The sequence below is a fragment of the Chenopodium album genome, chromosome 16 (genome assembly GCF_948465745.1).
Source record: "Chenopodium album chromosome 16, dcCheAlbu1.1, whole genome shotgun sequence".
NCBI classification, from domain to species: Eukaryota; Viridiplantae; Streptophyta; class Magnoliopsida; order Caryophyllales; family Amaranthaceae; genus Chenopodium; species Chenopodium album.
In genome coordinates this window covers 10,240,347-10,312,435 of record NC_137849.1, presented here as the reverse complement: position 1 = coordinate 10,312,435, position 72,089 = coordinate 10,240,347, and the positions used below count along the sequence as shown (strand labels likewise).

General features: G+C 34.4%; 3 protein-coding genes and 1 pseudogene across 3 annotated transcripts in view; 3 read left to right on the top strand and 1 right to left on the bottom strand.

Annotated features, from left to right (window-relative positions):
- The window catches only part of LOC145586226 (putative galacturonosyltransferase 14), a 7,650-nt gene extending 2,706 nt beyond the window's left edge, over positions 1–4,944 (bottom strand). The window contains exons 1-4 of the mRNA XM_081643006.1: positions 4,076–4,944; positions 2,558–2,610; positions 2,313–2,468; positions 209–799 (exon numbers count right to left, since the gene is read on the bottom strand). Of these exons, the coding sequence (XP_081499132.1) occupies positions 209–799; positions 2,313–2,468; positions 2,558–2,610; positions 4,076–4,289 (1,014 nt within the window). The 5' untranslated portion in view covers positions 4,290–4,944. The remainder of the gene's footprint in view (positions 1–208; positions 800–2,312; positions 2,469–2,557; positions 2,611–4,075) is intronic.
- Positions 4,945–16,849: 11,905 nt separating this feature from the next.
- Positions 16,850–19,155, top strand: LOC145583881 (replication protein A 70 kDa DNA-binding subunit C-like). The gene is made up of 8 exons (XM_081640836.1): positions 16,850–16,878; positions 17,004–17,128; positions 17,629–17,713; positions 17,807–17,840; positions 18,066–18,353; positions 18,508–18,684; positions 18,765–18,839; positions 18,949–19,155. The coding sequence occupies exons 1-8, from the start codon at positions 16,850–16,852 to the stop codon at positions 19,153–19,155; spliced, it is 1,020 nt and encodes a 339-aa protein (XP_081496962.1).
- Positions 19,156–20,522: 1,367 nt separating this feature from the next.
- Positions 20,523–65,557, top strand: LOC145583880 (uncharacterized; annotated as a pseudogene).
- A 5,267-nt stretch (positions 65,558–70,824) lies between these two features.
- Positions 70,825–72,089, top strand: part of LOC145586225 (chaperone protein ClpB3, chloroplastic-like) — a 10,594-nt gene continuing 9,329 nt past the window's right edge. Inside the window, exon 1 of the mRNA XM_081643005.1 lies at positions 70,825–71,381. Within this exon, the coding sequence (XP_081499131.1) occupies positions 71,121–71,381 (261 nt within the window). The 5' untranslated portion in view covers positions 70,825–71,120. The remainder of the gene's footprint in view (positions 71,382–72,089) is intronic.

Sequence of the window (72,089 nt, the reverse complement as noted above, 5' to 3'; positions counted from 1 at the left end):
AATCAGCAGATACTTGTATTTAGAGTAAGATTTCTAAGCTCTCTTGCATCCACTATCCCTTTCTTTTTCAGGAAATTAGTCTTTGTGTTTCTCATATTTGTTTCAGACTTTTCACTCAATCCATAAAATTTTATAGGATCTATCCCAACAAAATAAATAAACAGTAATCAAAGTCAAACAAATAATGTGCCTCAGAAATGACAATTACCTCAGGTAAATAGATCCGGATATGGTTGAGCAATGAAATGTATTTTGGACTTCTTGCCTGTAATTTTGAAGCAAAAGTTCTTGGAGTAGTCTCGCTGAGATTGGCTCCTGTCACATGGTTTCCATGGTAGTAATTACGTATTCCATTATGGCTCTCTATAGCTTCCAGAACTGGAATGTTCTCTCTTGTTAACCAGTCAAACTGGTGGACACCTTTTACCTCAACAATTGCAGGTGAGACAGGATTTAGAGCGAACCAAGAATGCATGCCAGCATAAGTTTTCTTGTCAGTGATAACATGAAAGACTATTTTCTCAGGTTTCAAAGATGACTGCACAGCAGAAGCAACCACCACTGAAGCAGCCAAAATATTATCCGTGGACAAAACAAAATGGTACATGGAATTGTCAGATAGCAGTGGAAGCAACTCCGGAGGGGGCAATTGTTTGCGAGCATGAGCATTAGAAGAGTACTCATCAGTCAAACGCAGAGACAAACAATGGATGCCTTTGGGAATTGAACTAGCAGCAAAGTGTTTGTTCATCAGCTCTGCAAACTTAGCTTCCCTAATTTCTCTTTCAAATTTCTCTATCTGTTAAGTAACAATTTATATCGTCAACAATCACTTCATTACCATACACAAACATAAACACATATACACATTAGCAGATCTAGATATGTTATTGTTTTGGATATGAACCACACCAAAAGACAACCATCGCATGCATCATAATTGATAGAAACATAAGTTCTAAAACTTTATATTATTTATGAGAGGAATGACTACCACCAACCATTATTTGATGTAATGTAATTAAAAAAAGTCCCAAATGCCCTATAACCATAAAATTACAAAAGCTACAGCATCACCCAAATCTCTTTTTTGTTTTACTTTGTGAACTTCACATCATACTCTAAGAATCTATTTAGAACAAATATTATTTCAATCACAATAATTGATCTTAGTTTCTCCATTCCAGCTGCTCTCTTTGTTTCTAGAACAGAAACCTGGTGAGAGCATCATGCCTAGTGTACTCAATGCAGAAACAACAGAGAGTCTCCAATCTATCGCATTGAAAATATTTAGGTCACCTAATCCTTCAACCAGGCCAGAGATTTAGAAAGTGCAGATAGACTTTTATCCTCTAAAAGTACTTGTCAGTGTCACATATTTCGCAATTCGCTATAATACATGGAACAGGTGAGAGGAGAACAATTCGCTACCTAAATACTTTAAATTAGCCCACAAGTGTTGGAAGCACTACTGCAAATTACACAGTTTAACAAATTATGTACATTTCAGAAACATAAGGGAAGGCTAGTTGCTAACAAAGATTATGAAGACAAATATTCATGGACATCAGAGTTGATAGTCAAAATAGAACAGTAAATTCTCTTAGTTGTTTATAAATGACAATCCCATCTTTTATCGTCCCAAAAATGCCATATGGCTCTCTTCGTAACAGTGTAAATATACTACTAAACAACAAAAGTTAGGGCATATATATGACATTCTAAAAATTTAACACAGTAACTTATGTTGCAAGAGGAATAACCGTTGGGTTTTCAGCAACAATTTTATAAACTTCTAGAAAAAAAAAGTCTTATGTGGACCAAATTAGAAATGGAAGTAACTGCTACCCTAGTTTTATCAGTACAATAGACCACTGTTCATGACGGTAAAAAAAATGTTTTGAGCAAAAAGAAAATTATTAAGAGCTCCTTTGTTTTAATTATCAGTAATTAATGTTGCAGGAGAAGGAACCATAATAGAGTACCTGAACTCTCTAAATATCATATAGATAAAAAGTTTTGTCTCCATATATTCCAAAACATATTATAATGACATTTCTGCATACTTTAGTTTACCAAAGATTATATAGATAAAAAGTTTTGTCTCCATATATTCCAAAACAATATAATAATGACATTTCTGCATACTTTAGTTTACCATATGCATTCTCGTAAGTGTAATATACACAATTTCAACTATGAAAAGTTAGAAAGATATACATCCACAAGATCTATCTTCATGCAGACTTTCACAAATAATGTAAGCTGAAGACCAGAACATAGGCTTCGTGATATGAAAGAGCAATACATACCGTTCCTTTTAAGATGAAACCAAAGGTTTTTGCGTCATACTGGTTGTTCTTCATATCAGACACAAGTTGACCGTATGAATCTGGAAGCTTTAGACCAGATGGCATCTCTTCACTATTGACCTGATTAAGAATTTTGTAGAAATCTCTAACCAGCCTCTGTTGCAACATGAAAAAGAGAATGAGAAAAAGTAAATTTGCTTCACATAAGAAAAAATATAATACAATAACATGCACAAAATTAATACCCCTGAATCATCTCTACCGAGGAGCCTGGGACCAAAACGCCTACCTAAACAATCTGTAACATAATGGAAAGACAAAAGTCAAAATCATAGCTTCCTTGAATAGTTGGCCGTACAGAATAGTAGATCAAGCAAAAACAAGGTTAATTTTTTTATCCAGAAGAAAAGCCAGCAGAAAATTGCACATGACAGCAGAATAATAGATTAGTTTATATATAATAGCTGTGGCCTTTGAATCAAGCTATAATTATTTGACAAACACTCAAATGAACCGGAGGTCGGCATGCAAACACACAAATAGACAAGAAAGAAACTCGAGAGAGACAAGATACAATGTAGCAGCCTTTCAAGGTTATGTGTGATTTCACAAAAAATTTAAGCCATAATGGTAAGTACAACCTTTCCTCTGTAACTGCTTTACACCTCAAAATTTAAACGGCTCTATCTAAGATAAGAAAGAGAGGAATAAAACTTTACAAAGTGCACAATAATAGAGGCCACCAAAATAGATCAACATGAAACATATATATCATTCAAAGTAATGTTCAAGCCCTGTTAACAAAATTTCAAATGAAATATTGCCCTAGTGCCCAGTACAAAAAAGCAATAAAACATTGCAAGAACCATTGAATGAGCAAACATTCTTTCCTTTACTTCTCTCATTTTCTTTCTTTCTCTCCCTTCCAAAAGGAGGTGAACTAGGGTGAATGTCAGGTTCAATTATTCAAATGCTAGCGAGTTAAAATATGCTCCCTGCTATATTGCAAAATATACAAAACCTCTGTGAAAACATGCGCCCTAGAAGGCTAGAACTAGATTAGGCATCAGCTAAACTCATTAGGCATCTTCACAATTATAAGATCGCTGATCACACTTTAATTAATGATAAGCCAACACCGGGACCATCTCTGATTTCTGAATCATGAAAAAATGTAAGAGCATCTATGCATTAACTCTTACCAATTGCATTACAGGATACATCCATACATATCTAAATACCAACAATTATAACATTCTGTATACAAAAATCAATAAACCAACGACACTATCTCACAAGAGAGAGAAAGAAACAAAGGATTTTGCAAGATACAAATAAAAATCGAAACGCTGATTTCAGTTATACTGCTATAGTAATTAGTAATACCCAAAACACCTAGCGATTGCAACGATTGCCGTCTAAAGCAGCAACCTAAAACAATGCTAAGATCACAAAAAGCTCCACAACGATTAACAATCCAATCCCAATCAACACAATGGGAACACACACAATCGCTTATACCCAAAACTAACCTAATTCAAACCCAAAAAAGCCAAGACATCAGGAATCAGCCCAGTGTCGGCAAACCCAAAACCATCGTAATCAAAGTGATTCCATGTCAATCGAATTCAAGAAATCGAAAACAAACACACCCACAAATCCAAACAATCAGATTCCAATTCCAATCAATGCAAATCGATACACAACCAAATCAAACAAAAATCAAAACCAAGATCCAGAAAATAATGGAATCAAAATCATACCTAAAGAAGAACAATTGTTGACACCTTCAAGAGTAACAAGAGCAGTAAGAATGAAGACGAACGGCAACAAAAAAGCAAGAATGAGGATTGTATGAAAAAGGGTACGATATGAAATGTGACGAGCAGCTACTTTGATCTTCATCAAGTCAACGAACCCACCATTGCTCGATGATATAGTTATACTTCTCATGCTCGGCGACAAGTGCAGCTGCATCCTCGTCCTCTAACCAATTCTCTATATATAACTATCAAACTACTACAACAAACATAACATAATAAATTCTGTTCCTGCTGTTGTTCGGGTTCATTCGATTTTGGTTGTATATTCAATTCTCCTATAATCGGTTTCCCCTCGACCCATCTTCCCCTTGACAACCTCTCCAACATCCGATCAACAATGATCCCTCTTTTTTTTTTCAAACCCCTTCAAAAATAAAAAAATAACAACAATCCCTTGTTGTCAAGAAAAACAACAACCCACCCTGGTTTTTAATCTTGTTGCTCAGATTCAATAAGTTGGGATTGATTTATATTATATTATAATATGAAAAATGATATGAAATGAAATTATTCTGTGACGACGGAATAATTTCTTTCTTTGTTGTTGGATTTGGTTAAGTGGGGTTTTCGATTTTTTTTTTTTTTGGGAAATTAGTTGTTTGAGTAATTGAAAATCAGCATTGAAGGAAAGAAGGGAAAGAGGGTAAATAAGCTGAAGCTTTTTTAGTCTACTCTCTCATGGATGGATCGGGGTAGAGAGAGAAACTAGAGAGAGATTGGGAACAAGGGAAGAAAAACAAAGGAAAATCTGATAAAAAAATGAAAAAAGAAAACAAAAATAATGAAAATTTGTTTGTTTAATTTTCCTCGTTCTTTCGGGGGGTTTTTTTTTTTCCTTCTTTACTGTATTTTTAATTTAAAAAATAAATTGATTTTGTGATGTATTTATTAAATTTATTAATATTAATTAACTAAATAGAAATGTATGAATAATTAAATAATAGATAAATAAAATAAAAATATATGATTAAATAATTAATGGGAAAGGTGAGATTTAGAGTAAAAAGTCAATAAGATTGAAATGGAATACCGTGTTTGGATCGGTTGGTTGGATCGGGGGCCGTCGGCAAAGGGGTTTGACCTCGAGATTGGAGGAAGTTGGAAAGAGGGAAGTGACGGAGAAATTCTGCTCATTTTAGACCTTTCTTTCTCCTATGTTCATGGACAAGCATTAGATTCAAATTTTATTAATTTTAATTAAATTATGGAAGGTTTTAAGGTTTTGTATTTGTATGTTTGTAGTGAGAAATGGATCTTGTCAAAAAAAAAAAAAAAAAAAAAAAAGTGAGAAATAACTTTTGTATACATTCAGTCTACAAAATTTACTGTACATCAGCGGGGTCACTTTTTATTAAATTTAAGGTCATTTTTACAATTTTTTGGGTAGCATTTATCAATAAAGCATATATACTTTGTAACCTTTATTTATGTCAGGGTAACTTTTATTCACATTAGGGTAACTTTTGCTTATTGTAAGGGTAACTTTATAATGTATGTACAATATTTATTGTACATCTAATTTATTTAAAAGTTATTTATGATTGTTGGCTAATGATTTGCTAACTTTCGACAATATTATTATGATAGCTATAAATATGTAGAAATCTATAAAATAAGACCTTAGACATTATAAGATAACAACAAAAATAAATTTTTGGTCCCTCTATATCCAATTAGTTGACACATTTTGATTGGTATAAGATTTAAGGAATTTTTAGTTAACTTCTTAATGTATTGTGTGATAGTTGGTATTATAGTGTTACTTACGGAGTATTATAATCTCTCTATTTCATAATTAATCACAACAATTTGACGAGCAAGCGAGTCAATGCACAACTTTGACCATTAATATTTGTAATCATTCATTAATAATAAGTTACAAAAATTGATATATAATGAAAATATACAGATTAATCCAAAAATATTTAAAACTAGCTTAAGGTCCGTGCCATGCACGGTAAGTCTAATTTTTGTAAGAAATTAGTTATATTCAACAAATAAAATTTGATAAAACATACAAATCAAATACGGAGTATATAGAAATTATAATGTCATAATCTATATTAATAGGCAAAGCAAAATATAACCTAAAAATAGATTTTTTAGGCTGCCCAAACCTGAGAATTTTTCAGGCGAGACTTGATTTGATCAGGTCTAATGGTCATATTAGTAAATACTTATTAATAAATGCATTTTTAATAAACACCAAAAATCAATCAAACAACAAACTAAAATCTCCACTAAAACTATGAGCAAATTAAAAGTGCAAACATACACAAAATTACAAATACTATATCTCCTTTTATATCTAAAAAATCATTTGCCAAATACAAATTTTATTTTATAGCTATACGCCAATACTATACTCTATAAATCCTTATTTGTGATAATATGTACGTATGGTAGTAAAATTTCAAAAACAAAATTGTAATCAACTAAAATATATAGTTATATTAAATTGAAATTGAAATAAAATATTAGCTAGCAGAGGTATTTGAAAAAAAAATAAATTAAGTGATGTTTTAAAGTAATTTTTATAACATCTATTATATGAATTAATTTATTATTACTTTTTTTGACAAAATCTAATAATATTTCATTTGAAAGATAATTAAAAAGGAGTTGAAATAATTATTTAGGTAAGTGTATATAGAATAATTATGAACACCAAATAAAATGGAATATATATTTTTCATAAACATAATATAAAAGATTTGGAATGATTTTATTATAAAATCATATATTAACCCAAAAAAAAAAAAAGATTAAAAAGGGAAGGGGAGTTTTGGAGGGAAAAAACGACATCAAGATGTGACACGTGTTACTCTCGGTGACTATTTTAGTATTTAGTTATTGGTGGCAACTTAAATATTTATAAATTATTGGTAAATAGTACTACAGTATAATCAAAGTAATTATATGAACGACTCAAAGGTCAAACTAAAAAAAAGGAGAAAATACAAATTTATCTCTTTGATAAATAAAATATGTTTATCAAATGGAAATAAAACTGTATATAAAACAACTTTTAATAAAAATGAACAGTTGATTTATTTACATAATAAAAATGGTCCCACAATAGTTGATTTATTTATAAATATGAAATATATAGTGATAAGTTGATAACTAGAAAATAGACCCGTAATAATTTATTTATCTACAAATATGTCATGACTACGAAAAATTGTACAAATTTTGTTTATAAAGCAGATAAAGCTTCCTCAAAAGAAAAGTAAACTGTGATAAATGAATTTTCTTTAAAAAAAAACATTGAATAAGCAATTGTATGTGTAGATGACCAATTGAGTACAAATGTATTTCACAAATGAATGTGATTAGTATGAGATTAGCTTTTGCAAAAGGAAAAGTATTGTGTGAGTCGACCATTTTTCATGCACCTCATTTTCCTTGTATCTCTAAAACTTTTAATCTCTCCCATTTTCATCAAGTATTAAATAATCATTCTTTCCCAATTTGTACAAAATTAACACAACCGCCATGTCAGTTGCTTCTTCGAGCTCCAGTCTTCCATACATTCACAATAATGCATTGAATGAGACCAATCTTACCCATCAATGGACCTTCAGTTTCATCCTCCATTGTAGGACTTCTACGTTTTCTCAAACAAAAGCGTCACGTAAAATTATGAATTCGACCCGTTGGAAGAGAGACAAAATTGGATTTGTCGTCAAATCATATAACTCGGAATCTACGGTGATGATTCCAAATGATGATGTTCGTTTTTTACAGGTGAATGTTTCGCCTGGCCTCGATGATGGTGGTTATTTCGATGATGGTAATGGGAAGTTACCGCTTGAAAATAATAGTGGAGATGGCGGAGGTGGTGGTGGAGAAGGAGAAGGAGAAGGATAAGGAGACAGTGATGCTTATGTTTCGTTTCTTCTTATTCATGCACTTGGTTATGGTTATGATCTGACGGTGATGATGAGGATTTTGAGGATAATATCCTAGTACAATATTATCTTAAATAATTTCTTAGTACAATATAATCTTAATATACATTTAAGTTATATTTAGCATTATGTTGGTATTATTATATATTGCATTGTTTGTTGCTATCATATATTGAAGTGTTGAAATCATATGTTAAAATGTTGGGATCAAGGTATAATAAAATGTTGGGATAGAGGTATAGTTGGTATTAAAAATTAAAATGTTGAGAGTGAGGTATAACTCAAGCGATTAGAGCTCACCTCCTGAGATTTTGGAATCGATTTTCATCACCATCCTTGTTAAACAACAACAAAAAAAAAAAAAAAAAAAAAAAAAAAAAAAAAAAAAAAAAAAAAAAATTGATATCATATATTGAAGTGTTGAAATCATATACTCCCTCCGTCCCTTTATTAGAAGCATATATCTAATATTTATTACTCGCATAATAAAGAGAAATAGGTTTCTAATTTAGGGGCGGGGGGAGTATTAAAATGTTAATATCAAATATTGAAGTGTTGATATTTTATGGTGAAATGTTAGTATAAGATATTGAAGTGTTGATATCATATACTTCCTCTGTTTTTTTAGTTGACATCTTTCTATTATCACGCTTGTCAACCCATGTTTTCAACGCTTAATAACTTCAATTACGGTATCAACATTAGACGATTCAAACAAGATCCCACAATGGTGTCAACTAAAAAAAACGGAGGAAGCATTAGAATGTTAATAAATTCAAAATTTTAAAAAGTCAAAATTTGAAATATAAATATCTAAACTAAATTAAATAAAATCTGATGTAATAAAGTCAAAATCTAATATAATAATATCAAGATTTGACGCTTAAAAGTCAAAATTTGATGTAAAAATATAAAATTCTAATTTTAAAAAGTCAATTTTTGATATTAAAATGCCAAAATATGATATAAAAAATACCTAGATATGATGTAAATTAGAAGAGTCAAATTATCATAACCTCATAATTTTTTTACTATAGATTGGATTCACAATAAGTTCTGTCTCACATAATACCTTCTCTTTGTGAAAGGGCACGATGAGGGACAAGTAAAGAGTTGCTAACATTATCACTTTAAGGTTATGTTTAGTTCACTAAACTTTTACTTATCTCATCTGATTTGAACTTATTTTTCTTATCTAAATTTATTTTTTTAGGTGGATCTGATTTGATTATCTAATTGAGCCAAATTATGACCTTATATATACGCTGATTATATGAAAAAATATATCAAATGAGATCTTACTGTATTTAATTTGTATTAATGTGTATTTTCAAGATATGTAATTTTCAAATTATCTATCAGTGTAGAAGTAAATTTATTTAGCAATATAAAATCGCAAATAACCGATAAACGTTGATATATATATATATATATATATATATATATATATATATATATATATATATATATATATATATATATATATATATATATATATATATATACACGAACTTGTTTAATCTAATATGATATGATCTAAACTTTTATTTTATTGTTCTGACTTGAAAGCAATGAGGTTTTGAAATGAGGTGAATTACACATAGCCTAATAAGTCTCTTATTTTAAAACCTCTTCATTGAACATATTTAGAGAACTACTAGGTTAATATTGCTATCATGCAGTAGAGGCTTTTTACCAAAGTTATAAAATGGACAAACAAAGTTTTGAAATCAAATTAGAAATCTACAATAAATTTAGATAACTTTATTACAAGTTGGAGCATTCAAGGTCCTAATCAAACCCTACCAAATTTAAAAAATACCAAAAATTAAGTGTATTGCAAAAATATCCAAACAAATGAAATCAAAATAAACAGCTTTTAGAAGAGATACATAAACTAGATAACCTTAATCACACGTCCCAAATATGTTGATGCTGAACTCCTGCAAAGAATCTCTTCCTAGATTAACTCCTTCACGACTACTCACAATTTATTAAAAGTCTAATGAATTGAACGATTTGTCAAATTGGTGTTAAAAAATAAATAAATTATTAAAATAGTGTTTACTTAAAAATATTTCTCAAATTAGTGTTCATGTAGGTTCGGAAATTACAAAGCTAGGAGTTAATATTGCTTCGTTTTAAACTCTAAATTAAAAATTAGAGTCTCAAAATTAGTTCTCTTTTTTTCTTTGACGGGCAAAACTAGTTCTCTTAGTTTTTACTTCACTATTGTTATAGACGTTGATGGTAGATGCGATCGAGAAGGAAGCATAGTCAATCTCTGGCATCACTATAATCAGGTATGTTTTCCTTCTTTTCTAATTAAAATTCAACTAAAATTTATGTGGGCTTACCTAACAATTAGATTAAACTTTAACGGAACAATGTAAATTGGTAAAATTTAACCTAATTATGAAAAATTATTCTTAAGTATCGTCCGATTATACTCATATATGAGAACATATAGAGCAACTTTTCATCCTATCCCTGATAAAGACTATTGGACACATTATAATGGACCAAAAGTTGTTGCCAATGCTAGTCTCAAGCGTAGTCCCGGACGACCTCCTTCCCAAAGATTACGAAATGAGATGGATGAAGGTAATCGAGCAAAGGTGACATGTAGTGTTTGTCGACAAAGGGGACACAATAAAAGAAACTTGTTCATCAAGGTTAATAATTTTATTTCTTATATGTATATATAGTTGTTCAAACGAAATTACTTTTCTTACTAACAATGTTGCATGTCTACTTTTTAACAGATCGAATGGAGCTTCCAACTCTACTTCTTGGCCAACATGACTCTTCAAATTTTCATTTGAACCATGAGCACACATCTGTACCTTGAAGGCTGTTAAATCATCATCTCCAAATTCATAAAAAAATGGTGCTAAATTGAGTTTTTTTTTTTTATTTAGCTAGTATGACATGTTTTGAGTTATTCTGTAATAAAGTAATACCATATCCAAATCAATATTGCATTGTAAAACTAGAAGTTGGTTTCAAGAATGGTGATTGAGTGCCCTTTGATAATTTAAATCCGACTAAATAATGCATTATAATCATGTTACATGTACGTTTTTTGACAACGTTATATCCATACTCTAGTTATGATATCGTAAGCGTTAAAAATAAAGAATTGATGGTATACATATATATTTGGATTGTGTTAGCCATTAATTTTTAATTCCTAGCTTTGTAATTTCCGAGCCTACATGAACACTACTTTGAGAAATATTTTTAAGTGAACACTATTTTAGTAATTTATTTATTTTTTAACACCAATTGGGCAAATCGTTCCTAATGAATGGGTCATCACAATATATAACACATGGTTGATAAGGAATTAAGGAATAGATTATTTCCAAAAAAAAAAAAAAAAAAAAAAAAAAAAAAAAAAAAAAAAAAAAAAAAAAACCAATTAAGCACGTAATCGGCAAATTCAAGTGCATACACACTAGTAGGAATGAATTACACTAACATGTTTCACACTCCAAAATAATTCATTAAAACATCACATGCTAAATCCACTATACGAAATTTATTATAATCCACATAATACTTTACTACTTGACACTTGATCCACTTTAATAGTTTAACTTGTTTTGGAGTACATATTGAATGGGTTACCTTACTTCATTCTATTACCCTAAAAGGCTAAAAGGAATTTATTTGAGAGCTACCCAAACTAGTAAATTAAATAAAGTAACTAATATAGTACCTATGTAATTGCACGGTTTTGAAAGTTCAAATATTAAAGTTCATAAAATTGAAACAAAAGTTAACTTAATGCATGATAGTGATATTTTCTTACATTATTTAATTATTCATTCGCAATAATATAAACCCATCTTATCATGACATTGCATATCATAAATTTAATTCAATGTTGAATAAAAAAAATTTAGATTTGGAGATATAAAAAAGCTTTATAGCCTTCATACATTTTACCTTTTAGATTAGAACTACTCATGCAAATGCATATATTCATACTTTTTGTTTAATCAAGATAATAATACTTTCTCTGTCCCATGTGGTCATAAAAAATTAAATAAGGTACTTAAATTGTCCCAAGATAAATAAAAGTTGCCATGTTATAAATACAAGTTATCCAATTTATGAAAACCTTATGTATAACTATAACTTACCATGGAGAACGTGTAATATACATTATAAAATCAAACGTGATTTTTTTTAAAAAAATAAAAAATAAAAAATCTTAATGCCATTTTTTTTTAGGTACTTAAGTTATTTTATAGCACCATTTTTTTGCCTAAAAAAAATAATTAAGTATTGTAGCATTTCATAAAAAATTGATACCTTAATAGAGATAAGGGAGTATAAACTTACTCTTTGCCTACATCCATAGTCCAAATAGATAAGGGATTAACTTGCAACTTATTCTTTGCCTAATAGATCTAAACCTAAAAAAAATAATAAAATAAAATAAAATAAATACTAAGAACCAAAATGTTCTTTGAATGGTGGTTTTTTACAAAAAAAAAAATTATAATCGTATTTGCAACAATGATGGAAATTACAAAATGCATGACTTCATCAACTTATGAGATCTTACTTTAACTTGATACATTGTATTAAGTATCACAATTTTCAAGATCAATTAATTATAAACCAAGTAATTGTAAGAATGCTACTTCTAATTAAAATTTTCAAATGTATATGCATGTATATTATTATGTAGTTGTGCTTTATTATATTTTTTTGTTTTGTATAGCTGTGCTTTATTCTATCCATCTCATCCCCTCACCCACAAAAATCAATAAAAAAAAAAGAGTTTAAAGGTAGTTTATACATGCTAGCTATTGTATATTGTAGCTAAATTTAAATGTAGGAGTGACATGAATATACTATTTTAATCATATAAGGAAATACTAAACTATTTTAATCATATATACTATACCTAAATATACTGTTATTTCCTTTCCAAATGTATATTTCATTATCTTTTCCATAACTACTTTTTTGCTACCGGTACTTTCTCATAATTTAGTCGGCCAAAAAATTATATAAGATCATTTTTCTACCCTGTGAGTATATTGAATTTTATTATACGAAGTAAATAGTTAGGAAATAAATAGCTAGGTTGTTGTATATCTTTTCATACATACCTAAGTTGGTTATTTAATCAACTAATCATATATTTTAGATATATTGGAATCAAGAAAATCATTTTGACAATCTATTTACTATGCGTATGCCTAAATATATTCTTATTTCCTTGCCAAGTGTATATTCCATTATCTACATTCTATGTCATAAGCTGCAAGATGCACTAAAATGAACCTACTCTATATGATGATCGATTATTGTATAAAAAATCATTTGAATTATTTTTATTTACTTTTATTTTAAAAAAACTTGAATTTAATGGATTTTTTTTACTCTATGATGGCTATGATCCTATGAATATATTGGATTTCATTAAATAAGTTAAATAGTTAGGAAATAAATAGTTAGGTTGTTGTATATCTTTTCATTTACCTAAGTTGATCATGAAATTTTATTTATTTATTTTTGGGTGAAGGAGTACTATGCAGAACTCACTCTATGGGATTAATGGAATCTTGTGTACGTCAATACACAAATGTATATGTAATACCTTTTTTTTTTTTTTTTTTTTTGAGGAAAGTTATAATGCCTAAATATGTTTAAGTTTGTTGTCAACTATTTATTTTTAGTTATTTTTGTATAGAGCTCATTATATATTCTACACGTAACTCAAACAAAGAATTATTTTTTGCATTAACATTTGGAGAATAATTTTTTCATGTGTATTATTTAATTATCCTTATTACTATTCAATTCAAATATAAAATAGGCAATGTAATATTAGACGACGAATAAAATAATAAAATATTTTGTAAAAATTACTACAATCAAAAGTAGGCAAAGTTATATTCCACGAATCTTATTATAATTTGTACTAAAAGATAAAATTCAATTATTCTTTGGAAACAAAACAATAATACAAAAAGCTTTGACCCCATAAACTATCTTTCATACAAAGTTCAATCCTTGCTAGAGTTGTCCTCTTTTTCTTGTTTTATTACTATCTTCCTTTTATTGGTAGAGTGTTGTGCAGAACTTGATTCGCCTTCAATCTCAACAGACGAAACATTCTCAAGAGGTCTTTTTGTTGGAGTGATTAAGAAATCACTTGGATCCCCGTTATCACAAATCACAAATGCATGTAGATTCCTATAATATAAGTTTCAAGATTTTTTTAGTACAATAGTCAATTATATATTTTTAGACAAAAATCATATACTTAATTATGTATCAACTTTTTATATATTAATAAAATGCATTTAAAAATTTACTTTGCATCATAATTGACCATAATTTATGATGAGATTTATAATATCATTAGTTACCTCCACATTACTATTGACTTCCAAAAAGGATTTGATTAAATTCTCATCATCACTTATTTTGAGGACTGTAAACTTATCCCAATTCTTTCCGAGATTGTACTTTGAAATTTGAACCTTGAACAACATTTTTTTGTTCAAAAGTAAATCATGTTCTTTTGGATATGGATCATTTTTACCTTCCTGCATAAAAAGAGATTGTATTAGAATGGTTGGACAAAGAAGGGTTGGATAGTCCAATATGAGTATTAAAACTCAAATGTTATACTCATATTTTTAAATACCTTTGATAGCTTGCCAAACATGAAAAAAGTTGTCGTTCCGCTATCATCTTCCACTGTCACATCACTTTGTACCTACATTGTGTAAATATTGCAAAGTGTCAAGCATTTAAATCAATAATTACCGCTGACATCATACTATTTTAAAATACGACACATGTCATGTTGTCATGAAATATTTTCCCTCCAAAACTATAATTGATATCATCGTTTTGTGATTTTTATTTTATTTTATTAAAAATTCTGGTCAATTACATTATTATTAGTATCAAATTTTGAAAATTGGTCAATTCTATTTAACAACAATAATTTAATTTGTCTTCCTCGGATACTATTTCATCATTTAATTTTTCTATGAATTTTTTTTTTAATATTTTATGTTTCATGTTTTAATAATAATTTTGTTTTAATTTTGATATGAAAAAAATTATTAAATTTAGAAAATTTTATTTGATCAAATCGTGCATCACACGAGACTAATATATATATATATACACACACACACACACATATATATATATATATACACACACACATATATATATATACTAAAAGACACACCAGCCATGACACGTGTCATCTCCTGGTGTGTCCTTGGTATTTTTTTTAAAAAAAATTATTTAAAGAAAGAGATATTTTGCATATATTTAAATAATAAATATAAATCTTACTTTAATCAGAAAAATTATATGAAAAAGATACAATATATTTAAATAATCACCAAATAAATCTTACCATGATTGTCCTAACATATATATTACAGTTGATATACAGCTTTCTCTTATAAAAAAATCCTAACTACTCATATTATTACGGTTGATATGCAATCTTTCCTTAAAAAAAAAAAAAATCCTAGCTACTCATATTATTATGGTTGATATGCAATCTTCTCTTAAATAAAATAAATCTTAGCTAATCATATTATTACTGTTGATATGCAATCTTCCCTTAAAAAAAAAAATCTTAGCTAATCATATTATTTTAATATATATTACCATCGTTGATATGCAATCTTCCCTTAAAAAAAATAATAAAAAAAAAAACTTAGCTAATCATATTATTACGGCTGATATGAATCTTCCGTTAAAAAAATCTTAGCTAATCATATTATTTTGATATATATTACCATAGCTTTAAAGTAAGTTTAACCAAAAAAAAAAAAAAATCATTTATGATACAAGTTCGGTTATATACTTACAATATAATGTTTACATTTGATTTTAATAAAGATACTGACTATATCCTTACTATAATATATATTACGGTTGATATTCATTCCTTATATGATTAAATCATGCAATATTCTTTTTACCTTTTATTTTTATCCCAATTTTTCCAAAAACATCTTATCTAACCATTATAAAAAGCATTAATCTAAATTTTTGAATGACAACCACTAAATAACCTTAAACGTTATTTTTTCTAATGGCACAAAATTTAAAGCTTATACAAAATATCAATTCGTCGACTGAAAATATTACTATACAAGCTAGGGTTATCTGCTTATGGACTATTCCATCTTTTAATAATGCAGAGGATGTACATTCTCTAGAGATGGTTCTACTAGATGAACATGTATGTAATCTAATGTTTGTCATCATTTTTTATATATGTGTATAAGTTGTGGTAGTATTTTATGGAGTTTTAATATTTATGTTTTTTTTTTAATTTATTATTTTTTTATATATAAATTAGGGAGGAAAGATCCAAGCTTCCGTAAAGAAGTCCTTGCTTGTGATATTTCAAACTAAACTAGTAGAGGGACAAGTTTATAACATTTCAAATTTTGGAGTTGGATTTAATAATGGATCGTATAAACCCACGGGACATGCATACAAAATTCTTTTTAAACACTTAACTATAGTCAATCAAGTGGAAGGAACAAGCATTCCCATTCGTGGTTTAATTTTGATTTGAAACCTTACGATTCAATAGTTTCAAACGAGCTGGAGACCAACATTTTAGTTGGTATGACGAATTAAGTTTTTAATATATGTTTGTCTTACTTTATTTTTACACGTAATTGATTTTTTTTTTATTTTAATTGTAAAAAAAGATTATATTGGATATATTTCCGGAATATCATCAACCAATACATTTTTAAGAGATGGTAATCAACAAAAGATGATCAACATCCAATTGGAGGATTTGCAGTAAGTAGAATATATTTTTTTCCCCCTTAATAAATACATTGTTTTTAGTCATATCTTATCATGCAGTATTAATTTTTTTATTTAATTCATGACACACCTAAATATTTTTTTTTTGTTTGTTATAGAAAAAATGTCTTGGATTGCACATTGTGGAATACATATGCTGACCAATTAAGAGACTATTTAGCCGAGCATCCAAATCGACAAGTTTTTATTGTCATTCAATTTGCAAAAATCAACACTTTTCAAGGTATATTTACTTTTAAAATTTTTTGTTTATTATATCTATAATTCTATATTAAAAAGCATTCCTAAAAATGTCAATGTGTCACGTGTATCTCATTCTTGCACCAGTATAATGCCACGTCATCATTCAATATGCCACGTGTACTTCTAGCACATTTTTGTTTCATGTCATGGTTAACCAAAAATGCATCCAATAAGGTTTGAATACAAGACCTCATTGAACGAAGACCAACTTATTACCATCCAAGCTATAAGCTAATGTTGTTCTATCTATGCACATAAATATATAAATACATATTAGAAATAAAAGCAAAATTATTCAAAACTATTTATTATTGTTATTGTAATATTATAATTTTCGACAATAAAAAAATTCTTTCAAGCTCTTTAATAATAATAATGATAAAAATACTCAAAGTAACACTCGGAGCAACGCCCGGGCCAAACACTAGTGATTTATTATATGTGTGTTTTGAATTCTTTCTATACAAATATACAATATAGGCGTTGTTAGAATATCGAGTTCACTATTTGTCACTAAACTTCATATAAATTCCAACATTACTGAGATAGAAGATTTCAAACAGAGGTATGTAATTTTTCTATGTCAAAATTAAATAATAATATTCTTATACAGCTATAAAATGGCTTATGTAAATAATTTGAATAAATTATCATTCAGTTTTGATGGTGAAGGAAAGACTTCTTCAGAAATGGTGACACAAATAAGTAGTCATATCTCTCAAGGACAAGAAAATGAGTTTTTGAACTAGTGAGAGAGGAAACTTATTGATGAGATACATGAAATACAAGAAGTAAGCAAATACTTCAATTACATGCTTTTATATATATATATATATATATATATATATATATATATATATATATAATCATATCGCTTAAATAACTATGGTATTTTAATTTTTTAAATTTGCCCATAGGTTTGTAACTGTGTGACATTGGCTACAATTGACTCTATTGATCTCGAAAATGGTTGGTTCTACCTCGTATGTAAGAAGGACTATAAGAAAGTTCAGAGTTCTGTTATTAATGAACTTACAAAATTTTGGTGTGATAAGTGCAATAATCATGTAGAGCCTGTTCCAAGGTATAAACTACAAGTTAGAGTTGTTGATGAATCAGGAAGTGCTTTGTTTGTTATGTTTGATCGAGAGGTGGTGCAAGTTTTAGGAAAATCCGCTTTATACATAAGAGAAGGTCAATTAAAGGTATACATAATTCGTACATAATTATTACTATATTTCATAGGATAGATGTATATAACTTGATCTAATTTTTATCAAATAAAATTTTTGAAAAGTACGAATGAAACATGCATGCATTATCATAACTCTAATAATCTAATTTTTTTTTATGATACAGGATGAAGATAATGATTCAATACCTAAAGATTTAGAACTCTTAAAAAGAAAGTTTTTGTTTAAGGTTAAAATTACACATTATAATCTTAAGCAAAATTCTCCTTTATTCAAAGTGACTAAATTGTCTGATGATATGAACCTCATAAAACTATTCGAAGACGCAGACAATTCTAGTAAGGTACTTATTAATTGCACAAACACTTTATTGATTTATAATATATATACCATATATGTATTTACCATTTTCTATTGACATAGTTTGTGGAGCATGAAGAAATATATGTGACTTCAAAGTCTATCAATATTTGCAAGGATCCCATCCAAAGTGAAATGGTATTGATATTATAGACTATATACAAAGATTTTCTTATGTTTTTCAACAAGATATCCATTATATATGTTTTTTAAACGTACTTTATTAATTATTATTTCAATTATGTAGGATAATTCTCTCAATGACAATGCTCTCAATGACAATGAGAAGACGGATGATAATTGTTCAACTATCTGTATTACTCCGAACAAAAAGAGAAGCTTTGAAGAGATTGAGGGCACATGTTTAGTCCTATCAGAAGGACATCTCACATCATTTGAGTTTTCAACTAATAAAACTCAACAGAAGATTGTTATCAAGATAGAGAAGGAATAAAGGAATAACTCATGAATTACTTAAAACCCAATTGAATAATGTTATTAAGATAGATAATAATAAAGCGATTTTGTCTTGAAGTAGTTTTTATGTAAGGTTTTTGAATTATTTTTTAATAATACATCAACTGTGATTTTTTTTTGGTTTGATGATGTTTTTCTTATTGGTTAATAAAAGGCTTTGGTTTAGCTATGTTTTTTTTATATACTAATTTGATAGAGTTGAGTGTTGTCTTTGTCTTTTATCAACCGTACTATTGGGTTTGAGAAGTGTGGAGAACGGTTCAAGGAGGCTAAGGGGGTGCATAGCTTAGGAATTTAAGCTATGGGCTATTGCTTGGTGTTAAGCAATGGTGGATCACAAAGGGCTAACTTCAAATGGGCATATCTCAAGATCTAGAAGTGATATTGAGGTGATTCAAGTTGGACGTGATAGCTCGTCTCAAGAGCTTTCCAACGATTGGTCATAAGCACGATTTGGTCAAGAATCGAGGGAGTTATGGCTGTTTTAAGAAGAATTGTCCTCGCAATGCGGGAGTTCGACCGAACTATTGAAAAGTTCGATCGAACCTAGTTGCTTCTGAGTATTTGAGGCAGATTCTGTAGCTCTTTGATTTCTAGAGTAGGTTCGGTCGAACCTAGGAAGAGGTGTGACCGAACCACCCCAAGTTCGACCGAACTCTGGGTAGGTTCAGCCGAACCATCGAGCCCCTGTTCCAGCGTGCAATTTCTTTTATTTCGCTCGGGATGTAATCTTAGCCATTGATCTTCTAGCACTATATATATTCTTGTTTTGTCATTGTAGAGAGTAATAGGATGAAGGGAAAGATGTAGAGAGAGAGAGAGAGAGCCTCATGTAAAACCCAAACACTTAGGGTTTGAGTGTTTGAGAGGGTGAGCTTGGGGTGGGAGCTTTAATGGTGATTGAAGCTTGTAATCTACATTAATTTTCATCAAATTATTACTCCATATATAGTGGATTGGTGGGTTTTTCTCCTGGTTCTCGGGTTTTCCACGGTAAATTCTCCTTGTTTCGTTTATTACTTGTTTTTCCGTCTTCGTTATTGTTAATTATCGTTAATCGCAAACTAGCTAGCACGTTCGGTAATCCCTTTCAATTGGTATCAGAGCCAATGTTGTTTTGGCGATTTTTAGGGTTAGATTGTGTGGTATGCTTGTTGTTTGTGATTGGAAAGTCCAAAGATTGAATTTTTGGTGTTAAATTTTCAATTTTGGTGTTGTGGGTGTTCAAAATTTGAGTCTTTGGTATGGATTTCAATTGGTTGTTATTGAAATTGAAAAGTCTTGAATTTTGTGTTTGATTAACAATGGAAGACGGAGTAAGAGATTGAAATCTATGGAGTGGTTATGTTGGAGTTGAAGGATTTCATGAATTTCCCCATTTTGATATCCGGTAGTAAACTCAACATCATTAGTGGCTACATGTTGTGTGTGAGGGAGGGCCATGGAGAAATTGTCGAGGGAACTCGGTTTGAAGTTCATGGGACAATTGAGTGGTGCCTTGTAACCTTGGGAAAAACATGGGTAGTCATGAGGGGTGTGTTCTTTGCGGAGGCATGGCTTGATTGGTCGGATTGCCATTGAGAAAGAGCCATGGTTTTGGTGTTTTAATGGTGGAAGATGGCCGGAGAAAAGCATGTCAAGTGAAGGGGTCTCACATGGGTGTTGTGAGGTGATGTGAATCTTTGTGGTAGGCATTGTTGGTTAGATTGTCATTGGAGAGAAGCCGTGGTGTTCAGTGTTTCAATGATAGAAGAAGACCGGGAAAGACGTGTCAAGTGAAGGTGTATCATGAAGGCTCACATGGTGGCTGTGAGTGGTGAATGCACATGTGGGTTTAGCATGTGTGAAAGCAAGTATGGGTGCTTGTTGAGGTGGGAGCATGGTAAGAGTGTTCCATCAACAAAAGAAAAATGTATAAAGGCTTGTGTTTGTCACGGAGGGTGAGTTCGTGTGGAGTGCGGTTGGAGTGCTAGGAGGACTAGGAAAGTCCCTTGGATAACGTGATGTTTATCAAAGTCGGTGTAGACTTTGATGTTTGCTTCCTTGGATGAAAGGAGGTGTCATTTTTTTGGTGTAGAGGAAATGGGTGTGTTTTTGAGGTTGGTTGAGATCTTAATGTTTACATTTCCTTCTTAGTGTGTAGAAGGTAGTGTGTTTGAGTTGGTGTAGACTCCGGTTTGCTTCCTTGGTGTAGAGGAAGTGGTGCTTTCTTGGCTGAGAGAAAGTGATGTTATCAAGATTGGTGTTGATCTTGATGTTTGATCTCCTTGGTGTAGAGGATGTGGTGTTTCCTTGGTGAAGAGGAGCACGGTGAGTTGTTCCGGGAGCATTATTTAATTCCTTTTGCTTGTGTGTTGCTGTGGAGGGTGTGTTCGGTTCAGAGCATGGTGAAGTGCTTGGAGAACATGGCAAAGTCCTTCGGTTGTGTGATGAGTTTGTCAAGGTTGGTGAAGACCTTGATGTCACTTCCTTGGTTTAGAGGAAGTGGGTTTGTTTTCTGGGTGTAGAGAAAACGGATCTTTGCTATGATGATTAGCAAAGATTTTGATGACAATGGTTGGCTCATTGTGTTGGTGTGATCTCTTGATGATAAGTCGATTTCCGAGTTGGGAGATTGTAAGGCTTATGTAGAGATGTTGGAGCACAATGGAGAAGCCATAAGAGTATATGTGTAGTGTGTTTGTTCTCACACTTGAACAAATCTCCAAGTGGGAGATTGTTGGATTTGAGAAGTGTGGAGAACGGTTCAAGGAGGCTAAGGGGGTGCATAACTTAGGAATTTAAGCTATGGGCTATTGCTTGGTGTTAAGCAATGGTGGATCGCAAAGGGCTGACTTCAAATGGGAATATCTCAAGATCTAGAAGTGATATTGAGATGATTCAAGTTGGAGGTGATAGCTCGTCTCAAGATCTTTCCAACGATTGGTCATAACCTCGATTTGGTCAAGAATAGAGGGAGTTATGGCTGTTTTAAGAAGAGTTGTCCATGCAGTGCGGGAGTTTGACCGAACTGTTGAAAAGTTGTGTCGGACCTAGTTGCTTCTGAGTATTTGAGGCAAACTCTATAGCTCTTTGATTTCTAAAGCAGGTTCGGTCGAACCTAAGAAGAGGTGTGACCAAAACACCCCAAGTCCGATCGAACTCTGGGTAGGTTTGGTCGAACCATCGAGCCCCTGTTCCAGCGTGCGATTTCTTTTATTTCGCTCGGGATGTAATCTTAGCCGTTGATCTTCTAGCACTATATATATTCTTGTTTTGTCATTGTAGAGAGTAATAGGATGAAGGGAAAGATGTAGAGAGAAAGAGAGAGCCTCATGTAAAACCCAAACACTTAGGGTTTGAGTGTTTGAGAGGGTGAACTTGGGGTGGGAGCTTTAATGGTGATTGAAGCTTGTAATCTACATTAATTTTCATCAAATTGTTACTCCATATTAAATTGGTGGGTTTTTTTTCCCGGTTCTCGGGTTTTCCACGGTAAATTCTCCTTGTCTCGTTTATTACTTGTTTTTCTGTCTTCGTTATTGTTAATTGTCGTTAATCGCAACTAGCTAGCACGTTCGGTAATCCCTTTCATGTACCACATTAGCCCGCCAATTATAAAGTATTTAAAAGAAAAATGACCCAAAAATACCTTAAGAGTTAAGATAATTGATGTTGTAAGTTATAGCCACCATAAATCACACCTTCGTACTCTATTAAGTTAAATTAAAAAAGTATAAAAATAATGCATATAGATTGATTGATTTCGTATCTTTTGAATATTCTAATGTGTTTATGTCTTACTAATTAAGAATATTGAAATATTTATTCCCTCAATACATATATGATATACATGTATTTTATTTTATCAAAAGCATTTAAACAATTTTATTATATATCATAGTCTAGCTAAGTTGAGATTTTATCATCAAAAAATAACCTCTTTTTCAATCAATTAACTTAAATATCAACTAAAATTATACTATAGTACATTAATTTTATTTTTTTATGGAATTTAATAAATGAGATTTATGTGGGAAAATTCCCTGTTTCTCATATTGAGAAACGAAATTTGTTTCTCATGGGGGCATTTTCGTAAATAAATCAACAACTTTTTCATTATTGTGGGCTCAACAATTGATTAAGTTGTTGGTTTATTTACAAAAATTTGTTTCTTGCTATGAGAAACTGGGGCATCCTCATGTATGTGATTTGATCAATCTAAGTCTTCCTCTTAATTTGGTTGTATTGTTGATGACATTTTGCTTCTACTCATGAGTGTCAGATTGTTTCCTTCTCTTTTGTTAAGGGGGAAGGGGGTGCAATAGAGTTGCCCATAGTCTAAGTTGAGATTTACTTTTGATAGTTGATGTGTGTGGCTGGAGGAATATTCTCAAGACGACTTGGAAGCCCTTGAATCTTAATAAAATGCTAACTAAAGGTTCAGTATATCACTACTATATATTTTATTATATCAACTAATATATATAATATTTTTACTATGATTTAATTATATGTCATAATTATATTTTATTTTGAAAGAATTATATATCATAATTATCTGTAACAAGGAATCCTAATTTATCTTTTAATATATATACAGATCATATATATAATGCATGTATAAAAATAATTGACTTAGTTTTTGGTAATTGCAGTGCAATTAAGCATATTGGGTAATGCATATATTATTGATTGATTTCGTATCTTTTAAAGTTTTAAAGTGTTCATGTGTCACTAATTTAGAATATTGAATATTTATTCCTTTGACACATATATAATATATGTATATTTTATTTTTATTATTATCAAAAGCATTTGAACTATTCTATAGAGACACCAAAAAAATGGATCAATTGCTACAAAAAAAGCAAGAATGAACCGATTAACAATCTTAAGAGAAAAGCGAGCGTGACTATTGTATGAAACACGAACACCAAGCCATTCAAGAAGACCACTAAATGATATATCAAATGGTAGGTCTGATCACTTTTTTTTTTCTTTCTTCTTGCAGTTGCCATCATTTGTTTCAAAAATGATATACTCCATAATAATAATACTATTGTGTGTCATGGTAATCAAACCTCAATTTCTTAGATCACCAAGATTATGGTGAATCATCAACAAGGAAAACTCAAATTCGGGCTCCCAACGCAATAGCAACATCATTTGGATATAATATCAATGGCCATATGAATATTGATGGTGAAAATAACTCAAATTTTGACTTAGAAGGTATAGGCTAAGCATTAATTCTTATTGATATTATATATATATATATTTTTTTTTATAGTTTGTTAATGTACTATTTTCATAATAGGATATGGGATCATTGATGATAATGATGAACTTAATGAGGATGACATAAATAATGACATAGAAGGTGACGATAAATTTGGAGATGTTATTGGGTTTAAAGGTACGTATGTCATAAAACTTAAATTAAACTAATTGCATTTTTTTTTTATTAAATACAAGTATATATTTGTGTCCTTATAATTCAACAAATTTGTAGACTAATGGGACTATTGGGCCATTGGAGATCCAACGTATACTTGCGAATACTGTAATGCAATCATGTGGTTTGAAGAAAGAGCAAGGAAAGATCGAAAAACAAACCCAAAATTTTCTCAGTGTTGCATGCAAGGAAAGGTTCAAATTCCTAAGCTTCAAGATCCACCTCAAATACTTCGAGACCTATATACAAATCAAGATGCTAAGAGCAAGAATTTCCAAGAGAATACTCGACCATATAATATGATGTATGCTTTTACTTCAATGGGTGGCAAAATTGGTTCATCTGTGAACAGAGGACAAGGTCTATTTACCTTTAGATTGTATGGTCAGAATTACCCTCGAATAGGGAGTTTATTGCCAATGACGGGGTCGTCTCCGAAGTTTTCACAATTATATATTTATGATACAGAAAATGAAGTATCTAATAGAATGCATGCTTTCAGGTATGTATCTTGTGATAATTGTAAATTTATATTAAACATGCATTTATACTATGTATAAATTATAGTTAAATATTTTCCTATAAATTAATATAGTAGTAGCAACTTTTTATTACAATATCGTAAAGACATGAATCATAAAGTAAATGATGAAAAGTATATACAATAATGTACCGCCTAAAATCTATAAGCATAAACAACGCTTATCCTTATTTTTTCTTTAATGCAGTTCAAATAGTACTAGAACTAATGCATTGGATGATACAATTGTTGAAGATTTGCGATAAATGTTTGATGAATATAATCCACTAGATCAAGCATTTAGAGTGGCTAGAGATCGATTTGAGTCAAACAATCAGGAGACTGTTAAGCTTAGACTCATTGGAGGAAGGGAGACTGATGGAAGGACTTACAATCTGCCTACTGCATTCGAAGTAGCAACTCTAATTGTTGGAGATGTTGGAAGTTCAGTTGGAGAAAGAGATATAATAGTTGAGACAAAAAGTGGTCAATTACAGCGTATAAATGAGCTACATCCATCTTATCTTCCACTACAATATCCCTTACCATTTCCATATGGAGAGGATGGCTATAGACTTGGTATTCAATTAAGGGACTCAAATAGCATCAACCGAAAAAGAAAGAAATTAACCATGAGAGAATTCTTTGCTTTTAGAATACACGAGAGAGAAGATGAGGCTTTCACTATTTTATGGTCTCGGAAATTATTCCAACAATTTTGTGTTGATGGTTTCACGATGATAGAATCTAAAAGGATGTGTTACATTCGAACTCATAAAAAACAGCTCAGAGTAGCTAGACAACTATAAGAATCTCAAAGAAGTGCCACGACAAAACACTAATTCTTCTTCGACAGGAAAACCCATGATATTACCTTCATCTTTTACTAGTTGTGCTAGATATAATGCTGAAAACTATAAAGATGCCATGACTATTTGCAAATGGTATGGATATCCTGATTTGTTCATCACTTTCACTTGCAATCCAAAATGGCCCAAAATCCTAAGATATGTACAGAAGAGAGGTCTTAAACCTGAAAATCGACCAGACATTCTTTGCAGAATTTTCAAAATCAAACTAGATCAATTGATTTGTGATTTAAAGGGAGGGAAAATATTTGGAAAAGCACAAGCTTGTGAGTATTAACATCATTTTTTAAAGTCAATTTTTTTTATATATTGTTGTCATTATTACAATATCTTATGCTATTTTTTCCATGATTGTTACCATTAAAATATCATATACGGCAAAAAAAAATAGTATTTGTAGACGCCCAAATGTGTCTCCCCAAAACCAAACCCAGTGATGAATACCTTTTGCGTCGAATGATAATCGAACGAGGTGAAAGTGTGAAAGGTCTAGTGTTGCGGTTAGTTTTATTAAAAATTCTTTCTTTCTATTTTCGAAAAACAACTCTATTTTATGAAAACAGCCAATCCAGTTTAGTTTGGTCCATGACAAGGGTCCAATAATAGTGTAGTTGGATGGGGCTTGCAAAGAGATTTCCAACGATATATTATAAGCCCAATTCCGATGAATAATGAGGAAGTTATGGCCAAAATACTAAACTAGGTCCGGTTTGATCTTTACATGGGCCCGATGATCTAGGGGAGGGCCCAATGTTAATTATTATTCCTAAAGTTATTAGAATTAATTATAGTCTTCTAGAATTCCTTAGAAGGTTCTCTTTAATCCTAATAAGATTAGAATTAATAATTAGATTTTGATAAAGTTTTATTTGGAATAAAATATTATTTTATGAAAAATACGATTTCAGTTTTCATACGGACTTTACAAATCAATTTTGATTCATATGTGGACTCCGTGTTGAAAGCGCGTAGATATCCAGGCTGGCGACAAGGTCGGTTTTGCGGCGACAGAGTGGAGTTTTATTCCTTATCAAATTCTACCTATTTCCGGACTGTTTTCTTATAAATAGGGTCCTGAACCTCCGTTTTTAATCATCAACAATTCAACAATCATCATCTCAATCTCTTTCTCTCTCTAAAGCTAGAACTTTCCCTCTCTCTGTTCTTTTTCTAAACCTTCCCTCTTACACAATTCCTCATACATTAGCACTAGACACACCTAGTCAAGTTCGAAGTTGCCTTCACCCTAGACGTGAAAGGTTATTTCTGAGGGTTTGGTCCCTAATCTCTATTTCAATTATTTGATTTGATTGTTTTGATTTATATTTTCCTTGAAGTTACTAACGCGTGTATTTTGTTATTAGAAAGAGGCACGAGGCATCAAAGTATGTAATCTCATTGCTTTATTCTTGTGGAAAACATGTTTAAATTTGTTTAATTCCTAGTATCATGTTAGGATGTTTCTGTTGCTTTCTAGTATCATGTTTAGGGTGCCTTTTACTCTTTTCTAATATCATGTTAGTATCATGCTAGGGCTAAAGCTTTGATCTTTAATGCTTAGTGACATGCTAGGGTTTGTTATTAATCTTGTTAGTATCATGCCTAGGATCTTGCTATTATTATGCTTTAGCGTTATTATGATTATGATTATGATTATGATTATTATTTTTATTGTTATTATGTTGCTTGATGCTTATTTATTGTTATTGCTTGATCACGCCTTTTATGCATGTTTAAAGGGAATTTGTACTTGTAATCACGCTTAATAAGATAATTAATAATCTTGTTTAGGGTTAATTTGATTATAATTCAAGTGATCGCCAATAATAGTTTTATTTGTGCATTAATAATTCAACCAACATAGATAAACAGGTTTAGGGTTAACCTATTGTTTGCATGTTAGTCAGAAAGCACACATGAATACGAGAAGAATAAAGTAGAGGCCTATTTAGGGCAAGTTCAATCTCTTTTAGGTTGTATTTGTACCTTCATCCCCGAACCCTATTTGGTTCAAGACCTTTTGGAGTTGACGATCTCATGGATCGTTAAGGGGTGTAATCTTCACCCTGTGAACGGTTTACAAGTTCCTAAAACTTGTTGGCGACTCTTTTGCTCTAGCTTCCTTTCCTTTGGACGCCACCATGCTTAAGTGTATGATCACAGTGGGGTTCAAGTTTGGGGTAATGCTTGAAATATTCCCTACAGTTTTTGGCGATCCACTGGGGAGGATTTCTATTTTAATTCCTGAAATTTATTTCGGTAATGATTTAGAATGAGTGGATGAGACTCGAAAAGTTCTAAGTATTTCATGTGCGTAATTTTGATTAGCATAATTGTCATATGCATAAAAAAGGTCATCATTGGATAGACCATCTGAAATGAATCAAAAACATAGGATTTTTACACGTAGGAAATTTGAGAAATATCTTTCACAACTAGAATTGAAATAACGCTGCGAAATCTGGAAAATTCTAAGAACGTAGATACCTGCTGAGGCATGTAGGAACTAGCGTCTAGAAAACAGGGCTTGTCGCCTGTAAAGTGTTTCTGTCGCTTGGCGACAAGGGCACTTTTGCGGCGACAGTCCCTGTAGTCTGGCGCCAAGTTCTCCAATACCGAGCCAAACTCTCCCTTCTTGTTTTGACCATTTCTAGCACTGTTGGCTCGATTCTACTTCCTAATTGAGTTTTTCTCACTTTTATGAAACCCATATGTGTTCTACATATGGACATAACCCTCTGGGGGTTCACGCTCCATCTACCCAATCGAACGCTCCTTGCAACGACGGGTACATCCGAGTTTGTGAATTCACCAAACCGTGGAAGCGAGTTTAACTCGCGGGGTCCCATCCACTCGCGCCAACCCTTCCAAAGGTAAGGCTTCCGCGCGGTGCATTCGGACTCATAACCATGGACCCTCTTTGACTAACCCATATCCTGAACTTTAGAGAACTAGAGCCATGGTTAGGTTGCAAACTCATTGCATCATATCGTGACTATTTGAACTACTTGTGCATTCTTTGCTTGTGCATACCTTATATGTGCTAACCGTTTGTTTAACTTGTGTTTAAGTCTAAATAAACCAATTAATGACTAAAAAAGACTTTGTCTAATTAATGAATTAATTAATTAATTTGACTAATTAAAGACTAATAAAGTAATTAATCTGACTTAGTACGACTTTAGGCATGTCCCCTTAAAGTAAGCTTACTGGAAACAGTCCCAGATTAATGTTCCAGCAATGGCGCAGGAGTTTGGGCTGTGGCGCCACAGTTTACTGCCTGTCGCCTGGCGACAAGCTTTAAACTATGGCGACAGTTCTGTTGTTTCAGCGACAGTCTAGATTCTTACTCGAGTCATCACGACGAGTCTAATTAACCAGTCTGCTAATCAATTTAATCAATTTGTTGAGTCCTTAATTGAGTCTAGGCACCTAGTCCCATGGTCATACACAAGGGTCAAAGCATGTCACTTGCACTCACTTATAAAACACACACTGAACATGTATGTTACACCTTGACCATGTCTAGAGAGTCTTGAATGCGTGTTTTCCGTCATTTTTTAGGGGGGTAAGTCGGATATTAATCCTCCAATTAAACCACTTGTTTAAACCCATTCCCAAAAATATACACCCTATCTATTTTTTTTAAACCATAAAATCAAAGTCAATTTGAGTCAAGTCATTAAAACAAATATGGTTTAATCTACATCGCGTGGTTAAGAAAGGAAGGACATTTAATCAAGGATAACACTTTCGTTCAAGTCTCACTTTTTGATAAGCTAATCAGTCGAAGAAGGAAAGCTAAGAAGATAATGGCAAGTCAGGAAGAAGTCAACGAACTCAGGGGACAGGTGGCTAACATGGCTGAAATGTTGAAGAGTCTGACTCTTCAAATCAATGACCCTGCAAGACAACAACAGATGGAGCTCATCCAGGAAAGTTTGAGCAGACTATCCAATGACTATAGATTGCAAGGCATTAGCTCACAAGGGGTCTCGGTGGACAAGGATCTTCTTCCGCAGAAGTTCAATGCCAACGACATCCCGAAATTCAAAGCAATGGATAACCCTTATTTTCATTTAAGAGCTTTTGAAACTGTAATGAATATTAAGGGAATAGACAAAAAAGCTTTTCATTCTGTGTTTTCTCTATCTTTAGAAACCGTTTATCAGCAATGGTACTTTTCTCTTGATAAAGAGAAAACCTCTAGTTGGGAGTCAATTGTAAACGCTTTCATTGATAGATATAAATGCAATATTCAAGTTGAAACTGATCATAGGGAACTTGAAATACTCAAGCAAAAAGAGAATGAAGGCTTTACTTCTTTCTTTAATAAATGGAGGGAAACGTTTGCAAAGATGGTTGAGGTGCCTAGTAAGAAAGAATCTGTGAGGATGTTTATCAAGAACCTCCAAGAAAAATATTCTAAGCATCTCAAATACCAAAATAACTTGCACACTTTCAAGGCCGTCTATGACATTGGTATCAATATTGAAGACGACCTAGCTAAACAGAAAGCTGCTAACAACAGTAACTCTAATAGTGGCCGGAAAGGCAAGAAGAACGACAATCCTTCTTCTTCCAAAACCACCCACTCAAATAATGTTAGCACCTTTAACTTGAGTGAAGTCCTCGCCATGAATAATCAAGGACAAAAGAAACCACTTAGGAGGAACTTTACTCCTATTGGTATGAGTTATGACACCGCATTCGATCGCTTACATGCAAAAGGTTTTATAACTCCCATTGGACCATTTGGGGACCCACCTGTCGAGAAGAGAACGGCTAGCTGGAACCCCAATGCACATTGCAAATATCATCAGGGTACGGGCCATCTCACCGAAAATTGTTGGAAGCTAAAGGAAGCGATCCAGGATTTAATTGATAACAACAAACTTCCATTGCCCCCTGTAAACAAGAAGCCAAGTATCAATAATGCACCACTGTCGGATTCCTTGGCTATTTCCGATGAGGAAAATCAGGTTGACCCCTCGAACCTCATCAAACCTGTCGAAGCTATTGAAGAAGAGGAGGAAATCTTCGAAGATGCCGAAAATCATTTTCCTTGTGGACAAGAACCTACGAAAAAACAAGAAGTGTGTATCCTTATTCAGGTTGTACTGGAAGCAAGAGAATTATTACGCGAGGCCATGGAGGTGGTAAAGGAACGAAAGAACTACTCAAAAGTAGACCTCCACCTAAAGAGAAGAAATAATTCTCCCTCTAAGTAATTGACACACCCAAAAGGAGCAATAGGCCATACACTCCAATTGGAACTTCTTATGCAAACATGTTCAAAATGCTCTCCGAGAATGGTAAAATTCAACTTCTCGAACCGAGACCATTTGAATCACTAAAAAAGACAGATAGGTACTACTGTCCATATCATCAATCAGGAGGACATACTATAGAAAATTGTTTCAAGTTCAAAGACTTGGTCCAAAGATTGATTGATAACAAGAAGCTAGTTCAAATCCCACAAGAACGAGATGCTACCATTAATGGGGTTTGGGATAGTGATGACGAGGATGTCTACCTTAAGGACGTCGAAGAAACTCCACTCTCGACAATATATCCAGTAGGTGACATTTGGAATGAAGAAGATTCACCTATAGATGTCCTCACCAGATCCGGGAGAATACAACCTCCCATTACTACACAACCTATTCCCACTACTCAACAAGTTCCCATACCAATCATAGAAGACAACGATGTTGTCAAACAATTAAAAAAGACTAAGGTTGAAATGAACGTATGGAAACTTCTAGCTACATCCTGAGAACATAGAATTGCAGTCATGGATGCCTTAGCTAAAGTAGGGATAGAATCGGACACCACTCCTGAGGGGTTGTGTAGGGAATATTTCAAGCATTACGATAACCCCAAACTTGAACCCCACTGTGATCATACACTAAAGTACGGTGGCGTTCCAAAGGGAAAGAAAAAGAGCAAAAAGAATCGCCAACAAGTTTTAGGAACTTGTAAACCCAAAAGACAATCCAAAAGGACCATCAACTACTCCATAAGGTCTTGAACCAAACAGGGTCCGGGGATGAGGGTACGAATCCAATCTACAAAAGAAAGGACCCGCCCTATAAAATAGGCCTCTACTTTGTTCTACTCGTATTCATGTGCGCTTTTCGAATAACATACAAACATTATATTGAACCTACCCTGTTTATCTATGTTGGTTGAATATTAATGCACAAATAATACTATTATTGGCGATCACTTGAGTTAAAATCACATTAGCCTAAACCAAATTATTAATTATCTTATTAAGCGTGATTTCAAGTACAAATTCCCTTTAACAATCATAAAAGGTGTGATCAAGCAATAACAATAAAACATAAAATAAATATTAAGCAACATAATAAATCAATAACGATCATAATGATGATAATAGCATGATAAGGCATAATAAAGCTTAATAATAATAGCAAGATCCTAGGCATGATACTAACAAGATTAATAACAAACTCCTAGCATGTCACTAAGCAATAAAGATCAAAGCTTCAAACCTAACATGGCACTAACATGATAACATATTATTAGAAATAATAAGAGGCAACCTAAACATGATACTAGAAAGCATTAAATAACATCCTAACATGATACTAGGAATTAATCAATAATAAACATGCTTTCTACATTGAAAGAGAGTAATAAGATTACATACTTTGAAGCCTCGTACCTCTTTCTAATAACAAAATACACAAGTTAGTAAACTTCAATGAAAATTAATAAAGAATAATTAAAGAATCAAATTGAAATCAAGTTAAATAAAGTTTTGACTAGATTTGGACCAAACCCTCAGAAATTATCAACCTTTCACGTCTAGGGCGAAGGCAACTTCGAACTTGGCTAAGAGACTCTAAGTCTTGTGAATGCGGAATATTGTTCGTAAAAAGGTTGGTTTAGAAAGAGAGGGAGAAAGAAAGCATATATTGCTCAAAAGAGAATAGAGAGAATTGTTGATGATAGTTGAAAGATGAGAGTTGATGATTAGAATTGATGAAAGTTGATGATTAAAAACAGAGGTTCGGACCCTATTTATAAGAAAACAGTCCGGAAAATCATAGAATTTGATAAGGAATAAAACTCCACTCTGTCGCTAATCAAACCGACCTTGTCGCCAGAAATTTATCTTGTCGCGAGGCGACAGAGCCTGTCGTTTGGCGACAAAGACAGTTTTTGCGGATTTTGTTTTTATCATATCTTTTGATCTAGAAGTCCAAATAAGTCATATAATATGTCGTTGGAAAGCTCTTGAAGTCTACTTTCAAATGCAATTAGAATCAGATTAAAATATTTTGTATATAAAAAGATATGGCCGAAATAGTGAAAGGGTGTCAGTTTTGGATAAAGTTTCGTATATCTTTAATATCTTTTTCGTTATAGCTCGGATTTATTATTATAATATATCATTGGAAAGATAATTTCAAGATCTATCCAACCATATAAAATTTGAATAAAAAATACGAGGCACGAAAATAATATCTGACTATCTTTGAACATCTTTAAATCCGAATAGAATTAGGAAAGTTTTAAAAAAGGAAAGTTTATATTCAAATCAAATTCCATGATCTTATCTTTTCAAAAAAGGATAATTAAGATATTTTAGAAACTTATAGAAGATTCTAATCAATCCTAATTAGTTTAGAAATAGGATTAAACCTTTGGACCCTCCTCATGATCATTGGGTCGTAGGTAAAATCCGATTTGGGCCCAGTTTAGTATTTTGGCCATAACTTTCTTTTTATTCATCGGAATTGGGCTTATAATATATCGTTGGAAAGGTCTTTTCAAGCCCCATCCAACTACACCATTATTGGACCCTTATCATGGACCAAACTAAACTGGATTGGACGTTTTCATAAAATAGAGTGGGTTTTCGAAAACAGAAAGAAAGATTTTAATAAAAACTAACCGCAACACTTGACTTTTCACACTTTCACCTCATTTGATTATGGTTCGACGTGAAAGGTATTCATCACTGGGTTTGGTTTTGGGGAGACACAATTTGGTGTCTACAGGTTGGCTAATTTCCTCACGAGTGATCTCCCAAGTCCTACTAATTTGTCACTTTTTCCAACAAAGATCTATCGCCGGAAGGTGACAAGCACAACTAAGCTCTCAACCTTACATTAATTTGTAAGAGAATGAACGTCCCTATGACTCTTGTAGATAATGGATCGACAATTAACGTTTGCCCACTTAGAACTGCGAGGATGTTGGGGATAAGGGACGAAGATTTATCTCCATCAACACAAGGGATAAGAGCTTACGATAACTCACGTCGCCAAGCATTAGGCACAATTACCATGAACATAACGACGGGAGTAATTGAGCATGCCACCACATTCCAAGTGGTAGATATTAAAGCTTCGTTCAACTTACTGTTGGGACGCCCTTGGCTTCATGACCTCAAGGTCATCCCTTCGTCTCTTCACCAACAAGTGAAAGCCATAGTTGGAGGAGTACCAATCACAATCGATGCTTCACCCATGAGGATCAAAACAATAGAAAATCCACTAATCAATGTGGAGCACGATGAGCATGACGAAGATCTGTGGGGCTTTAATGAAGAGGTCTCCTTGATCGAGGAAGATGAAAGGACCCCTCTTCGCTACGACCTCCACTCCAACATGATAACCAATGCTATCCTGAGAAAACAAGGACACTTCCCTGGAATGACTCTAGAAAAGAAGAAAGGGATAGCAAAACAGATGGGACTACCTGACCTCCCTAAATTAGATACTTTCGGACTTGGTTTCGAACCGACTCTCGAAGATCTAAAGCGGGCCCAGGAAAAATCAAAAGCACGTAGAAATGCTCGCGCACAAAAGAAAGCAATCCCAATGGATCAATGCCCTCTTACCTTAAATGGACAATTCATAAGAAAGGGAGAAGATTATCCATGTTACGAATTTCCAGAACCCTTCGTTGTATGGCTACATCATACCCAATGCTACCAAACTCGTATGGCTAGACACTTCAACAAAAAGGTCAAGAAAAGAAACATCAAGGTTGGAGACTTGGTACTAAAAGCACTAAAGAAGAATGTGTTGGATCCAAGAGGCAAATTTAGGCCCAATTGGTCCGGACCATACATTGTCAAAACAATCTTGTCAGGAGGTGCAGCTCAATTAATTGACATGGATGGCAATGAATTCTCAAACATGACCAATCTTGACCAACTTAAGAAGTACTACCCACAATTACTTGAGTAGGACACTCAAGAGAGCTACGTTTGGCCTGATTCCTTAAGAAAGGATACGTAGGCAACCCTTTAAAAGGGTGCGGCCACTTTAATTATCAAAGCATTTCGCGTCCCAGCATTGACAAAATCGTAGATTAAAAAAAAATTATCGCCAAACGACAAGCGTGTCGCTAGGAGACAAGGTAAAAAGTATGGCGACAGACTCGTATGAGCGACGCCAATTTTCTGCGGACATCTGGACAACCTTGGTGCATTCTGGAATTTTTTCGACTTCCGTACTTGAAGAAATTTTTTCGGAAAAAATATTTTAAGTTGTTTTCATTGCTTTTAATGAACAAATGTAAAGTTAATTTAATTAAAAAGCTGAAATTGCAAAAGAATTACATCATTGATGGAATTTAAATAAAGCTTAAAAAATTAAAATTAACTTAAATTGTCTAATAAATCGGAGGAAAAGCAATACTCTAATCTTTCTTTTCTTTCTTCATCCTTTTCCAATTCTTGTCAGAGGCTTCTTTTTCATCCATCACTTTTGCTAAGAGACATCCATAAGAGGCTCTACATTCGATTTTAGTATGGATAGTCTCACCCACAGCTAAAACTCCATGCTTCTTCTCTACCCAAACCTTCTTTTCTGTAGATTCCACCTTTCTTTTCCCTTTGTCTTTTTTAGCACTCTTCTTTTTAGGCGTCACAGGAGTCTTAAACTCAACCCTTTCACCTAGGCGTTCCTTCGCAGGCATTTTCTTGTCACCAAGGCGAGTTTTCACATTGGTCTTCTCTATTTTGGTTCGGTCCTTTTGAGATCTACCAGTCAACCATTGCTTCACATCATTGGACAAAGAAGGTGGAGCCTTTTGGGTAATCACTTTCCATAAAGTCCTAGCACACCAATACCCGTCAAAACGTTCAACTTCTTGTGAAACCGGGAATTTATAAGGGCGGCGAAGATCCCCCATAGGAATGGTTTGTGAAATCCCATATTGCCTCTTTACTCTGCAGGAATAATAAAAGGTCAATTTTGACAAACTAGGAAGACGGCAAAAGGGTTGGGTATTACAACCAATCATCTTTTCAAGCTTCCACCAGGGAACGACCCATCTAATGGAGAAATCACAACAGGCAAAAACTTTGCCCCACTCTCGGCGACCCATCTTCAAGGAGAAACGTTTCTTTCGTCGAACAAAGCAATTGGGGGTATATTTGTCAATATTATCAGGAGGACTGATCAATTCTAGTCTCTCCATGAGCCACATCTGTAAAAATCAATGCACACAATCAGTATTGCTATACAAAAATATATTTTTAATTTCTGTAATTAAGAATATTATTTTTCTACCTGTAATAAAATTGGAGAGCCTCGAATAGGTGCTTCTGGATTCCTTTTCAATTCATCAAGACTAAGCATAGTCTCTCCAACGATTAATGGCATTGGATTTCTCCCAGATTCGATTTGTTCTAGCACGGATATTATAATTTCTTGACCATCATTATTTTTACCATTAGTAAGAAAATATTGGCTAAGCATGCAAAAGAGGAAAGCTCTTCTCCTATAGACATGAAAAGATTCAGAGCGAGGTTTATCAAAATAAAAACGTGCAAATTCTTTTAAATCAACATTATTACCATGCACGATGTTTTTTAGATCTTTACCCCTAAGGTCAAGGAAACGCTCATAATTTTTGTAATAATACTCACTCACCGTAGGCATTACCACAAGATTTAACGGAGGAAAGCCTAGAATGGCACCATATTCTTCTGGTAAAGGGCAAATCTCATCATAGCCTAATCTAAAACAATGAGTATTAGAATCCCAATATTCTAAGGCGGTATGAATAAAGTCTATATCAAGATCTACCCCCTTTATGCCATAGATACCCCCCATATGGAAAAAGTCAAGTTCTTTTCTCTCCTTAGCAATTAAAGAACGACACCACTCACGAGTGAAATCACAAAAACTCTTCTTAATTAAAGCCATGATTAATTTTTGAGTTAATCTGTTCGAATTATGCAGAAATCGTCAGATCTGGGGGCTATTTATAAACAATTTTTTGGCAGATTTCGAATTCTTTAAGGATTTGGAAAAATAAGTCTGTCGCCAAACGACAAGCTTGTCGAGTGGCGACAAAAGGATACGCGTGGTGACAACGCGTCTGAGCAAGCGACAATTACGCGCTATGCAAACCGCGTTTTTCTGACTTCGATTTGACTTTGATTTTGCACATTACACCCTGTTATTCAATACCCTACATACAAATCCACTCCATATTATTTTTTCGATTAAATTAAGCTTAGGCTTATTTTAGTCGAAATCATTTTATTTTTCATTTTTTCTTTTGGGGGAGAAAGTCTGATACCCTGCACTGTTAATAAAAATGACGGAAATTTTTGCGCAAAAATTAAGTCACAATTGAACACACTCACATGCACATAAAATAAAAAATAAAATGCAAAGATAAAACAGGCTTAATATAAAAGGTTTGTATACACAATATGAGTCATCTAATACAAAAGACAAAGTCCTATGAAGTCAAATAAATAAATGAGCACAGGTACAAACTATGGCGCCGGAGGCCGTAAATGATGAGGTACGCCCATCATATCAAAGAACGTTGTAGTCCGGGGAGTATACCCCTCACCATCTCTTGATCCGTCAGTTCGCGGAAACTTTAGCTCAGGGCCAGTCCACCCAGGCTCACCAATCGACAACGGCTGAGGCTGCAAGGGTTGCTGCGACGACGAGCCGACCTCGTACGTCCCACCACCCATCGAAGGAGCCGATGTCGCACCTCCTTGGCCCGTCGGCCCAGCAAAGACATCCTCAGGTGAAGAAGCCGAACCCTCGGTCGGAGCAGCCTTAGACCGGCCACCTCGACCACTGTTAGAAGTACGGCGACGCCTTGAGCCAGATCTACTCCGCTCTCTCCTAGCCTCGGGTCTCGACCGAGTGCGAGGTGAAGGAATAGGTTGTCCCTGCAAAGGTAAATCAAGTCAGACACCAAGGAAAGAATATAATGAAAGGTGATATAAAAGAAAGACAAGAGAGATACCTCCTCAACGTCGTTCCTCCGACAGGTAGCTCTGTCCCGTAACCTCACGAGCTGGCTACGAAAGGCGTCTATACACCTCGCCATAGCTGTCACCACCTCGCGAGAAAACTGTCAAAGAAATAAAGTCAGTGATAATACAAAACAAGTACAAAAGTAAGAAAATAGATAAGCTCACCCGAGTCTGGTGACGAGGAATGGAGCGCTCCACAAAACGCTGATCCTCGGGGACTGGAGGAATCATCTCCTTAACCGGTTCGAACGTACCCTGGTAATAGATAGACATCCTCGGAGGGACGAACTCCCTGGGCCCAGCCTGATAAAATTCAAATGATCAGAATTCACTTGGGGGCTACCTAAAGAAAAATAAAAAGGTAAAGCATACTGCTGCCTCCTCAGACAAAACAGGGGCCGGCGCTAGCAAAGGCGGCAAGTCATCCTCATAACTCTGCTCCAAATGGACATGAGACCGCCAGGGAGTGCCAGGAGACGACCGACTAACAGAGTCACGCATCAACGCCTCATGAAACATATGTTGAGGCGGGCAAGCGGGGATGACGAAAACATCCGAGGAGTGCTGAATAGCTACTCTCTCGCCAAGATACACTGTAGCGTCATACGTCCCCTGAAAATAACGATGCTCGGTAGTATACTGCGGGACCAGCGCAGGTATAGCTAAATCAGCCCACGGTCGGTATACCACGTCAGGCTCCTACAAAACAGCTATGTAAGATAAATGCACTCAAAAGAGTAAATATCAAAAAACAAGTGTTCACTAGAACCTACCGAGCGGATCAGATCTCGAATACGTGCAGTCTCGACCTGGCCCGTACGACCTCCCCAACCAGCGCCAATGGGGAGCTCGCGAGGTGAAGGGCTCACCAGCGCAAGTGAGGGGAAGTACTCGTAGAACCAAATCTACATAGATAAGGAAAAGTCAGCAAATGCTTACACGAGTCTAGAGCTAATTTCAAAAGGATGGAAATATACCTCCACGACCCTCAAGAAACTGGAAAGTGTGACCTCTCCAAACAAGGCCCTATGACGACAGGAACGTCGCAAGCCCAGAAGAAAGTCAGCATAGGCCAAGCTGGCCCAGTCATACGTCCCGACCAGGTGAAGGTCGCGAAAAGCTCTCAGGTAGTAGAGGAGCACTCGACTACCCTTGTCAGGAGAAAAAGTCCCTGACAGCAAAATAAGAACAAAGATGCGCACCCGCTGCTCGTGAGTGGTCGCATCATCCTCGAAAGCCGCTACTAAGGTGGAACGGCGGATGCACCGGGAACTAAGCTGTCCCGGCTGAGCCTCGGCATGGGCCCGAACAGCAATCGAACCCAATAACTCCGAAACCATCGGTGAGTAGACAGTAATATCACTGTCAAAAGGCAGCGGAGAAGAACGAAACTCCAAACCTGTGATGAGACTGAAGTCGGCAGGAGTGACCATCATATCACCCCAAGGAAAGTGAAAGGTGTTGGTGGTGTCCCAAAAGAACTCCACCAAAGCTCGGACGACGAGGTTACCTCCATCATAGGAGTACATGGCCTGATTAGCCCGAAAGAGGAGAGTCTACCCACAGGACTCCCAGAGCTGTCGCAACACCTCGTCTCTGCTGAAATACGCTTTATATAGCGTACCGATGACGTTGTTGCCAGAACCATGACTGCGAGTCCTCCCACTGATAAGCCCGCGACGAACCCGCTCGGAGATATGGTGCTCGGGAGAAAAGAAAAGAGTGTGCTTATCCCACTCTGGAAGAGATCCAAGTCTAGTAGAGGAGTCCTCACCCTCGCCGACGGGCTCGTCCTCCTGGCGTGCGTCCCTCGACTGAGAACCAGAGCCGCGTTGCCTAACCATGCTAAGGTTCGCCTAGCCGCATGATACAATGTTCGCAAAAATGGAGTACGTAGTACAAAAACAGAGCACAATTTCAACATGTGCATAATTAGCATTTTCAAGCAATTAAACAATTTCTTGCAATACTATGACAAATATTGTGACAAATTGTACAAGAAGAACCTGTAAAAACGCAAAGAACGGATCCCATTATTCTTCACGACCTCAAGAGGTCCAACAATGGTGAATCGCTCATTTCTTCACCAAATTGAGTCAAACAAGTCTCAAAACACTCCCAAGGCAATGCATAAACATAATCAAGCAAGTTTAAGGCATAAAATTCAGCAAACGAAGCAAATTAAGCAAAAATATGTTCGAATTTTCGGGAAATTCGTGAACAAAGAACGCATAATTCAGCAAAACCGAGTTGAGTTTGAATAAAACTTACATGGATCGGGAAAATAGATGAAATAAGCTTTGATTTGCAACAAGTTTGAGCGAATTCGGTTGAGAATTGAGCGAGAACGAGAAGATCGAAGTTTTTAAGCGAATGCGAAAAACAGAACAGCAGCAACGAAAAATGAAGAAAGGGGGGGTATTTAAAAAAACCGACCCTGTCGCCAAATGACAAGTTTGTCGCCTGGCGACAAGCAGAAAAATCGGCGACAAGCAGTTCCGGCTAGCGCTGGAGTGGCGCCAGAGTACAGGGCTCCATAATATGGTTATGTGAACCTCGTGCAGCAATTTCGGGTTCCTTGGTACGCCAGTTAGCCCCTCTAAGCAACTTGACATGATTTAATGATCGGCTCGATTACGATTAAATCAAGTGATCGACCTGATGAAAGATCGTCTCACTTAGCTTAAAGCGCCTAAACATTGGCTCATCGCAAGGCACCAACATAATGGTTCATAAGAAGCAAAGGCACCGACATAATGGTTCACAAGCAAGCAAAAGCGCCGACGTACTGGCATAGTGGAAGCAAAGTTCAAGCGAGCTTTAAAGGATCAACAGGCATTGGTCTTCGGTGATATTCTTTGGAGTATTGTCACAACAACTGAAGATGGCTACAAGCAAAGTTATCTTCGATCGTGTTCCCTAGGATGTGGAAGATGGTCACAAAAAAACTGAAGATGGCTACAAGCAGAGTTATCTTTGATCGTGTTCCCTGGGATGCGGAAGATGGTCACAAACAACTGAAGATGGCTACAAGTAGAGTTGTCTTCGATCGTGTTCCCTAGGATGTGGAAGATGGTCACAAGCGGCAGAGATTGACTACAAGCAGAGTCATCTTCGATGAAGTAGGAGGCAGCTACAAGCAAAGCGGTCTTTAATAAAATGCAACAAAACCGGTTACCTTTAGAGACGTGTGCTCGACGGTGCAAGATACGCGTTTCTTAACTCTTTTATCTATTTAACTAACGCTAGTTTGCAGGTATCGGCGTTACAAGAATGATTTAGGATCGCAGAACGTTCTGAATCATTCTCCGTCCCTATCGCTACTTTGACTTTCGTTTTCGAAACTTGCGTTTCTCCAAACTCAGTCAAAGTGGGGGCTTCTGTAGACACCCAAATGTGTCTCCCTAAAACCAAACCCAATGATGAATACCTTTTGCGTCGAATGATAATCGAACGAGGTGAAAGTGTGAAAGGTCTAGTGTTGCGGTTAGTTTTATTAAAAATTCTTTCTTTCTGTTTTCGAAAAACAACTCTATTTTATGAAAACAGCCAATCCAGTTTATTTTGGTCCATTACAAGGGTCCAATAATAGTGTAGTTGGATGGGGCTTGCAAAGAGATTTCCAACGATATATTATAAGCCCAATTCCGATGAATAATGAGGAAGTTATGGCCAAAATACTAAACTAGGTCCGGTTTGATCTTTACATGCGGCCCGATGATCTAGGGGAGGGCCCAATGTTAATTATTATTCCTAAAGTTATTAGAATTAATTATAGTCTTCTAGAATTCTCTAGAAGGTTCTCTTTAATCCTAATAAGATTAGAATTAATAATTAGATTTTGATAAAGTTTTATTTGGAATAAAATATTATTTTATGAAAAATACGATTTTAGTTTTCATACGGACTTTACAAATCAATTTTGATTCATATGTGGACTCCGTGTTGAAAGCGCGTAGATATCCAGGCTGGCGACAAGGTCGGTTTTGCGGCGACAGAGTGGAGTTTTATTCTTATCAAATTCTACCTATTTCCGGACTGTTTTCTTATAAATAGGGTCCTAAACCTCCGTTTTTAATCATCAAAAATTCAACAATCATCATCTCAATCTCTTTCTCTCTCTAAAGCTAGAAGCTTTCCCTCTCTCTATTCTTTTTCTAAACCTTGCCTCTTACACAATTCCTCATACATTAGCACTAGACACACCTAGTCAAGTTCGAAGTTGCCTTCGCCCTAGACGTGAAAGGTTATAATTTCTGAGGGTTTGGTCCCTAATCTCTATTTCAATTATTTGATTTGATTGTTTTGATTTATATTTTCCTTGAAGTTACTAACGCGTGTATTTTGTTATTAGAAAGAGGCACGAGGCATCAAAGTATGTAATCTCATTGCTTTATTCTTGTGGAAAGCATGTTTAAATTTGTTTAATTCCTAGTATCATGTTAGGATGTTTCTGTTGCTTTCTAGTATCATGTTTAGGGTGTCTTTTACTCTTTTCTAATATCATGTTAGTATCATGCTATGGGCTAAAGCTTTGATCTTTAATGCTTAGTGACATGCTAGGGTTTGTTATTAATCTTGTTAGTATCATGCCTAGGATCTTGCTATTATTATGCTTTAGCGTTATTATGATTATGATTATGATTATTATTTTTATTGTTATTATGTTGCTTGATGCTTATTTATTGTTATTGCTTGATCACGCCTTTTATGCATGTTTAAAGGGAATTTGTACTTGTAATCACGCTTAATAAGATAATTAATAATCTTGTTTAAGGTTAATTTGATTATAATTCAAGTGATCGCCAATAATAGTTTTATTTGTCCATTAATAATTCAACCAACATAGATAAACAGGTTTAGGGTTAACCTATTGTTTGCATGTTAGTCAGAAAGCGCACATGAATACGAGAAGAATAAAGTAGAGGCCTATTTAGGGCAGGTTCAATCTCTTTTAGGTTGGATTTGTACCTTCATCCCCGAACCCTATTTGGTTCAAGACCTTTTGGAGTTGACGATCTCATGGATCGTTAAAGGGTGTAATCTTCACCTTGTGAACGGTTTACAAGTTCCTAAAACTTGTTGGCGACTCTTTTGCTCTAGCTTCCTTCCCTTTGGATGCCACCATGCTTAAGTGTATGATCACAGTGGGGTTCAAGTTTGGGGTAATGCTTGTATTAGACACATTCCTACAAGCTCTAAATGCAAAATTGGAAACGAGCAATAAGATTTCGATTATCTACTATTATGTATTACTACTATATTTTAATGTAGATAACTATACACTTAGCTTAGAGAAAGTGAATTCTTATCATATTGAATAAATGGAAACATGCATGAAATCACATATAGTATTAATTGAATCAAAGATTTATAGTATTATTATATATAAGTAGATAAAATGATGAATAATATTTTTTATAGTATATATTATAATGATCACGCTTATATGACACCATTATGTATACCAACCCAAACCAGTATAAGAATATATAATTCAATTAATAATAGGAAAATTTGTTGAAAACCATCTTATAAAAACCAAATTTGTTGATAACCATCTTATAATTTTTTTTTTTTTTTGTCAAAACACACCTGTTTTAAAAAAAAATTTGTCAAGGCACACCTGTTTTAATTTTTTTTTTGTTAAGTCCCACCATTTCCCTGGGTTCCAACTAATTACTTACATTTCCGGCGTTGACTAACATGCACACCTCACGTGACCCACTTAACTCTACTTTTCTTTTATTTTCCCTCCTTTCCCTCCATTCATTCCCCTCTTCGTCACTCCTCTTTATCATAATTTGGTTTTTATAGTCTTTATAAAATTGCACGGAAATGTAAGTGACAAAGGGGGAATGAATGAAGGAAAAAGGGGGGAAAAATAATAGAAAAGTGGGGTTAAGTAAGTCACGTGAGGTGCATATGCTAATCAACGCTTGAAATGTCAATCAATAGTTGAAATTTCGAAAAGTGGTGGGATTCAACAAAAAAAAATTTAAAACAGGTGTGCTTTGACAAAAAAATAAAAATAAAAAATAAAATTAAAATGGTTTTCAACAAAATTTGGTTTTTATAAGATGGTTTTCAACAAATTTTCCTTAATAGTATAATTATATAATGCTATACATTTCACTTATCTTAACTTTAAGGTATATTAATTAGTTTAATTAAATTGATAATGAAGTTCATTACATGTGCAGTGGTGTATCAATTGAATTTCAAAAACGTGGTCTATTACCTCATGCTCATATCGTATTGTTTTTGCACCAAGAAGACAAGTTTCCTAATGCCGATGACATTGATAAGGTTATTTCTGCAGAAATACCTGATCAGGAAACATACCCAGATTTATATAACTTAGTTAGAGACTCTATGTTTCATGGTCCATGTGGTGCACATAATATCCGCTTACCATGTATGAAAGATGGAAAGTGCTCAAAACATTTTCCCAAAAAATTCATTGATAGAACCACAGTGGATGATCAAAGATATCCTATGTATAGAAGAAGGAATAATGGTAGAACAGTTGAAAAGAATGGAGTTTTGTTGGATAATCGGTATGTCGTCCCTTATAATCCTTCACTACTCATGAAATATGGAGCTCATATAAATGTTGAGTGGTGCATTCAATCTCGTGCTATTAAATATTTGTTTAAATATATTAGCAAAGGACATGATCGAGTAACCGCATCTCTAAGTCAGACAAGAGGAGACGATGGAAATAATAATGATAAAGATGAGATAAAAGCATACTATGATTGCAGGTAAATTCACTATAATTAGTTACAAGACTTTTGTACTTGTAATTCATACTTGATATTTATTTCTTTATTTTTTTTCCAAGTTTATATCTATTTTAGTATTTTACTTTCATTATAATTATATAATCACTTAATAAATGGGAAAAATAAAAACAGGTACATTTCTCCATGTGAGGCGGTTTGGAGAATTCTGGGTTATGATATTCATTATAGAACTCCATCAGTTGAAAGATTGAGTTTTCATCTCCCTGATGAACAAAGTATTGTATTTGAGGATGACGAGCCACTTGAATACGTCATAAACAAGTCGGGGATCAATAATTCAATGTTTTTAAAATGGATGGACTGCAATAAAAAAAAGTCTCAGAAAGCAAGAAATTTAACTTACTGTGAGTTCCCTATAGAATTTGTGTGGCACAAAAAGGAAGGAAGGAATGGAGGGAAAGGGATTAAAGATTTTCTATTGGAAGAATTTATTATGTTCCTCCCGGAAGTGGAGAACTATACTACCTCAGTTCTTTGTTGAATATAGTTAAAGGTCCAACATGTTATGAAGATATTAGAAGTGTCAATGGTGTATTGTACTCAACATTCAAAGAAGCTTGATATGCTTTTGGACTACTAGAGGATGACAAAGAATACATTGATGGTATAACCGAAGCAAGATTTTGGGGATCAGCACAATATTTAAGAACCCTATTTGTGAGTTTATTAATATCAGGAAGTATGTCAAGACCCGAATTTGTGTACGAGCAAATATGGAAATTTCTTGCAGATGATGTACTTTTCAGACAAAGAAGTATTTTTCAAATTCTTGGTACAACATTAGTCCAATGTTTTTAAGTAGTTTGGTTTTGTTTAATAATTTTATTAAATTTTGCTTATTTCAATAGTCTAATAACCGTGTTTTGATATATATATATATATATATATATATATATATATATATATATATATTCTCTTAACTAGGTTAGATCTCGTGCCATGCACGACTATTTTCATTACTTCATATGTTTCAAACTTATAAGATAATCTATATTAATGTAATATAAAAGGATAAACTAAGGTTTTTTGAAACCGTAAGATAAGAATTCATTATAGAAAAATATGTAAAAATATTAGAATTTATTCTGAGAAGATATGTAAAACAGGTTAATAATTGATTTCTTAAAAAACCATAGGATGAAGTTTTATTTATGTATATGAGTTATGATGGAAAATTTTGCACCATACTTAACTCGTGTCGTCACTGTTTTTATTTTATTTTATATTTGGTATAACTATATAAATAAAGGAGAAGAGAATAAAAAGTTGGTGTCTAAGTCATAGATTACTTAAAATGTACCTAAAAGCTAAAAATAAATTCACAATTTTACATGTTAATGTGAATTTCAAGTGAAAATATAAAAACTACTCATTAATCACAACTTAAAGTATTTCAAAAAAAAAAATAATAAAAATATTTCTCACAATAAGAGGAGCGATTTCCCTCAATAATGTTGAAACAAAAACAAATTCCCATTATGCACCCATTTAAAAACAAATTCCCAAAATACCACGCATGTAGGATTGGTATTTGGTTTGGCTTACAACCGTTAATGTTATTATCGGTTTTATGTTAAAACCACTAGCAACAATAGCGGTTTTTTTTTTAAAAGAAAGCAAAGAGACCCGTTATTAATGAAATCAGGTCTATTTGAACTTAACAACAATAATGTGGGCGCTCTCTTTCCTGTTGTTGGTTAAGGCATGGTTTCAGAAAAGAGACCTCCTTTTTTGTTGACAGGTCTCTTTGCCTCGTTACTTTTTTTCTTTAAAGGCAAGGAAGAAAAGAGACATGTTAATTAAAAAAGGCGGTCTCTTTTCTAAAACCGCTAATAACAATAGCAGTTTTAAAGCTATAACCGCTATTGCCATTAGCGGTTTTAGGCTGAACCAAATAAAAAAAAAATTACACCCAACACCGATCCTACGTGGACGGTATCTCCGGAATTATTTTCCAAATCAATGCACAAAGGGAATTTATTTTTATTTATTAGTCCATCTATTATTTAAAAAAAAAAGAGTAGTCCATTTATCTATGTAATTGAATACTCTAACCTTTTGATTAGGTTTTTCAATATTTATAATATAGTGGTTTCTTAAAGAGAAGATAAATTTGTATTAATGGCTATTATCAATCAGTCAATGTGTAATCAAGATTATAATCGTTATAAATATTTCACCAAGGTCATGACCATCTAAAAAAGATATTATAGCATCACTAGGCTACTGTAATAACAGTTTCGTGTAAGCAAGCATGTTTACTTTTTAAAACTTCAATTATTTTATGCATGCAAATAAAGTCAACCATTTTTGTGCTAATATTATAATTTACTTTTGTTAGACTTTTTTTTTTTTTTTTTTTTGACAAAGAGTACTATTAATGAGAAGCATGATTACAACCTAAACTAAGTAAAGAAAGCAGAATTACACGGTAGAACATTGGGGGTCGGACCATAAAACTTCTTACGTCTAGGAAACCAAGTGTACTCGGTGGGCCATGATGCTATTCTTTTAGAGCCACTTAACCTGCAAAACAAAGAGTTAATAAAACATGTTGGAGACCTACTTTGCAGAGTTGCATATTTCCTTCTAAACCTGGGACGGGAAGGCGAGACAAAACCAAACATTAAATCCGAGGAGGAAGTTCTTGGGTGGACGGGAGTCTGCAAAGGGGAAGAAACAGGCGAAACTGGTAGGAGTGTTGACGCAGCTTCACACGAGGACTCGAGACCTGCCATACCTATGGATGGATCTTCTTGCATCAAATCTGGAGTTGTTTCACACCTATCGTGCCCTTCCACAGGGGGTTGACTAAACTCCATTGGTGGAGAAACTTCTTGAGATTCACCACTGTCCATCTTATTTAAAGGATTGGCTACTCGGATGGTAATGAAATTCTGATGGCGAGAACAAAAGTATTGTACTGCTCGCCCTTTAGAAATCGCTCCATACATTGTTGGAGTGATACGCAAATAGGAATCATTTCGCTTCCGGCTTAAGAACCGAAAACCTGACCCTGTCAGATTTGGGTTTTTTGTTTTTGAAGTGCCCTTCAAAACACAATTGGTATCAATAACGTTGGGCCTAGGATCTTGGTTGGTAGGGTTGACTTTACCCGCCGAATCCAAAGAATTGCCACCAACGTCCTTTTCCATTTTGGTGTCGTCCTTCACACCTGAACACCTACGAACATGACCATCTACACGACCATCTCCTTCCTTCCTTTTCCCTTTTTTTCCTAACTTCATACCATTATCTTCCTTCCCACAACGAACATAATCTCTAAACTTTTCATCTTTCCTTGTTACCGCTAGTGCCTCATCAACAAAATCCGGAGACCAACCCAATAAGGATATCACCTCCTTTAGTTTTTGTTGGGACTCACTATTATTGGGATCTATTTTAAGGGCTTGTGCAAGGTCCATGAAAGCTAAGGTTGGTTTATTTAGCCCTAACACGGCAATCACCCTTCTATAGTAAGCTTTCACATTAGTAGTATCAAAGCACAAAACCGCTGAACATAATTGACCCACTCTATCATAGTCTTTTACTATGATGAAGCAAGCACCCAAGTTCAGATTAAGGGACAAAGCAGTGCCCGAAAACATCAATTTATCCTCTTCACTAGAGACTGAAGCAAAAGACAACAATTTAAGAGCAAGAGAGTATTTTGCAATAGCAGACCCCAATTGATTATGCTTGTAGAACATGTTTCCCTCATCTTTTAAGCTCTTAGCAAAATTGAAAATCCCAAAAGGATTCTCCAATTGCCCAACTGAAAATTCTAACTCATGAGAAGAGACATCATTCTCTTCAACATGTGAAATACACAACATACCCCTTAGTTCCTCAAAACTAGCCATAAATATAGAAGCAAAACAGATTAAAACACTAAAGGAAAGCAGAAAACTAAGCCAGGCCACTAGGCTTCCCTGTAATTACACAAAAGGTAAAAACCATACCGGAGAGACGGCAAACAGAAGAAACCCAACCTTATTGCCACTAATTGAAGGGTTCCAGATAACGGTGACGAGTAAAATAACGGCCGGACTGAACCGCCAAAGGGAACCCTGTAATTGTCACCAACTGACCAAAAAAACAAAAGTTAAAAGGCAAAAAAAAAGGTGATAGACGAAAGGATTGAGCTCGCCGGCGACGGCTAGGCGATCCGCGCCAGTCGCCGGCGAGCTGTGGCTGGGAAAAGTGGGAACGGTGGAAGCGGTGAAAGGGATAAGAACAGGGGTATCAAGTTTCTAGAGAGAGAAGCCTACTACTTTTGTTAGACTTGATGTTAAGTGAAGAGCAATTAAAGGACCACACTTTGGCACTTATAGAGAATTTATTGCAAAGTAATGGTCGTAGTCTTTCACAATTTCCTCAGGTGCCATTACCAGATCATTATAGACACCCAAATGTATCTCCCCAAAACAAAACTCAGTGATGAATACCTTTCATGTCATTTGATAATCGAACGAAGTGAAAGTGTGAAAGGTTGGGTGTTGCAGTTGGTTTTTAATTAAAATTCTTTCTTTCTGTTTTCGAAAACAACTCTATTTTATGAAAACAGCCAATCCAATTTAGTTTGGTCCACGAAAAGGGTCCAATAATAGTGTAGTTGGATGGGGCTTGCAAAGAGCTTTCCAACGATATATTATAAGCCCAATTCCGATGAATAATGAGGAAGTTATGGCCAAAATACTAAACTGGGCCCGCTTTGATCTTTACATGCGGCCCGATGATCTAGGGGAGGGCCCAATGTTAATTATTATTCCTAAAGTTATTAGAATTAATTATAGTCTTCTAGAATTCTCTAGAAGGTTCTCTTAATTCCTAATAGAATTAGAATTAATAATTATATTTTGATAAGTTTTATTTGGAATAAAATATTATTTTATGAAAAATACGATTTCAATTTTCATACGGACTTTACGAGTCAATTTTAATTGATAAGCGGACTCCGTGTTTGAAAGCGCGTAGGAGTCCAGGCTGTCGCCACGCGACAGAGCTTGTCGCCAAGCGACAAGGTCGGTTTTGCGGCGACAGAGTGGAGTTTTATTCCTTATCAAATTCTACCTATTTCCGGACTGTTTTCTTATAAATAGGGTACTGCACCTCCGTTTTTAATCATCAACAATCTTCAATCAATCAATTCTCATTCTACAATCATCAATTCTCTATGCTCTCATCTCTCTAGCTTTTCACAAACACAATTCCGCATACACGAGATCTAGAAACACCTAGCCGAATTCAAAGTTACCTTCGCCCTAGACGTGAAAGGTTATAATTTCTGAGGGTTTGGTCCCAAATCTCTATTTCAATTATTTAATTTGATTGTTTGATTTTATATTTTCCTTGAAGTTACTAACGCGTGTATTTTGTTATTAGAAAGAGATACGAGGCATCAAAGTATGTAGTCTTATTGCTCTATTCTTGTAGAAAGCATGTTTATTATTTATTAATTCCTAGCATCATGCTTAGGATGTTATTATTGCTTTCTAGTATCATGTTTAGGGTGCCTTTTACTCTTTTCTAATATCATGTTAGTATCATGCTAGGGCTAAAGCTTTGATCTTTAATGCTTAGTGACATGCTAGGGTTTGTTATTAATCTTGTTAGTATCATGCCTAGGATCTTGCTATTAATATTATGTTTTAACATGATTATTTCAATTATGATTGTTATTATGATTATATTTGTGATGATTATTATGTTGCTTGATGCTTATTTATTGTTGTTGCTTGATCACGCCTTTTATGCATGTTTAAAGGGAATTTGTACTTGTAATTACGCTTAATAAGATAATTAATAATCTTGTTTAGGGTTAATATGATTATAATTTAAGTGATCGCCAATAATAGTTTTATTTGTGCATTAATAATCAACCAACATAGATAAACAGGTTTAGGGTTAACCTAATGTTTGCATGCTAGTCAGAAAGCGCACATGAATACGAGTAGAATGAAGTAGAGGCCTATTATTAGGGCAGGTTCAATCTCTTTTAGGTTGGATTTGTACCCTCATCCCCGAACCCTATTTGGTTCAAGACCTTTTGGAGTTGACGATCTCCTGGATCGTTAAGGGGTGTAATCTTCACCTTGTGAACGGTTTACAAGTTCCTAAAACTTGTTGGCGACTCTTTTGCTCTAGCTTCCTTCTCTTTGGACGCCACCATGCTTAAGTGTATGATCACAATGGGGTTCAAGTTTGGGGTAATGCTTGAAATATTCCCTACAGTTTTTGGCGACTCCATTGGGGAGGATTTCTATTTTAATTCCTTAAATTTATTTTGGAAATTATTTAGAATGAGTGGAGGAGACTCGAAAAGTTCTAAGTATTTCATGTGCGTAATTTTGATTAACATTATTGTCATATGCATAAAAAAAGGTCCTCATTGGATAGACCATCCGAAATGAGTCAAAAACATAGGATGTTTACACGTAGGAAATTTGAGAAATATCTTTCACAACTAGAATTGAAATAATGCTGCGAAATCTGGAAAATTCTAAGAACGTAGATACCTGCTGAGGCATGTAGGAACTAGCGTCTAGAAAACAGGATTGTCGCCTGTAAAGTGCTTCTGTCGCCTGGCGACAGTTCTGTCGCTTGGCGACAGGGGTACTTTTGCGGCGACAGTCCCTGTAGTCTGGCGCCAAGTTCTTCCAATACCGAGCCAGAACTCTGCCTTCTTGTTTTGACCATTTTTAGCACTGTTGGCTCGATTCTACTTCCTGGTTGAGTTTTTCTCTCTTTTCTGAAACCCATATGTGTTCTACATATGGACATAACCCTTTGGGGGTTCACGCTCCATCTACCCAATCGAACGCTCCTGGCAACGACGGGTACATCCGAGTTTTTGAATCCACCAAACCGTGGAAGCAAGTTTTTTAACTTGCGGGGTCCCATCCATATGCGCCAACCCTTCCAAAGGTAAGGCTTCCGCGCGATGCATCCGGACTCATAACCATGGACCCTCTTTGACTAACCCATATCCTTGAACTTTAGAGAACTAGAGCCATGGTTAGGTTGCAAACTCATTGCATCATATTATGACTATTTGAACTATTTGTGCATTCTTTGCTTGCGCATACCCTATATGTGCTAACCGTTTGTTTGACTTGTGTTTAAGTCTAAATAAACTAATTAATGACTAAAAAGGACTTTGTCTAACTAATTAATTAATTAATTTGACTAATTAAAGACTAATAAAGTAATCAATCTGACTTAGTACGACTGTAGGCGTTTCCCCTTAGAGTAAACTTACTGAAAACAGTCCCAGATTAATGTTCCAGCAATGGCGCAGAAGTTTAGGCTGTGGCGCTGCAGTTTACTGTTTGTCTCCTGGCGACAAATTTGTCGTCTGGCGACAAATTTGTCGTCTGGCGACAAGCTTCAAACTGTGGCGACAGCTCTGTTGTTTCGGCGACAGTCCAGATTCTTACTCGAGTCATCACGACGAGTTTAATTAAACAGTTTGCTAATCAGTTCGATTATTTTATTAATAAACAGTACCTTTGTTAAGTCCTTAATTGAGTCTAGTCACATAGTCTAGCCGCATGGTCTTACACAAGAGCCTTAACATGTTACATACACTCACTAGTGTTAGCACACACTTTATATAGTCACCATAACCATGTCTTAGGTTCATGCATGAGTCGGTTTTTTTCCGTCATTTGAGTTGAGGGTACATTCTATTCCTAATTTTTTCATATCTCTCCATCCACATCATCTCTCCATTCTCTACATGCTTTCCCCATGTCACAATATTCATTCTTCCTACCTTCTTCCATCCATTGCATATTGAATAGAGTTGAGTCAAATAATTAACAATGAATATCCCTTAATTTCCCTTTCCACAGTACTTAGTCAAGGAGAGAAGGACGATTAATCAAAGACAACACCTTTATTCAATTTCAACTTTTTGATAAGCCAATCGGTCGAAAAAGGAAAGCTAAGAAGATAATGGCAAGTCAGGAAGAAGTCAACGAACTCAAGGGACAAGTGGCTAACACTGCTGAAATGTTGAAGAATCTGACTCTCCAAATCAATGACCCTGTGAGACAACAGCAAATGGAGCTCATCCAGGAAAATTTGAGCAAATTGTCCAATGACTATAGATTGCAGGGCATTAGCTCACAAGGGGTCTCGCTGGACAAGGATCTTCTTCCGCAGAAGTTCAATGCCAACGACATCCCGAAATTCAAAGCAATGGATAACCCTTATTTTCATTTAAGAGCCTTTGAAACTGTAATGAATATTAAGGGAATAGATAAGAAAGCTTTTCATTCTGTGTTTTCTCTATCTTTAGAAACCGTTTGTCAGCAATGGTACTTTTCTCTCAATAAAGAGAAAACCTCTACTTGGGATGCTATTGTAAACGCTTTCATTGATAGATATAAATGTAATATTCAAGTCGAAACCGATTATAGACAACTTGAGATGCTAAGACAAAAAGAGAATGAAGGCTTTACTTCTTTCTTTAATAAGTGGAGGGAAGCTTCCGCTAAGATGATTGAGGTACCCTCCGAAAAAGAATCTGTGAGGATGTTTATCAAGAACCTCCAAGAAAAGTATTCAAAGCACTTAAAATATCAACACAACTTGAATACTTTCAAGGCCGTCTATGACATAGGCATCGAGATCGAAGATGACCTCGCAAAGCAAAAAGCTGCTAACAATAGTAACCATAGTGGCTGGAAAGGAAAGAAGAACGACAATCTTTCTTCTTCCGAAAACGCCCACTCCAATAACAATGTTAGTACCTTTGATCTCAGTGAAGGCTTAGCCATGGATAACCAAGGATCTAAGAAACAACTAAGGAAAGACTTCACCCCCATTGGGATGAGCTATGATGCTGCTTTCGACCGACTCCATGCCAAGGGACTCATTACTCCCATTGGACCTATTCAAGATCCCGCACCTGAGAAGAGATTGCCTAGTTGGAACCCAGATTCACATTGCAAGTACCATCAAGGTAGGGGTCATACTACTGAGAGTTGTTGGAAGCTAAAAGAGGCTATCCAACATTTGATCGATAATAACAAGCTTCCCATACCTCCAGCTAGCAAGAAGAGCGAGTGATGATAAAGCAAACGACACAAGACAAGAGGCGAGCTTCAACGACAAGATTTCATGACCTCTTTTTCTATTTTCATTTTTTCCTTTCCCCAATAAGTCTAGCATAGACACTTTTTTCTTTAGATTTACTTTGTAGATTTTTTTTTCTATCTCCCTTTCAATAAAATGAGCATTTTATTTCTTGCATATGATCATTTCATTACATAGCATTAAAAAAAAAGAAAAAAAAATCCATGTCAAACTAAGCACAAGATATACCAATGATTTGAGGCACCCCTTGTAGCCACATCATATCACCTTTCACCCTTCAAATATGCAATCCTTTTTTGATAAACCACTTTGAGCCTCGTCTAACAATAGACCTTTCATTTTTCAACCCATATCTACCTAACCTTAGGATGGGATGGTGTGCAACTTATGCAATTTTCAATTTCATAGAAAGCTCGAGTGACTTCAAAAGATTAAAATAGCAATAAAAGTGTACAAAAGGGCAAGTGTTCCAATGTCTTTGACATGAACATGTCTTTGATATGAACACGTCTCAGATTGCGTTTCTTATCGAGTGCTCGGTACCATGCCTGAGAAACATGAATGCCAAGTGAGTGATAGACCGCATGATCGGGATTGCCCACACTTATGAAAATAAAAAAAAATGCAAAAGCAAAAAAGAAAAAAGAGTTAAAACACTCAAGCATAAAAATACAAAGATTCAAAAGCAAGGTTGCACACCTTGGGGGCTTACCTAGAGTGTTGAGCCTTTATCCCCCTCTTCTTCAAACCTTTAGCCTAACCACGTTACAACCCTCAAAAGACCTCTTTGATGAATACGCATACTTGTGCGAGGTTCGGCTAGAGCTACGTTCGGCCTGATTCCTAACGGATACGTAGGCAACCTCATAAAGGGGTGCGGCCGTAATAAAAATGCATTCATATTTACGTTCATAATTGATCATATTAAGGGATCTCCTATGCTCATCCCTATTCATTTAGATCTAGACTTGGGGGCTTGATCCCTATGTCATTAGATTACATAAGCCTAAGAGTCACCATCATTTGACTCTTCTTGAAATGATATCTTTCCATACATTTAGCCTTTGTGGCCTAACTTTAGTGTCACTATCACACACATCACAGATACATGACCAAATATACTTCCCTTAGGAACCCTTTGTCATGAAATCTTAACACAACATTGAAGCATGCCCTGTCATATCAACATCACTCATAATCATAATCACCATTGCATCACAAAGTATGAAGTGCTTACCCTCCGTGCCTAAGTTACCCATATACTTTCATCATTGAGTCAACAATTGAGATAGCCTAGGATGAGTTAATCCTTGCACCTTGAGAGATAGTATCAAACAACGTTTGACTAAGCTCATTCAACATGCACCATAAAAAACTTCTTCGTTTTTGCGTCTTTCTTTTTCGGGGGAAAGTCGGTACCCTCCACAAAAATGACGAAAATTTTTAAATTTTTGTTTTTCTGCATTTCAAGTCATGTACATATCGAGCTTCATGAGTCAACACTATGCACACACGAGTCACACGAAATGAGTCATCATTAAGTCAAGTTTATACCTTGAGTCATGTCAAGTCAATGAGTCAAGCAACACTAAGCCTTAGGTCAACCCTAAAGAAAGATAAGCAAAGTCCTATAGTCCAAAAAATAAATGCAGGTGCATCCCAGCAAGCAAGAACAATCCCGGATTTTTTCAAAAAACCGCGAATATGACACATGAGATTCTTCCAAGATGAAAGGAGTTACATAGATCAGTAAATTAGAGATGAAGAGCTTTAATTTACAAAAGATTTGAGCGGATTTGGTTGAAAGGAAACGACCAAGTTCAAAGTTCGGAGCGAACCGAGCAACGAACAACAGCAGCAAGAGTAAAATAAGGAAGACCCGACTCCAGCGCCAGACGACAAGGATGTCACCTGGCGACAACATCTGTCGACCGGCGACAGAGCGGGAACGCGGCGACGATATGTTCTGGCGTGCGCCGGTGCGGCGACAGGATACATGGCCCTCATAAGTAACTATGTGGACCTTATGCAGCAATTTCGGGTTCCTTGGTACGCCAGTTAGCCCCTATAAGCAATTTGACATGATTAAGTAATCGGCTCGATTACAATCACAATAGGTGATCGACCTGATGAAAGATCGTCTCACTTAGCTTAAAGTTCCTAAACATTGGCTCATCGCAAAGGGACCGACATAATGGTTCACAAGCAGCAGAAGGCACCAACATAATGGTTCATAAACAGCAAAAATGTGCCGACGTATTGGCACCGCGGAAATTACAGCAAAATTTTTTTGCAACAGCAAAGTTCAAGCGAGCTTTAAGATCGACAAGCGTTGGTCTTCAGTAATTTTTTTTGGAACATTATCGTAACAACTGAGGATGACTTCAAGCGAAGTTATCTTCGATAGTGTTCGCTAAGATTGTGGAGGTTGTCACCAAGATTTGAGAAGATAGCACGAGATGGGCGATCTTCGACAGCGTTCGCTAAGATTGTGGAGGTTGTCACCAAGATTTGAGAAGATAGCACGAGATGGGCGATCTTCGACAGCATTCGCTAAGATTGTGGAGGTTGTCACCAAGATTTGAGAAGATAGCACGAGATGGGCGGTCTTCGACGGCATTCGCTAAGATTGTGGAGGTTGTCACCAAGATTTGAGAAGATAGCACGAGATGGGCGGTTTTCGACGGCATTCGCTATGATTAGGAGGTCGTCACTATGATTAAAGGAAAAGGCTCGAGATGTAGCAGCATTGGTAGATGGCGTTCCTTAGCTTGTGGAAGGTTGTCACAAACAATGCAACAAATCGGTTACCTTCAGAGACGTGTGCTCGACGGTGCAAGATAAGTGTTTCTTAAATCTTTTATCTGTTTAACTAACGCTAGTTTGTAGGTATCGGCATTACAAGAGTGATTTAGGATCGCCAAACGTTCTGAATCATTGTCCGTCCCTATCGCTACTTTGAGTTTCGTTTTCGAAACTTGCGTTTCTCCAAACTCAGTCAAAGTGGGGGATTCTGTAGACACCCAAATGTGTCTCCCCAAAACCAAACCTAGTGATGAATACCTTTCATGTCATTTGATAATCGAACGAAGTGAAAGTGTGAAAGGTCAGGTATTGCGGTTGGTTTTTATTTAAAATTCTTTCTTTCTGTTTTTGAAAACAACTCTATTTTATGAAAACAGCCAATCCAGTTTAGTTTGGTCCACGAAAAGGGTCCAATAATAGTGTAGTTGGATGGGGCTTGCAAAGAGCTTTCCAACGATATATTATAAGCCCAATTCCGATGAATAATGAGGAAGTTATGGCCAAAATACTAAACTGGGCCCGCTTTGATCTTTACATGCGGCCCGATGATCTAGGGGAGGGCCCAATGTTAATTATTATTCCTAAAGTTATTAGAATTAATTATAGTCTTCTAGAATTCTCTAGAAGGTTCTCTTAATTCCTAATAGAATTAGAATTAATAATTATATTTTGATAAGTTTTATTTGGAATAAAATATTATTTTATGAAAAATACGATTTCAATTTTCATACGGACTTTACGAGTCAATTTTAATTGATAAGTGGACTCCGTGTTTGAAAGCGCGTAGGAGTCCAGGCTATCGCCACGCGACAGAGCTTGTCGCCAAGCCACAAGGTCGGTTTTGCGGCGACAGAGTGGAGTTTTATTCCTTATCAAATTCTACCTATTTCCGGACTGTTTTCTTATAAATAGGGTACTGCACCTCCGTTTTTAATCATCAACAATCTTCAATCAATCAATTCTCATTCTACAATCATCAATTCTCTATGCTCTCATCTCTCTAGCTTTTCACAAACACAATTTCGCATACACGAGATCTAGAAACACCTAGCCGAATTCGAAGTTGCCTTCGCCCTAGACGTGAAAGGTTATAATTTCTGAGGGTTTGGTCCCAAATCTCTATTTCAATTATTTAATTTGATTGTTTGATTTTATATTTTCCTTGAAGTTACTAACACGTGTATTTTGTTATTAGAAAGAGATACGAGGCATCAAAGTATGTAGTCTTATTGCTCTATTCTTGTAGAAAGCATGTTTATTATTTATTAATTCCTAGCATCATGCTTAGGATGTTATTATTTCTTTCTAGTATCATGTTTAGGGTGCCTTTTACTCTTTTCTAATATCATGTTAGTATCATGCTAGGGCTAAAGCTTTGATCTTTAATGCTTAGTGACATGCTAGGGTTTGTTATTAATCTTGTTAGTATCATGCCTAGGATCTTGCTATTAATATTATGTTTTAACATGATTATTTCAATTATGATTGTTATTATGATTATATTTGTGATGATTATTATGTTGCTTGATGCTTATTTATTGTTGTTGCTTGATCACGTCTTTTATGCATGTTTAAAGGGAATTTGTACTTGTAATTACGCTTAATAAGATAATTAATAATTAATCTTGTTTAGGGTTAATATGATTATAATTTAAGTGATCGCCAATAATAGTTTTATTTGTGCATTAATAATCAACCAACATAGATAAACAAGTTTAGGGTTAACCTAATGTTTGCATGCTAGTCAGAAAGCGCACATGAATACGAGTAGAATGAAGTAGAGGCCTATTATTAGGGCAGGTTCAATCTCTTTTAGGTTAGATTTGTACCCTCATCCCCGAACCCTATTTGGTTCAAGACCTTTTGGAGTTGACGATCTCCTGGATCGTTAAGGGGTGTAATCTTCACCTTGTGAACGGTTTACAAGTTCCTAAAACTTGTTGGCGACTCTTTTGCTCTAGCTTCCTTCCCTTTGGACGCCACCATGCTTAAGTGTATGATCACAGTGGGGTTCAAGTTTGGGGTAATGCTTGAAATATTCCCTACAATCATGATTTGGTTTCTCATGGGCTAAATAAGCTTATTCAAGGAGAACTTTGTTACGATAGAACATCCGTGGATTTAGAGCATATACGACTATCTTCATGTCTAACTGATGAGCAAAAAAGGGTGTATGATGAAATAATGAATGCTCTTGCTAGAGATGAAGGAGGTGTTTTCTTACTTTACGGCTACAGTGGCACAGGAAAACTCTTCATGTGGAAAACTCTTTCGACTAGTATACGATCTCAGGGGGAAATTGTACTTAATGTTGCACCAAGTGGAATTGCATCTCTTCTTCTTCCAGGAGGTAGAACTGCTCATTCTAGATTTGCAATTCCAATAAATGTAAATGAAAATACAACTTGTGAAATTAAACAGAGATCCCCGTTGACTGATCTTTTAATCAAGACAAAACTTATTATTTAGGATGAAGCTCCAATTGTTCATAGGTTTTGTTTTGAAGCTCTAGATAGAAGTTTGAGGGATATTATGAGGTTTTCTAATCCAAAAAGTATGGATCAATCATTTGGTGGCAAGGTAGTTGTTTTTGGTGGAGACTTTCTGATAAAGATAATATCGTATAATATCTCTCATTACAATCCCTTAATTCTAGTTGAAAATATTCTTGTATCTCATTAATTTATCATGTTAATATTTTAGGTGATTTAATTAGCTGTAAATATTCTTAGGCAATATTTTGTTACTTTCATTAGATAAAATCATATCAAGGATATGATACTCTTGTATGTATATATAGTGCTCCTTGTAATTCAATTTTAATATACAAAAAATACTTTCCTCTCATTCTCTTCTCATCATGGTATCAGTAGCATAGATCCAATTTTTTTTTCCTTCCACGACTTATTTTCTGTTTTTTTTTCTCAACTTCTTTAATCAACCCATATGGCATCCACTAACTCCCAAGTCTCCATTCCTAATACAAATGATCCTTCCACACCTTTTATTCTCATATCTCTTCAGCATATTATTAAGCTCACTCCTACAAATTATATTTCATGAAAAGCCCAATTTGAGGCCACAATGCTTGGGTATGATTTATACAAATTTATTGATGGATCTTTCCTTGCTCCTCCCCAAACCATCACAGTTGATAATTCTAGTGTTACCAATCTTGCTTATACTTATTGGTTTCGTCAGGATAAGTTAATCATTGGGGCGCTTGTCGGAACACTCTCTTCATCCATTGTTCCTCTTATCTCCCAATGTCCTACCACTCATGATCCTTGGAAAACTCTTGCAAAAACATATGCTAACCCATCCAAAGGCCATATCAAACAAATTAAAGATCGTCTTCGTTACATCACCAAAGGCAATCGCTCTATCACTGACTATATGCAAGAGATGAAAAATTGTGTCAATCAACTCGCTTCTCTTGGACGTCCTTTAGAAGCAGATGATTTTGTTGAGAAAATTCTAGAGCAACTCAATGATCCAGATTATGATGGTATTGCTATTGCCGTCAATAGTCGAGACTCGTCTATTTCGTTTGATGAGTTACATGAAAAACTCATTAAAGAGCTTTCTATCAAACAAAAGACTGCCTCCACTACTCCTTTTCCGGCCTCTGCTCATATGTTGCCAAAAATTCCTCCAAAAATACTCCTTTTCTTCTAATGGTATACTACCTACACCTACCCAAACCAACAACCTGCCTTCTCGTAAGCCTTTTGAGGGAAAATGTCAGTGGTGTCGAACTAAAGGTCACTTTGTTACTCAGTGCCCAGTATTTCGGCAAAAATTTCCCAACGGGCCATTCAACCTAACAACTCCTCTCATCCCACCGTCATTCCGCCTCATGCGCAAAATTGCTTTGTTTCTAAGGGCTATCAGTCCCACGCTACTCCACGCGCATATGCAACTACAACAAATGAGCAGTCCTCAAATGGGTGGCTACTTGATAGTGGAGCTACTCATCATGTTACTCACGATCTTGACAATCTTGCTCTCCACTCCCCATATGAAGGCACTGATGAACTTGTCATTGGAGATGGTTTAGGCTTAGCCATCTCACACATTGGTTCTACTTCTCTACTTACTCCTAAATCTCATTTTCATCTTAAAAACATACTCCATGTTCCATCTGTTTCCCGTAATATTATCTCTATATCTTAATTATGCTGTGATAATAATGCTGCTATCACATTCTTACCTTATTCTTTTCATGTGAAGGATCTTCGAACCGGGGCACCCCTCCTACAAGGCCCAACTAAATATGGAATTTATGAATGGCAACCATCATCTCCTGAAGTCAACTCCATGACCAAAGCTTCCACCATTTAGTGGCATCATCGATTAGGGCATCCAGCTTATCTCATTCTTAAACATCTTAGTTCTTCCTTTAATCTTTCAACTCCAAAGTCATCTACTATCCAATGTAATTCTTGTGATTGTAATAAAAGCCATAAGTTGCCCTTCTATGAGTCTATAATCACTTCCAATGACCCACTGGATGTTATATGCAGTGATGTTTGGACTTCTCCTCTACATTCCTTTGATGGATATAAGTATTATGTCATATTTGTTGACCATTATTCAAAATATGTGTGGTTTTATCCACTTAAAATAAAATCTGATGCCAAGGCTGTGTTTATCCGATTTAAGGCTCTTGTTGAAAAATTCTTCAACCGCCAAATTATTACTTTGTATTCTGACAATGGGGAGAATATGAAGGCCTTGACCCATTTTTAGCCTTAAATGGTATAACTCACTCACTTCTCCCCCTCACACTCTGGAGCACAATGGTTATTCTAAACGACGACATCGTCATATTATTGAGACCGGTCTCACTCTTCTTACTCATGCCTCTATGCCCCTCAAATATTGGTCTCTTTCATTCACTACAGCAGTCTATCTAATAAATAGAATGCCTACTCCAACATTACAAATGCTATCTCCATTCCACAAAATTTATGGCTATCCACCTAATTATCTAAAGTTACGCAGCTTTGGGTGCCTATGTTATCCATGGCTACGACCTAACGCCTCAAACAAGCTTGAACCTCGATCTGACCCATGTGTTTTTGTTGGTTATTCAACTACACAAAGTGCTTATTTTTGTCTTCAACCTCGTACAAACAAAGTATTTGTCTCTAGACATGTCAAATTTATGGATAATACCTTCCCCTTTTCTTCTGCCAATATAACCCATGATGCAGATGTTTATGAAGCCACCTCATGGTGCTCATTTTCTCTTCCTATTATTATTAATGATGTTCCCATGCTACCAAATAATATTACTACTCCACCTTCACCTTCTCCCCCTCCTTCCCCTCCCTCTCCTTCCCCTCCCTCTCCTCCCTCGCCACCGCCGGTAACTCGGCTACAAAATAACATTCGAAAGCCAATCAATAAGCTAAATCTTACTGCCACTACTCTTCACGACCCTACTACCGAACCCACAAATATAACTCAAGTACTCAAAAGTCCTATTTGGCACACCGCCATGCAAGTTGAATATGAAGCTCTTCTTAAAAATCATACTTGGGATTTAGTTCCTCCTTCTCCTTCTCAAAATCTCATTGGATGTAAGTGGGTCTTTCGTACTAAATATAATCCCGATGGCTCCATTGACAAGAACAAGGCTAGACTAGTAGCTAAGGGGTTCCATCAACGGCCCGGGCTTGACTATACTGAAACATTTAGCCCGGTTGTTAAACCTGCAACTATTCGTACAATCCTTTCCATTGCTACCATTCAAGGGTGATCTCTTTGACAGATTGATATTAATAACGCATTCCTCCAAGGTTCTCTATTAGACGATGTATATATGACTCAACCTCCGGGTTTTACCGACCTCACCCATCCTACTTATGTTTGCAAATTGCGTTAAGCCCTTTATGGTCCCAAACAAGCACCATGTGCTTGGTATAATGAACTTAATGCATGCATACTTACTTAGTCTTGGTTTTAAAAACTCCATCTCAGATTCTTCTCTTTTTATCCTTCGTCAAGGTCAAGATGTGTACTACATTCTAGTATATGTTGATGATATAATTATTACCGGCTCCAATTCAAATACTCTTGAGTTTATCATCTCAAAATTATCAAGTCGCTTCTCTCTTAAGGATCTTGGTAATCTATCATATTTTCTAGGTGTTGAAGTCCTGCCACTTGCCCATGGTATTTTTCTAAGTCAACAAAAATATGTCCTTGACCTTCTCCAACGTGTAAAAATGGACAATGCTAAGCTGACACCAACCCCTATGATTACTCATCCCCCTCTTTCTATCTCATCTAGTTCCCTTATCTCAAATCCAACCGAATATCGGGCACATGTAGGAAGCCTACAATACTTATCATTAACTCGTCCCGATGTTGCTTTTAGTGTAAACAGGTTAAGCCAATACATGCATAAGCCAATAGATGAACATTGGGCTGCTCTTAAACGTTTACTAAGGTATCTTGCAGGAACTTCACAACATGGTCTCCTACTTCGAAGAAATTCACCAAGCTCACTACATGCTTTTACTGATGCCGATTGGGCCGGCGACAAAGATGACTATGTTTCCACCATAGGATATATCGTTTATCTTGGTTGCAATGCTATTTCATGGAGTTTAAAGAAGCAACACACACTTGCTCGCTCATCAACCGAAGCTGAATACCGAGCTATTGCCAACACTACTGCTGAAGTTTTGTGGCTCCTTAATCTCCTAAAGGAGCTTGGTTTCACATCTACATCTCCACAAACCATATATAGTGATAATATGGGTGCTACTTACGTTGTCGAAACCCAAAATTCCACTCTAAAATGAAACACCTTGCTTTGGACTATCATTTTGTGCGTGAGCATGTGCAAGGTGGTGCTATTTGGGTCTCATACATTTCTGGCATCGACCAACTAGCTGATGCATTCACGAAGCCTCTACCTCGGGCTCGTTTAGAAACATTGATGTCTAAGATTGGTCTCACTAACCGATGTCCAACTTGCGGGGGCATGATAAAGATAATATCGTATAATATCTCTCATTACAATCCCTTAATTCTAGTTGAAAATATTCTTGTATCTCATTAATTTATCATGTTAATATTTTAGGTGATTTAATTAGTAGTAAATATTCTTAGGCAATATTTTGTTACCTTCATTAGATAAAATCATATCAAGGATATGATACTCTTGTATGTATATATAGTGCTCCTTGTAATTCAATTTTAATATACAAAAAATACTTTCCTCTCATTCTCTTCTCATCACTTTCGACAAATTTTACCGGTTATTCCCAAAGGAAGTCGACAAGATATTGTATTTTCATCCATCAACTCTTCATACATATGGGATTATTGTCATGTACTATCATTAACTCAAAATATGAGACTTCAAGTGGGAAGTTCACATTTGAATTTAAATGAGATCAAAGAATTTTTAGAGTAGATATTGAGAATTGGAGATGGTAAAGAAGGAGAACCTAATGATGGGGAGGCAATTATAAAAATTCCTGATGAGCTATTGATTAAAGATGAAGTTATAGTCCGGTTGCATCTATTGTTGAAAGTGTGTATCCATTCATATCACATAATTTGGATGACGCAAAATAATTTCAAGAGAGAGTTATTCTTGTGCCAACAAATGAGTGTGTAGAGGTGGTTAATGAGCATCTATTGTCTATTATTCCCGGGGAAGAGAAAATTTATCTTAGCTCAGATAATATTTGTGCATCAGATAGAAATGTGAGGGGTAATCAAGAGTTGTATACATCGGATTTCTTAAATACCATCAAATGTTCAGGACTTCCGAATCATACCTTGAAACTGATTGGGGTTCCAGTTATATATGTTACTTAGAAATAAAGACCAACCTAATGGTCTATGTAATGGCACTAGATTAGTGATTACTCAACTGGGTAACCATATAATTGAGGCTAAAATCATATCAGGAAACAACATTGGATATAAGGTATTTATTCCTCGCATGCTTTTAACCCCGACTGATATAAAGTTGCCTTTTAAATTTCAACGAAGGCAATATCCATTAGTTGTCTGTTTTGCAATGACTATTAACAAAAGTCAGGGTCAATCTCTTTCACATGTTGGCCTATATCTCCCAAGACCGATATTTAGTCATGGTCAACTATATGTTGCGGTTTCAAGAGTCACAAAGAAAAGTGGACTAAAAGTTTTGATATGTGACAAAGAAGGAAAAATATATCATACTACACACAATGTAGTATACAAAGAGGTGTTTCAAAATTTGCATAATGAGGTACGTAATTTATCTTTGTGTAAATTTAAAGTTTACTTTATTTATTTCTTAAATCTACTTCCTTACTTATTTCTTGGTCAACTTAAATATGGAAAAATTATTATACAATAATATCATGGAGATATTTTTACTATGATTTTATAGTATATCATAATTATATTATTTTTTTTGAATGAATTATATATCATAATTATCTTTAACAAGGAATCCTAATTTATCTTTTAATATATATATAATGCATGTATAAATATAATTGACTCACTTTTTAGTAATTTGCAGTGCAATTAAGCATATTGGGTAATGCATATATTAATGATTGATTTCGTATCTTTCGAAGTTTTAAAGTGTTTATGTCTCACTAATTTAGAATATTGAATATTTATTCCATTGATACATATATGATATATGTATATTTTATTTTTATTATCTAAAGCATTTGAACAATTCTATAGAGACACCAAAAAAATTGATCAATTACTTACAAAAAATGCAAGAATACATATATTCTATATAATCTTGACATATCATTTTTTAATAAACTTCTCAACCGTACATTTTATCATTATTATGTAATTTTACATAAGATATACTGACCCTTACCCTTTTTATGCAGTGATCATATGTAGAAGGAGGACCTCATTCAATTGTTATCTTCCTCGATTAAATAATAATTGTTCAAGTTTCTAGAACAACTACTGGAGATGAAAGAAATAAAAGGCAACGCAAATGATAACACATGTGCAATTAAACACTATTCTTTCTCTCTATTTTTTTGTATTTTAATTTTTTTTTTAATGATTTTTTCTTGACAAATACTTTATTATTAACAATAATAAAATGGTCATTGCAACATTACATTACGTCAATTTTTTGTTTGTTCACGCTTTATATTATGTGTATGTTTTGTCAATTTTTAATTTTTTTTAAATAGATCGTGCATGGCACGGGTCCTAAACTAGTATTTTATATAATCATGTACTATATTTTGAAAAAGTACCTTGGTGCATCAGATTTCACATGTGTGTCACATTTCTAGCACCAATATCTTCCACCTCCTTCATAATAAACCTTTTTGTTACATTGTTTGCAAGAGTTATAGTACCATGCGGTATCAGATTCTATACCAACGATGGTAGCAAATGTCACAAAATAACATTCCTGTAAAATCCATATAGTATATTAATTAATTAGATTTTTTTTAAAGATGTATTTCTTTTTCTTTTTTTTTTAAAGTGTGGTGAAAAATCTATAATTACACATCAAAGGGAATATATTATCCTGCAATATTTAATTATCCCATATTTATTACGACCTATGTGAATGGATTAATAAAAAAAAAAATTATAGAATATATTAATAAAAGAACACATTCTAGTAGAATATTTGTTAAACTGTATTCTATCTATAAAATAACTAAATTATATATGCATTATTTTTATTCAGAACAAAATTCTATAAATTTTGTTAATATTTATTTATTTATACACACACATAATTATCAAATTAACTTACTTTATTAGTCTCACATATCAAGTCCAATTGCTTGCGTTCAGAGATTATCAAAAATTCATCGGACAAAGAATGTGATATTTGACTTGGCGACGGAGTGATATTTTGTGAATGAGAATCATCTCCACCGATAATGCTAACACCAGTAAAAAAAAAATATCAGTTAGATATATGTTAGTTAATTGGCAATATACACGTATTTAATAATAATTAACTTAGTGACTTGTTATAGCTGTTCTTAAAATCACGCACTTTAGATATGTCTTCATTAAGTAATATCTTTGTTGCAAAAAGTGAATTTTGTAGAGTAACTTCATCTAAATAACAAAATGATCAATATTCAATTATATAAATTTCAAAAACATAATTTGAAATAAAATAGAATTACCTCTAAAGATCTTAATCATAGAAAATTGTACAATGATAACAACGTGTCCTTGAATGTCATCTTTTATAAAATTTGACACTTGTTCAGCATACTTGCCCCATAAAGTAGTTTTCAATTTGTACTTCCTATCAAAAGTATTGAAGAAAACAATAAATTTAAACAAAATTTTTTGTACAAATATATTATATACAATAAATTATTTCACTGTTGATCTTCTATCTCAAGTGGCAGCTTGAAATTTGGTGTAGAACCTTTTGACTCATCTATCATCTCACCTATTCCCGTAATTGTTCCGATTACATCTATAAGACACCACAAAATATATTAATTTTAAAAAATTAAATTTTTAAACAAGCAGAAATTAAAAGGGACAAAATATGTGTCATTTAAAAGGTAATATGAGATTTATCGACTAAATAAATGTCATTTAACTGTTTTTCAAGTATTTTGTGAAAAGGGACTAAATCTAATCCGTGTAAGGAGAGTCCAACTTCTTCGCAATATTTGATTGAAGTCTTATAAAAAAAAATAATTTTATAAGTATGACAAGTTGCTCTATACTTTCCATAATTTTTTCCTACTCCAAAGTTAGAAATGATGCAAGTTGAGCCTTCATTCACAAGTTTTTCAAATCACTGAATAAGTGTTTGTTTGATACTGGCTTGCATCTTTGATCCCTGTGATAAAAATTGTAGTAATTGTTATGTGCATAAATAAACAGAACGCATTAGTAGTTTGAATAAATTACGGAACAATAAAAGTAACATTGTACCTTTTCATCAACCAAAACAAAATCAATTGAACCGGTTTTTTCAGGTTTATTGTAGTTTGGAACATACCAAAGTCTCACAATCCTAACTTTGATCTTCCAGTTTTCTTTAAGAGGGGTGATATCATTCAACATGGTGTACGCCATTTAGAATTTGATGATATAAAATACAAATTTTTGGTTCTTGTATATTAATTAGGATGATAAGTTGTATATTTATATGTAAAATACACTCAAATATAGTGTCAATTAATTTAAGGAAGGTAAGGGTGGTAACTATGTCAACATTATATTTTATTAAATAATCAACCAACTATATGGAATATTGTGATTCGTTAATTGTGGAATATAGTAAGAATATTGTTCATAAAAATTATTTGTCAAATCACAAATTAACTATATTCCACTATATTCGTTACATATGATTCTTACTATATTCTTATTATTTGGGGGTTAAATTGCATGGTAAAAATATGATTTAATGATTTAAATTGCACGGTATGATTATAATGATTTAGTAAGAATATAGTGGAATATAATCATAAGCTTGTGAGATTTGAATGAATATTATTTTGTGATTCTCTGCCTTTTCACATGCATGTAATAAGATATAACCATAAGCTTTGTATGATTATTCGCCAAGTATAGATTGACGTATCAAATTTTGCCAAGTAAATAATATATATATAGAAAATAGAATGTGTTAAATTATTTAGTGAATAATTACTTTATTAAAGATAGCGGAAAAGAGCGGGAAAATATGGTTTGTGAAGGTGACATATGGAGCTTCTTTTCTGAGTGTCCTCTGTTTTAGTATAGTTATAGATGTCACACCTACGATGACAGAATTCCAATGCATAAAATGAGTGTACGACTTCTCATACCACTTTTATTTATTTATTTATTTTTTTTTATTTTTTTAATTTTTTTTGCTCATACCACATTAGAAGAAGTAATTATTAACAATACCTAAACTGCCCCATATATATGTTTATGCTTTAGGTGCGTGTTCCAAGAGTTTTTATTAGTATTCTTTACACTTTACATGATTTACCAATATAAACATGTGGTTATGACTTATGACCAACGATGGATGTAGGGGCGAGCCTTAGGCCACGGCTTGCCCTACGCCATGAAAATACAAGATTTATACATTAAATTGTTGTAATTATCACACAAAATATATCTAGATGAATTGGTTTTCAGTTCTTTAATACCCATTCAAGTGCTATCAGTAGTGGGTTCAAATTCCACATATAGTAATTTTGTGCTCTCCTTACTTAGAGGTGCACTTAATCCCAAAGGAAAATAAAACCTACCTTGCCTAGAATATGAAAACACAAATAATTTTTCTTTCTTTGATTATTAAGGTTTTGATCTCTTCACCTTGTTATCCTTTTGTCTTTTCAACACACCACTTTAATCATTGATTTTTGTCTTTTCACCATTTGATATTTGTTTTGGGCCTAGTCCATGTCCTAAGGCTAAGCCTAATATACTTGAAATAATAAAAATACCCCTCCATGATCTAGTTCATCATCATTAAACATCCATTAATCATCACAAAGCACGAATTTATCCCTAATTAGTCCAATAAAGTACATATTTGCCACATGAAAGTATATTTTAAATAGCAAGCGATTAATGATGATAACTTTTTCTAATCTACCTCATTCTCTCTCTAAAAAGTATATTTCACTGATTTGAGCGTCAGAGGGGCGTTCTTGGGTCAACCCTCAGCCAACTTACTCTCTCTTTCTTGCAGGTAGGGATGACAATGGGTCGAATCTAGACCGAGTCCGGATGGACATGAATCCAGATCCATTTTTGTATTTAGGATCCAAATCTGACCCGGATCCGTCGGGTCTGGAAAATGGAGACCTGGATCCAGATCCGACTAGTCTTACGGATCCGGGTCCGGATCTAGGTCCAAAACGGGTCCAATATATTTTGCTTTATTTTTTGTAATAAATGTAATGTTTGGGTCAAAAAATGCATTTCAAACTTCCGTCGGGGTTATTAAGTTCAACCTAAATTAAAGTTATACAACTGATAAAAAAACACAAAGTAACCAACTTATACACTTATACTTTGGAATAAAAATTATAAACCACGAAAAAAGTGCGATGTTACAAATGAGCAAGTGAAAAAACAACGATGATGTATCTAATATGAGCATCCAAAATTCATCTCTTGAAAGGACTAATCCATTATCATTACTAACATCATCAACATTTTTAATAAAGAAACAAACAATTTTAGTTTTTTTTTTATATAATATGAAATTTTAAAAACGGGAACGAATTTGGATCCGGGTCTAGGGGCCAGACTCGAATCCAGATCTATTATTTTTAGCAGGACCCGGATCCAATCCGGATCCGACGGGTCCAAAATTTGAAGACCCAGATCCTTGAAAAACGGATCTGGATCCACGTATCCGGATCGGGTCCAGATCCACTGCCATCCTTACTTGTAGGCATAGCTTTCAAACATCCTTGCAGGGTGGAGCTCAAGTACGTTCAGGCATTGAACATCAAACCTATGACATCTTGAAACCCGAAATACTCTTACACACGGAAAAGATTTCTGTTTCCAAAAACAATGATTTTGTGCGACCTTCGATTTCGGCCATTGAGAGTATTATTAATGAAATTAGAAAGAAGGAAAATTAGAGATTTATAGGGCAAATCTAACCAAGTAACCATTATCTGCTAATAATCCTTAGATTCGATAATACTTACCAGTTATCCAACGTTACAAAATCACTTATTAAAATAAGCATATCGACAATAGAATTGAAAATGACTCGACCCGAGTCATACTATCCCAAACTCCAATCTATTTAAACGAGCTTTACTTATATTAGCCTGATTCAATGACCCGATTGCCACCTCAAAAATCCGAGTATTGTGATTTTGGAAGTACTCTTTTAGGCTATTTTTTGTACTATTGCAACCTTCCTGAACTCTCTCTCTCATCTCCTTTCTTTCCCCATCCAGAAATCACTGGAACATACTGCAAAAATCCCAATTCAGAAAATCAATAAAAAGAAAGCACAAACACCCACAAATCACCTTTTCCCAACATCCCTTTATTCAATTCCTACTCAAAGCATCATCACTTTCAATTGTTTCTCTCATTAATCTTCAATTCAGAGCTCTACAATCCAACTTTATACTTCAATCATGGCTACTGCAACGACGTCTTTTCCAGGAGCTTATCTTCGTGTTCCACCCAAAAATGGCGTCCGAAATGCGTTGTTTTCTCAGCCTATTTTCTCTCTTCGGCTCAAGTCGAAGACACCCATTTCGCTAAATTCCCTAAATTCACTGAAATTCAGTAGAAATTCCACTAGTTTTTTGTTGTTTAAGAATTCTGGGCAATTTAAAAAGAATTCAAAATCTGGGTCTTTTGTTGTTCGATGTGATGCTTCAGGTGGTAGCAGGGTAAGGTGTTTTTTACCCTCCCATTTTGTTATCTTATCTATTCATTATAGTTCGTTTGGTATCACTGTAGTTTCGAGTTTTCAATTTTATGATTATATAACTAAATGTGATATGGGTTGTTTATTTGTTTAATGGAATTAGTCGTACTTATATTAATCATTTTACTGGAAACAAAAAACAATAACGAAACTCGTTACGTATTATTATACTCGATTTTAATGTAGTGTAGACTTGTTTGTTTGTTAGAATTGTGCTCATGTTAAATGTTTTTATTTTTTTGTGTAAGAAATGTTAGATTAGACAAGAACAGTATATAGGGTGTATTGGAGTAATATGTTGACTTAATTTAATCATGAGGTTGACTTGTATCAGGGACTTTATTTATGAATGTAGGGTGACTTTAAAAGAGAATTGTGTTGACTTTATTCTATAATTTGCCTTATATTTACATTCCCTTTCCTTACTAGAACTCTTTGGTATTCTGTTGAAAATTAAGCTTGCATAATTGAGGTGCGAAAGCGATTTGTTGTTTATTTATTTATTTATTTTTCCCTAGGGTGTAGGGAGGGTTTGAAAGAACTAGGATAGTAGTACCTAATGATATCATATAGTATTTGTTTGTAAGAGATGAATTCAAGAGTTTGAAGGGGTTGTGAAGTTGTACCTAGTGTATGCTTGATCACTGCTGTTCAAGAGAAGTTGGATCGC

Excerpts from the sequence above, each read along its gene's own strand:
- LOC145583881 (XM_081640836.1), top strand. The coding sequence starts at position 16,850 with ATGATCAACATCCAATTGGAGGATTTGCA. Across the intron at positions 17,714-17,806 it reads ATAGAAGATTTCAAACAGAG|TTTTGATGGTGAAGGAAAGA; the intron begins GTATGTAATTTT and ends ATTATCATTCAG. Across the intron at positions 18,685-18,764 it reads ACGCAGACAATTCTAGTAAG|TTTGTGGAGCATGAAGAAAT; the intron begins GTACTTATTAAT and ends CTATTGACATAG.